Source organism: Aythya fuligula, chromosome 16 (assembly GCF_009819795.1).
Source record: "Aythya fuligula isolate bAytFul2 chromosome 16, bAytFul2.pri, whole genome shotgun sequence".
NCBI classification, from domain to species: Eukaryota; Metazoa; Chordata; class Aves; order Anseriformes; family Anatidae; genus Aythya; species Aythya fuligula.
Window position 1 is genome coordinate 14,425,429 of NC_045574.1, and position 60,948 is coordinate 14,486,376.

At 56.1% G+C, this 60,948-nt stretch overlaps 2 protein-coding genes across 3 annotated transcripts; one reads left to right on the forward strand and one right to left on the reverse strand.

The window, feature by feature from the left end:
- Nucleotides 1–23,118: 23,118 nt before the first annotated feature.
- RGS19 (regulator of G protein signaling 19) lies at nucleotides 23,119–38,319 on the forward strand. The gene is made up of 6 exons (XM_032198358.1): nucleotides 23,119–23,129; nucleotides 33,691–33,836; nucleotides 34,048–34,184; nucleotides 35,979–36,053; nucleotides 36,766–37,000; nucleotides 37,662–38,319. Exons 3-6 carry the CDS (start codon nucleotides 34,084–34,086, stop codon nucleotides 37,848–37,850), a joined length of 600 nt encoding a protein of 199 aa, XP_032054249.1. The 5' UTR covers nucleotides 23,119–23,129; nucleotides 33,691–33,836; nucleotides 34,048–34,083; the 3' UTR covers nucleotides 37,851–38,319.
- Nucleotides 38,320–40,899: 2,580 nt separating this feature from the next.
- On the reverse strand, nucleotides 40,900–56,872 carry TCEA2 (transcription elongation factor A2). 2 transcript variants are annotated; one of them, XM_032198356.1, is made up of 10 exons: nucleotides 56,660–56,872; nucleotides 55,279–55,341; nucleotides 54,512–54,617; nucleotides 53,155–53,245; nucleotides 47,189–47,322; nucleotides 45,606–45,662; nucleotides 44,695–44,849; nucleotides 44,283–44,429; nucleotides 41,866–41,937; nucleotides 40,900–41,219 (listed from the first exon to the last, which is right to left on the reverse strand). In XM_032198356.1, exons 1-10 carry the CDS (start codon nucleotides 56,726–56,728, stop codon nucleotides 41,211–41,213), a joined length of 903 nt encoding a protein of 300 aa, XP_032054247.1. In that variant the 5' UTR covers nucleotides 56,729–56,872; the 3' UTR covers nucleotides 40,900–41,210. The 2 variants fall into 2 exon arrangements, with proteins under 2 accessions (XP_032054247.1, XP_032054246.1); XM_032198355.1 differs by having other exon boundaries at nucleotides 40,900–41,937.
- Nucleotides 56,873–60,948: the final 4,076 nt, after the last annotated feature.

The window sequence follows — 60,948 nt, forward strand, 5'->3', positions numbered from 1 at the left end:
CAGCTGGGAGGCACCAAGACGAGGGCTGAAGCCGCCGGGCACCCGTGGGAAGCAGGGGAGGCAGCGGTGGCGATGGTTCCATAAAGCCTGGAGGTGGCCGGGATGTGAAGCATGGCACAGGAGGTGCTGCTGAGCTCAGGGAAACACCAGGCTGAAACGGAGAGGTTAAAAGCTCTGAGATCGCCACGCTGTGCTTGAGCGGGTGGGGAGATATTTGGGAGATGCTCCTGGGAGATACGGATTTGGCCAGGGAGAGGAGAGCCTCTGAGTGCCTCTGAGTCATCACCATAGCGATGGTATCTGAGCGAAGCTGCAACGAGATTACCCAGGGACAGCGCAGGAGGGACACGGCTCCGAGCTCCCGCAGCAGGAGAGCCTCCCACGGCCCTGCTGCACCGAGGGGGAGAGCAGGTGGCCAAAATGGGGGGCTTGAAGGCAAAGCTCCGAGCCTGCTGGTGGAGGTTTGGCTCATCCCCAGGGGATGCCCGTCTCCTCTCCATCAGATCTGGGTCCCTACGAGCCTGCCATCTCCTCCCATCCCACAGGCAGGAGGCTGCGGGGGGATGGAGGGTGAACACAGCACCCCAAGCATCCCACCCCGAGCATTTTGCCCCCAGCATCGTGCCCCGAGCCCTGCTCAGTGCTGGGAAATCTGGCCAGAAGGTGGCAGGCACAACTCGTCCACGACCCATGGCTCTTCCCAGGGTCTGGCCTTGGGACAAAAGCGCTGGTAATGCAGTTCGAACCCATCACCTCAAAAGGAAGCCAGAGCACCGAAGCACTGGAGGAAGAGGAGGAAAGGAGGCGGTTTGAGCTTCTCTGAGAAGCAACCACAGCTCGGGAGAGGCGTTTCTGCAACCGAGGCCGAGGCGGGGGACAAAGCCACGCTCGACGCCGGGGCTGGAGCGAGGAGAAGAGCCACGCTGGCATCGTAGGAGACGGTTTCTCTCCGCTCCCGTTTCAGATAAATAAGATGAATCAATGGAGAGGAGAGAAACACGTCTGCGTCTCCAGCCGCGGCTCCCCACCCCCTGCGTTCAGGTCCCTGGGAGAGCATTTGAAAACTTGCAATCGCTATAATTAGAAGTAACACTCACTTTCCAAGAGGAAACTGTGCAAAAGGTTGACTTCCTCTTTAATGCCATTTCGACTCGTTAGCAGCTACAGATCTGCAGCTCCAACGGCAAGGGGGTTTGCTGAGCAGCAGGCTGGATTGCTAGCAAGAAAGAGGAGTTTCCTCCCGTTTCAGCGGGGATTTCTCCTCCGGGCAGAAGACACCAGGTCCTCGGATGCCGAGCAGAGCGTGACACTCTGCTCCTTCCCCTTGCAAGGAGGGATCGTAGGAATCCTTGCATCTTTCAGCTACCCGTTATCATCTCACTATTGCCTGGCTCCCCAGGCTAATTAACGCTGCTGCATATATCACTGCCTTGGGAATGCCAAAGGCATCGGGAACCTCATCGCCGGAGCTTTCACCAGAGCTCCAAGTCACAGGCGAGCTCCCTGTTATTCCATACAAGGAAATATTCACAACATACAACAAAAATAGCCTCCATCACTACACGTTATAATCACATCGGGGAGTTTCCAATCTCTGCAGCACTAAATGATGCCCTCCCTCCTCACCGAGGCACTCGCCCGGCGCTCTGCAGCCCCGTTAACCCTCCCGACACCCCGAGGGCCGCTCAGTGTAAGCAGCGAGGCAGAGCAAAGCCCAGCCAGAGATCGCTCTTCTCTCCTCTGACGGTCTCACGAGGCAAATTCACAGAGCAGCTCGCCCTTCCCAACCTTTCTGAGACCCAGAGGCCAAAAGACACCACGGCATTTTCTCCGCAGGTTTCCCCCTTCAGGGTTATTTTTGCGCTGAGCCCAGGAACTCGTGCTGGGTAAAAGCCCCTCCAGAGGGGTTCAGAGGGGTAAATCTCTCCCCAAAATGCTTGCCTTGTTGCTAATTTGAACTCTCCTGCACTTGACATCCAGATGTTGGTCTGTGCTAAGCCCTCCTGTGCCACCTTAGAGCAGCACCTACAGCAGGGCATTGGGATTAGGTGATTTTTAGGTCCCTTCCAACCCCAACCTTTCCATGTTTCTACACCTACTCTTCTGCATCTTTATTCCCATGTCATAGTCACTGATAAGCTAAAATCAAAGGGCATTTCCATCTTTTGTTGCAGGCAGACACCAGACTCGTCGCTGGAAATGCTCCTCAGGCCCCAGCAGCTCGCACAGACGGAGCCTCGGCAATTTCTGGAATAAATTTTCTCATCCACATTCCCCAGTCCCTCGTTAAACGCACCAAATAAACCCAGGTTCTCGTGCAAAACCACTGCTGACACAAAGGGCATTTCAGCAGTCAGCCCCGGCACGCTTTTCCCCGGCCAGAATTCGCCCCCGTTCATTTCTCCCTAAAAAAAACTTAAATACAATTTTCCCAAACTTCTTCAGACCGCCTTTTTTTGCAACTCGTTTAGATCCAGCCTTGGAAGTCAGAGGTGCCATTCCCGCGTCGTCCGTCGCCTTTGACCTCCCCTGCAGTGCCCGAATTAGACCCGTGTGTGCCGGCCCCATCCCTCCTGCTCCCCACAAACATCTGCAAGGGCGGCAGCGGGTTTCTATGGAAGCCGTGGCTCCCATACAAGGCAACCGCTCCCCGGCCGGCGAAGGACAGCTGGAAATGTTTGACCAAGTAAGAGGTTTATTTGGCTGAGCATCATTTAATTCCCTGCAACGGAGGGCAGGGGGGGGCAGGGGGTGGAGGCAAAATACTAGAGGGTCACCTAAAAAAGCCAAATATCATCCTTGTTTCCGAAGGATGCTTGGGTTTCTGCAAACGTCAGGCTTACCCCCAGACAAAAGAGGGGAGAAATGGGTGGCAAGTTAAAGGCCATCCCTTCTGCTGCTCGTTTCAGCCTGTTCCTCCTTGCAATCTGCTGGGATCTGCTCAGAGGTGGCCCCCTCACAGCAGGGTGGTCCCGGGGGGGGCTCAGGTCACGCCGCACGCGCCTCTGCAGACCTGGCCCTGCGGTGTTTTGAAAGAGAAAGCCGACTGCACGCGTCGGGCAGATTAGAAGGTGATAGATAGACGGACAGGCAGGCAGGCAGCCTTTTAAATGCTCTTCATATTTTTCCCATGACATCTGTCTGCGAGAGTTTAAATTACGAGTCTTACTTACAGCTTTGAAAGGATTTAAAATGCTTAAATCCCTGTTAAAAACTAAACTAACAAAGCCTGGCCGGATCCTACATTTGTAATCCGCAATGAAAGCTGCACGCTGTATTTTAAGGGCTGCTGAGCTCTCGTGGAAATGCCCTGCAAACGCTGAGCTCCTCCTGACCACCAACCTGTTACAGAAGGGGTTTGGTGCCAGACTCAGACCCCAGCTACATCGCGGCTGTGCCGAATTGCCTCCAAGGAAACAGGGAGCTAAATATTTGCAGCAGGGCAAGCTGCTGCTGCCCACCAAGAAATGCAGCCCCTGTGCCCTGCTTCCCCTCCCCAGACCCTGCTGAGATGCCCAGCACTGTCGGGGTGCCCTCCAAGTGCTGGGACAGAGGGGTCTTCACCTCTCCAAGGCAGATTTTGTCCCCCTGCACCCAGACATGAGCAGGACGCTGCAGGCAATGCAGGTTCACCAAGGGCATCGCCAGCCCAAGCCCTCGGGAAAGCCCACTCAGAGCAGAACACACAGACTACAAAAGGTCTGGGGGAGTTCAGTTCTCGTTAACCTTTATTTATCATCCTCTTTAAGGCAGACACTTCAGCTTCCACCTTCCCATGCTGAGCGCAGCCCGCTGACCACAGGAACTGCACTGCTTTGCAGACAAGCCCCAAATTCCCCCTACTTCTGGCCCAAACCCAAAAACAGCCCAAGCATGAGCAAGCACGACACTGCTGGGGAAAGACAGAGGCGGATCCACCAAGGAGGGTGAAAAAAAGGGACAGGGATCACCGCTGCCACCAGGACTGCCCTGGGTGGCCCTTGGGGACACCCTGGCCATGGGGACATCCCTGCTGGAGGGACTTGATCGCTGCCAGATGCAGCACTTGCAGCCTGCAGCTGGATCTCATTGCCAGTTCAAGGCTTGTGACTCCTGACTGTTCTGTTTGTTCTGCCGAAGACCGTAATCATCTTGCTAATTGTTTGGGTTTGTTTGGGCTGTTTTCTTCGAGCTCTCCTATTTTTGTGAGCCCGTGTGCTGCGCTCCCTCTGCTGGCAGGCTCACTTGGGCTGTGGGAAAGGCTGCTGGGGAAGGGGAAAAAGCAGCTCCTGCTCCGACTGCCTGCCAGAAACCATCCCACAACCCTTCCCAGGCCCTGCCTTGGCTTGGTCTGAGCTTAAGACCTTAGACTGGCCTTATCCTGCCAGCTTTCTTCCTCACAGCCTGGCTATTCTGAGACTTATCAACAAAAAAAGAAACGTGGGGTTTGGTAAAACTCAAGTAATCCGGGCTTTAGATGGAGACGCTCTTACGCTTGAAAGTCACGTCCACAGCAAGGAGGCAGGCGTGTCTTGCTGCCGATGGTTTTGAGCTGTGGTTTTCAGCAGAGCACCAGCTCAACCCTCAGCATCAGCAATTACACCCGTGACAAATCGTGAGCAAAAACATGAAAGCAGAGCTTGACAGCCTTGACTGTAGAAAAGGGCAGGAAGCATCACCTGAAGAGGAGCAAGGAGATGCTTCAGCAGCTCGCCTTTCTGAGCCCTGCACTGGGAAAATCCTGCTCCCGAGCAGAATTTTAATGGGGTGTTCCCCACCTTCTGTCTGCATTTGTGTTTCCTTACTTTGTGCACCTGATAGACATCCATGAAACAGGCCCCGACGTGGCCCGGCGGGCTCATGGCCACTGCAGGCAGCGGTGCTGCCGGGGGCACTGCTGCAGCTCGAAGCTGTGCACATGGGGAGTGTTAGAAAACAGAGGATTAAAGGATATCTGGGGGACGGCACAGGACCCGGGGGTCAAAACCTGCCCGGGGGCTCATTCAGCCTTAGGCTCACAGCATTACGCTACCCTACAAATGACCCCGCAGCATCCTGTTTCCCTGTGGGGTCCTGTTTTCTTGGATAACTTGAGTGAAGCCCGGCGCAAGAAAATCCCTTCCGCTTCAGAGGCCGTTTCTCACACATGGAACAGCTATAAAGCCCTCGGTGCCGCCTCCTCTTTCTGGAAATGCCATGAATGGGATTAAGCCCAGGGTCTTGCAGCATTTACAGTGCTACTTTCATCATCAGAGCAGCAGAGAAAGTCTTTTGATGGACACGAGTATAAGCCAGCAGCCAAGTCATTAACCTAAAAGTAGGGGAGTTTTTCATCAACCCTATTCAGGAGAAAAGTTAGGAAATGGTAAGAACGCTCTTAAAATCAGCCAAATAAAAGGCAAGACATCCCCCCATATAGACACTTTCTTGCTAAAACTATTAATAAACATTGCACTTTACGTCAATCCCTGAAGGTCAAAGCAATCTTTTTCCCTAGTGGAGGCTCTTATAGAGATTTTTAGAGCTGCATTTTCTGCCTAAATGTACTTCCTTAATGAGTGCAATTTTACATCTGCTCAAGTGAAACAGGTTGTTGTGCATTTGCTTTCTTGCAAGGTTTTATTACACCTACTTGGCTGATGATGGCCAGCCAAAAGAAGTGAAAGATGCTGGGAAATAAAAATGGAGTTACTGAAAGTATTTGTCTTTAAAAAATAAAAATAAAAAAAAAAAAAGCATATGAAGCAGTGTCCAGTACCTGTTTACAGAGATGTTACTGTACAGCTTTACTATTGAAAAAAATAATAATAATAGATGTTAACTACCATATAAAGCTTAATTCTTCTAGACGAGCCTTTTGCTTGCAACCCTAATATTCGAAGAAAAAAAAAAAAAAAAAAAAAAAAAACACAAGATGGCTGTGAACTGCCAAAAAGGGCATAAAAGGGCACAAAGGCTGCTTGCCACAAACCCCTTGCTCTGGAGCTTGCTCATGCGGAGACCCAAGCGCTGGGCCAGGACCATGAAATAAGCTCAGCCATACGTGCAGGAGTCACTCATGGAAAACTCTCTAAAAAACTCCAGCACGCAGTAAATTAAATCACACGGAGCAGCTCCTATCTCTGCTGGCGCTGAGAGGAAAAGATGAGAAAAATTCAAACGCCTGCGAGAACACTGAGGGTTATGAATTATTACTGTGAAGTGCCAAGAGGCCCGTGGGGAGCAGGGCCGCCACGCCGGGGCCAGTGTAGTGCTGAGGGGCAGGCAGGTGATGATTTTGTGATTTTGTGATTCTGTGATTTTGTGATTCTGCTTGTTACTGTTATTGGGCTGATCATTGCTGTTATTGGGGTGACGGCAGGGCTCTGGGGGAGCTCAGGGGTAGAACTGGGGTGCTGGGGACAGAGCAGGTTGGGGACAGGGACCGGGATGGGGACAGGGACATCCAAGGCCAGGGCCTACTGCCCACCACCCCTGGCGGCCGCCATTTTCCCCCCGTGCCCCTAGCAACCGCCCCTTAGCAACGCAGAGCCACGCCCCTTTTTTCTCAAGCCACGCCCGCTCTCCGTTTAGCCACGCCCCCGCGCCGCTCGGCGCCGCGCCCTCTTCCCGGGCTCGGGCCGCTGTCACGTGACCGCGTTGCCTGGCAGCGCCGTTGCCATGGCGACGGCCGTACGCGGGTGGCGGGAACGGGCCTGAGGGAAGGGGAAGGGGGACGGGGAATGGCGACCGCGGGGAGGGCCAAACCCAGAGCTGAGAGGGCGACAGAGCGGCCAGGAGGGGATCCCGGCAGGGGATGGGCTGTGGGTGCTGCTACGGGTCCTGTGCCTCAGCCCCAGCACCCCACGAGTTTCATTTTTGTCTCTCAGGATCCTCACGAGGGCAGGGAAGGGCCTTGAGGCCACGTTGAGGTGCCTCAGCCCAGCTCTGGTGGCAGGGAGAGGTCCCTGAGGTGGCATCCGCAGGACACCGAGCTCGGGGGTGTCAGGGTTTTTCCAAAAAATTTGAAAAAATTTGCAAAAGGAAATTCCCTGCGGATGTGGTGCCAGGCTCCGTTCCTCCATCTGTGCTGTCTCCTGAGGAAATTGTAATAAAAATACTAATAATATTAATAATAAAACATCTCCTGTGTCCAATAAAAATCAGACTCCTGGTGTTTGAACCCGAACGTGTGGTATTGGGGCACCTCTGACCCAGAGCTGGCACCATCCGAGCCCATAGACAGGCCAGCTCCAGCAATGTGCTGGTTACTGAGGGCTTTGCTGTGATGTGGTGGGTTTTTGTGTTTTTATTTTTTCTTTTGAGAATTGATGAGTTATATCACGTTTTATTTAGACACTTACTCCAAAAGTTTTGTGAGCTGGAAGGGGCTTTTTGCTGTCAAGGGCAACATCACAAAAACTCTGTCTCTGCAGCTCTCTCCTCATGCCCCATTCCCTTTGTTTTATTGGGAATTACGTAACGCCTGAAGAACCTGAAGCAGAAGATGTAGGAAGACACAATCTCTGCCCCCAAAACCTGCCGTTCTGAGTTACAGAAACAACCGTGGCAAATGACAGGCTGGGGAGAAGGATAAAGAGATCTCTAATTCTATCAATTTAATGAGGTCTTTCCTTATCAGCCTTAGCCCTCGTCCATATCTGCTAAGTGGCTTTCCTTAGAGATTGAATGACTACGATTTAGCGTGTGGGAGCTTCTTTTGTTACACAGCTGACCAGATTTTCGCCGGCTCAATCTCCGAAGAGCTGAGCTGTTTCCAAAGCTGAAGCCAGCGTGCAGATGGCAGCTGAGCTCCTCTGAAAATCAAGGTCCGGGCAGGGTTGCCACCCACCCAGGCCTTGCAGGGTGATACCGTGCTGGGGGAAATCAGCCTTTCCTTCAATTAACGAAGCAGTCGTCATCTGAAAGCACAGTGCACTGAAATGATCCTTGCTCTGGACCCTTCTGCCCAGCCCAGGCAGTAGCAGGGGATGGATTTTGCTCAGGAGAGGCACCAGTGGGAATAGCCTTAGCCCGGGGTCTTCCTGCTCCAGGGATGGTGATATTCTCATCCCTGTAATTCCCTAGAAATTGTCTCATTTCTACCATCATGGAAACCGATGCTGTTTTACCCTGGACCACACTACCACCAGGGCTGAGCTCCTCCTGAGAAACTGGCTAAGCTCTAAACCTCAATGCGCGACCGTTTGTAGAGCTTTAACCCACACCAAGGCCACTTCCATCAGCAGAGAGGAACCTTGAAATGAAAAGGCCAGACTGCAGGTGGTCCTTGCTTCTTGGGCAAGGAGGCTTTTTTCTTTTCAGCAGAGCTGAAATTGTTATACAAATTGCAAATTTAAAAGGTGACTACACTTAATCCTGTACGTCTTTTCCATCGTATTTTCTTAATGCACATTTCCCGTGCATGAGGGCAGGTAGGGCAGGGGCTTTTTGAGCCACACACCAGTGGGGTTTCCCCCTCTTCGACTCAGATAACATCCCTCTGGCAATCTGGGGACACTTAGCAAGAAAATACAGCCTTAAAGCAGGAGCTGACAGCACTGGTGCTGCTTTGGGAGAGTTAAGAGACACGAACAGACAGCCACATCTGCACTGCCTCTGATTAGATTAAGGGCTGTGGAGGCAGTCTCCTGAATTGCTGTTTGCTGGGAACAAATAGCACGGAGGTAAAAGCCTGTGCCTTGTTACAAGCTCACGGTGCTATAACCAATGTTGTATTTTAATGAACCATTTCAGAGCGAGCCCTACGAATGGCTATTTTACTCTGAGTTTGGATGTATTTAAGGGCACTGAATTAAGATTTTTTAAGCTATTGACCTGCACATTACCTGCTTAAAAGCTATATAGACTAGCTGAAAATAATCAGAACTCCATTTTCTGTGTAGTAAAAAAATCCATGTACACTGAATCCGTGCAGAAATAGGCAGCTTCACTGAAAATATGCTAAGCATATTTATGTATACACAAACACACACAAAACCCGTAGGCGCAACCACTTGCATTACTGGTGCGTGCAGTTATTTTCGAGCGCCTTCAAAACCGTAGCAAGCGAACAGCTAGAACTGAAACTCTTTTCCTCTGCAGCTAGAGGGGCTGCAGGAGCTATCGCAGCCATCACACGAGGCTGTGCACAGGCAGGCAGCCTTCTCCAAAACTGCCTCGCATAGCACGGAGGTGCCACGCTGACAGGCAGCTCTGGGTGGCTTCACGTCTTTCGGTTCCTGGGCAGGTTTTGTAAGAACGACACCCCAAAGCCAGAAAGTACGGTTTGGCTGCATTGAGACACAAGCCCTAGAGGCTTCGAGCAGAGCTAGCCCGGTTTATCGTGACATGCCCGGCTCCTCTGGCAGCAGGAGAGGAGAAAGCAGAAGCAGTCGAGGTGCAGCAGCTGGTGGAAGGACGTGTGCTGCGATATGCCTGACATCCCGCTCGCAGAGTCCAATGTCATCCTTACAACCACTTCCTCCTTCTCGTCAGCAGCATCCTGTGTGATTTCCTGCCTCGTTTTGTAAGAGCAGTACGAATGAAAGGATTCCTCGCTTACAGAAAGCCATTTTCTGTCTTTAGCAGCTCTTTTTTTCAATTCTACTTACAAAATCCCCTTTTAAATCAATTTCCTATCAGGTTTTCCTTTGTTTGTTTTTTTTTTGTTTGTTTTGTTTTTTTTTTTTAATTCACATTATCTCTCTACAGCCCAAATCCTTTCTGTTTTAATACAGTTAAGATTAACACAGAGACCTCCAAACTTGCTATTTCTGTTACAAAATGTGTTTTCTGAGCTACAGCACAGCAAAGTTTTTACTGCATGCACAAGAGCTAATTTTTCACTTAAATCACTTAGCGATCTTAATAGCTACAAATGTCTTGGGCTTTGTTTCGTAAAGAAATTAATTTCCCTTCCATCCCCATCCAAAATCCACTGTGAAGAGCAAATGTATTCAGAGTAATTTGCATGCACCGTGCACCATTCCTACTATTGTTAGGATATCACTCCCTCCCACAGACACTAAAGCTGCTTACTCAGTGCTTAAGGCCAAACTCTAATACTACTTTGATGGATTCTAAATTGAGGTAAGTTGGCATCTTCTGGCAGCTCCCGAAACTGAGCTTTCGCAGAAATTTAACCTCCTTTATACTCAATTAGATGCTTCTAGTCTCACTTAAACTGCCACCCACCTTCCATTGTGTGTTACAAGCCCTCCAAACACCCTAAACTTTCTTCTTTTGTATTAACATGTAAATTAAATCAATTTACCTTCCTGCTAGTCATCTTCATCTGGGTACAAATTAATCTAGGGAGAACCCAGTTGAGGCAAAGGCAGGCTGAAAATACCATTCCCCTCTGCTCTGAGCGTGTTTTTTCCATGCCTTGTTGGCTTGTCTGCTTAAACTCCAGCCAATTTACTTGATCTCTGTTGTTTTTAAGAGCACTCAATGAACTAAACGGATGAAGTCTAAGACTTGTTAGCGTTGTGGGGACCAAACGCCTTCGTCGCTCCTGACCAACAGCGTTTCCTGTGATAAGAATAGTTTCTGGTTACCACAGGCTGTCACATACTTAATGCACAAATTCCAGTTTCTGAGAACTAAACCAGCATGCCTTGGGCTGCCCTTCGTGTGAAACTTGACAGGTTTGGTTCACACAGCTTGGTGAAAGCGATCTCGACTCCCGTAGCTCATCCATGGGCTTGTCCTCGTTCTCCCCAGGCCTTCCAGCTCTGGCCAGCAGCTTGCAGCATTTCACCCATACTATCTCAATCCACCTTTAATATAATTTTCACCTGCAGCCACTAACCACCTTGCGTTGATTGTGCAGTCAGCTATGTTTTACACCGAGGGCTGAAACCAGGAGCTAGACTTCAGGTTTCATTACAGAACACCGGTATGACTCCGAGGAACCTGTTTCGGTAGCAACAAGCTAAATTCAACAGTAGTTTCTGTTTTACGCAGGCTGTTTTCAGACGTTTTTGACCTAACCCTGCCTGCCTGGGCTTCTCTGTCGTGACGACATCCCAGCCGTGAGAGCCCCTTGTTGGTGTGGCCGTCAAAATTGGGATTGAGATGTCCCAGTCACCCAGCTATTTGATATCCAGAGGCTTGCACCTCTTTGCTTTCAGCCAAAAGGAACCAGCAGAGCAGATAAAAGGCAGCATCGAGCATCTTTGCACTTTTTACACTTGGCAAGGCCGCAGGAGCCTTTCACGGCCTTGCCTCATGCCCTCAGCTCCCGCTGCAGCTGCCATGGCCGCTGAGGGCCTCAGCGCTTGGACTAAGCCCCAAAAGCGGTTCCAGGAAGGCCACCAGGCCTTATTCCCCTGCTGATGGGGGCTGGGGGTGCTCCAGCTCCTCGTTGAATCCAATTTTGGTTTGTTCACAGGCTGCCTTAGAGGGCTGAGAGTCTCTCGAAACACACTTGACAGGCTGCCACGGCCTGAGCTACGAAAAAAAACACCAGCCATGACAGACTTTTCCCTGCGATCCCCAGATATTTACAACCTTCCTCGTTTACTGTGCAGGTGAAACGATTCCCTGTTGTGTTTCTTCGGCAGCTGTTCTGCTTCCATCCAGAGACATCTTCTCTAAGGGCTTGAAAATATCGTTCTTTAATCAGCTGAATTGGACGTTGGGCCTCGCGAAGTGGCAGGGACTAAGCACGGTGTCTGCAGTGCCCCATCTGTCTTCTAAGAAGCCGTACAGAGCGCAGCCAGAAGACCTTTGGGCTCATCTGAAAACACTACAACTCGAATGAAAACAGAACTAAAAATAGGAATTACTGGAAAACAAAGGGGACAACCTGACCCCACAGTTGGCAGACTTCGTGCAGCAGCAGCGATATGCAGTTGTCTGCATATTTCTAAACTATGCTTGAGAACAGCTTCCAGGAGCTTCCAAGCAGAGATGCATACACAGCTCTGACAGATGGTTTATCTTTACAGGAGAGAGGGCTCCTCGGACTAGCCAGGCCCCATCCCAAATACAGACCTGGCCGTTTGGCCTACTGCAGCTCACAGACCTGCAAAAGCTCTCAAATGGCCCAGACCTGAATCTTTGCCCTGACAGCAGAAGATTTGAAGAAAACAGTGAAGCTGTAAATAACCATGATAAGTAATCATGATTAAACACTGAGCCAGGGGTCATTTTACAGTAAGAGTGATGCCCTATGCTGTGGTGGTACTTAGAAATCCCAGAACAGTTCAGGATCCTGTATGATAAAGCAACACACACATGCCCTGGAATCAAGGTGGATAAAATGAGAATTAACAAGGATTTGAACTTGCTAGGGTTAAAGGACTGGTCAGCATCAAAGCTGCAAGCAAGCTGTGTATCTTGAACCTGAAAGCAATACTCTTTTTCGCTGGCCACACTGAAGAAACCTGTGGTGCCATAAATGAGTACTAATGTCAGCGAGATCTGCTCTAACCTCTCCCTTGTCCAGATGGCCTCTATGTTTTTTTCATGTCAAGTATACCAGCTAACACAAGGAACCCCATATATATAAGGAACAAATATAATTCTCCTGCACTCTTCCTCTTTTCCCCCTGTAGGTTGCTTTGCAATTCACAGCTGAAAGAAAGATGACTTCAAGGCAAGAGAGATTCACACACACCAAAGATTATTCCTCAGACCAGAAGCATCCCTCCATTTAATGCAGCCCAAGAGAGGACAAAGTGCCTGGTATTCCCTGAGCCAGCCCATTGATAAGAAAATGAAAACCTCACTGGCCTCCCAAGTCTTCGTGATGGATAATAGCTACTTCAAGGAAGCCAAGCCTAGCATAGACAAAGAGCAAAAGAAAGAGGCCGCGGTCTTCAGGCTGATCAGGGCTGCAGAAACCTGCAATCATTTCAAAACCTGAGGCTGCTCTATCAGGAGCCGAGGGTACGTTAACCACCAGCAGATCTCTCAGCAGGGATCAGGCCAGAGCAGCGAGAGGCAGGGCTAATGAATGCAGCGTACCAGCCTTGCTCAGCCTATCCCAAAATGTCACTTTTCAGCTGTTTTCTCTATGATTAGAGCCAGGAAAAGAAGAAAAAAGTGCATTTTTATTTTTTTTCTTCATGTGTTCAGGTTTCTCCTCTGCTTTTCACAGGGCAGCCTCTGATCTGTGCTGGGAAATGGCATTAAGCTGAGGGAAAGCATTCCAGAAATTATCACAGACATCTGCATGTGGCAAACTTCTCCTGCCTTACGTTAGATGTGAAATTTGGACTGGAAGCCTGGACCACAGCTCTGTGGTCATTTATACCAGGTTTGAGCACTACTGGATCATTTAGCATGACAAATTCAATCCAGATCCTGGGCACACAAGCACGTTTCTGTTGAATTAGCCAGAGCACATAACGTGGTGTTATGCTGGCTTTACACCGGCAGCAGGAAAAAAGACAATATCTAATCTGGCACAAAGCCTGCCGATACAGATTTAATGCCATAACTTTTTTTTGAACGATTTTGTATGGGATCAGTGCTTCGGGTTGCATGGTCAAGTATTTTATATCCAGGAGCCCTAGGGCCAGATTTCCTCTACCAGCAACCTATGGCCATTTTTGCACTGTTGAGTTTCTCCATATTTTTTTTTTTCCTTTTATTATGCCTCCACATAAGCCCCTTGTCCCATTTGAGGTTACTGTTGTAGTCCATTACAGCGCCATAAATATAAATAACAAGTATTTAGGATCCATCTCGAAACACAACAGCCTTTTACCCTTGCTCCCAGCGTCCTGGGGAATTGGGTGCAAGTTTTCTAATACAAATATCAGTTCTTTGATGGGAGCAGTGCATTCACGCTGTCATTTCCTTGCACAGTTACTCTACCTCTGCCCATGCAGCCATAGGAACTGTCACTGCTGAGCCCTCCATCCGTCTTTCTAATGGTCATTAGCAGCATCTGATTTCCAAAAGGACCTGTGCTGCTGCATGGCTCCACGTTGCCGGACTTGGGCTGGAAAAGACCCCGCTCGCTTTCATTCACAGAAGGTGCTGTTTTCTGAGCAAACCATCACAAAAACTTGTCACTCGCTGAGAAACTTGGAAGAATTTACCCTCTGTGCTGCTTTACCTGCTGCCGCTTCCCACCCAGCCAGTGTCACCAAAGTAATCCTTCTCACAACTACCGCCTGGAGTTTTCTCTTTGGAAGCAAACCCACTCTGGAAAAGTTGCTTATTTTAGAAGCCACAGCCTCAAGGAAGATATTTTTCCCTAATCCCAAACTAAATGATATCATACTTGGCTAGCGCTGTAACCATGGCACTGAAGTTATTTATGACTGAAATTAATGCTATAGTTAGCAACACTGGAACAGGGTTTCTTCTATGCTACTGTCCAACTGCCTCCCTCCCCCAGCCCCAGGCTACACTGGAAAGCAAGACCGGGTGTCTCCAGAGGGTCTTTAATTTGGGGGTAAACAATGTCAGCCCTCACCGATCCCCAAAACTTGGCAACACACGACGGGATATGCACAAAGACGCATCTCCTAAACAAAAACAAAACACTTGGCTGGGCTTTCATTGATCTTTTTTTTTGCTAGATTTATCTGGTTCTGTTTATTTTAGCTCTTAAAGTAAATGTTAATTTCTACGGAGGGACCTGGGGCTGCCGCGGGCAGAGCCAGGGCTGGCAGCAGCAGGGAGAGCTCGGATGAAGGCAGCTCTGAGCTTGGGGAATCACCACGAAGGCGAAGAGGGGAGGTCAGCTTTTGTGCCTGGGGACACTGCAAAAATCCCCTTGGAGAAGTGGATGGCCTCTGTATACAAGCTACTGGGAACCAGACCAACATTATTCCAGTTTGGTCGCTCTGCAAAGATCTCAGAGCAGGTGGGGAAGAGTCCAGCAAAGCTAAGAACAGAAAAAAATGCAGAAAACCACGGAGTGATGAGTCTGTCCTGCTCAAAGATCAGGCAGCTCCCTGCTTCCACAAGGGAAATCACGGAGAGAACAGCTCCCAGCCCCGTCCTGAGCTTCGTATCACAGCACAGACACCAGGGCACCTGTGCTCTTCTGGGGCATCCACACCAGCTCCTTGCACAGCAAATCACCTCGACTCTGAGGATCATGAAACAGGACCACGATAAAGACACTGCATGCAGAAAAATAAAAGGTGAAACAAAAAAAAGGAGAAACGAGACAAGCGGTATGAGGAAGTGACGGGATGCTGGGAAGCAAGTGTACGAGGATATCAGCCCATCGCTGATCCACAAAGGGCAGCTGGAGGGAATTTAGGCATCCATCTACCTGGAGCAACCTTTCAACACCTTTCCTTGAGCACCAGTTGGCACAGCAGCCTCTCTGTTCGCCCCAGGAACAACGAAAAACCAAATCCCTACCCCATGGGTCAGGTTCTCTGACCTGGGCCCGATCCAATTAATAACTGAAGCCAACAGAAAAACTCTTAAGGGCTTTGCTGAGAGGTAGATAAGGCATCCTGAGAATTTTTACTTGGGGCATAGCACAGCATTTATTTGGTGTTTCATTTTTTTACAGCCTAAAGCTCTGATTCCCAGAGCCACGATTCTCCCATTGCCCTCATGGAATTTACACTGGAGTCACTTGACTGGGTTTTGCTATGTCTAACGTGATCGCCGCCTTTATTTTTTGCTCTTTTTTGTTTTGTTTTTAGTTTTTCTTCTTTTGACCACAGGCGAAAGAAATAAATCATCTGATACCCTGCCAGCAAACTGCCATAGGCATTTCGAGACTGGAGGCATTTCTCCTGCCCCAAAAGAGCTTAAAAAAAAAAAAAAAAAAAAAAAAGCTGATAACTTGGACAGGATTCAGGTATGTTTGTGCGCATACCAGCAGTTAAACTGATTTCTTCCACTATCTTATCTGTCCATTTCTGGTTTTGAAGGAGAGGAAGTTTGGCAGCCAAGTTGCTGCTGGAATGCGCTCAGTAAACCATGGACAGGAGAAGCGAAGAGCATAAATAGAAATAACCATAGGTAGAGCAGCTGGGAGCCTGGCTTCTGGCTTCTATTCCCAGCTTTACCCATGACTCACTTGGTGACCTTGGAAAGCCACTTCACCTCTCCCTGCTCCAGCCTTCTGGAAGGCAAAAAAAAATAATAAAAAAAAAAAATCACCCACTGCACAGGGCACACCCCAGGTGGAGAGCCCCAGCTGCTCCCAGCTGGGTGGCTTTGGAGGAAAAGCCTCGTCCTGCTCCCTCCATCAGCCCCAGGCCGTCCCCTCCACGCAGGGTCAGGGCACGGAGCCTCTCTCCCCACCCCGGGGGAAGCCGACAGATTTAACCGAGTGCGTTTTGTGAAGCTTTTTGGGACCCGTCAAAGAAAGGAAAAGCGCTATAACAAAACGCTGCTAATTATAGCATGACAGCGTACAACACATTCCTGCCCTGGACGGAGCTCTGCTATCAGCCAATTTAATTATACATTATCTCTGCCCAATTCCCTCCTTATTAATTGTGGCCAAAGCACTGAGCGAAGCCAAATTGCAGCTTGCTCTCCATTTCTCCTTATTCAAGACCAGTTCCTTGACGGGGACAGCCAGGTTGGGAGGGCTGCGGCTGCTCCCCTGCTCCCTGCCCCCTCTGCCAGCAGTCGTAAACATCTCTCCACTTGATTCCTGCCTGCCCAGAGCAGATTCCTGGGATGTCAGTGCCAAATACAGCCGTGGCCTTGGACGGGCATTCCCGTGGCTGGAGCAGGATGGAGCCACACTCCAGGCACCTGCGAACACCCAGCTGGGGGGCCCTGAAAAAGCAAAACTTATTTCTGAAAGCCTCCTAGCAGGGTTTCGCAGCCTCCTGGTCAGCTGGAGGGGTGGCTCCGGGCACGTGGGCGCTTGGTTTGCTGCAGCATCACCCATGTGCACCGCTCGCCCCTCCACGCAGCGGGGAGCAGCAGCAGAATGAAGGCATCCCGGATTAATTGCAGCAATTACAGCCGCATAAAAACAGGAAACTGCCCCTCCCTTCACCAAGGCAGAGGAAGAGCTGCTGCATCTGCACCGCTGAGAAACGGGGCAGGAGCAAACAACTCGCCCCAGCTTATCCCAGAGCGCATCCGAGAGAGGACGCCTTGGTGAATCCCTTCTGGAGATGCAGAGCTCGTGCGAGCATTTCACATTTCTGGGGTGCAAGCTTTGCACATGGGGCCTCCGCCTTTTTGTCACTTCTGTGTTGACAAACGTCTTTAGAGTGCAGGGACATCAAGCAGCACCTACCTGCTGTCCCACAACCACTACAAAAAGAAGAGGGGGAAAAAACTTCCGTGCTCTACTTGTTGCCTTCATTGCTCTGGACACAAGTGGCTACCACTGGCACACAACTTGGGATCTGAGCACCTGAGCTAGAGGAACAGGCAGGCCGGCCACACGAGCTAGCCCATGATGCCTTAAAGCAAGTCCTGGGAGCTGTTTGCTCTGGAATTGCACATGCATAAATCAGGCCTCAATCAGAACTTCCCCATTTCGGTATCACCTGATCTGCTAGAAATAGGGATTGTGCAGCGTGAAGCCAGAAATCACGCACAGGAACAGCTGCTCTGCATGTAAGAGTTGTCGGCTGGGCGCATGTGAGAAACCTCAAGGTCATGAGTGCCGCTCCTGACAACGAGCCCTGGACCTGGCTATGTCAGAACAGAAATACCAGAATGATACTTCGAGTCACCAGCCATCATCTGCTTTGTCTGCTGCCTCGTAGCCAGCAGCTCACGCACGCTTGTTTAGATGCGTCCACGTGGGAATCCAACCTACAAATAAAGAACTGCAACAGAAGCTGTGGTTTTGTTATTACTGCTCAAGACCCGGCCTGTATGAGAAAGACACTTTCCAGCTCAGACGGAGGAAATGGAAAGCACAAAGGCTCATTAGTTTGTTGTGCAGCAGGGTAGATTTCTAATGAACTGCATCTACCAAAGCACTTCGAGATGAGGAAGCAACGGGGAGAGGTGCTTTTCTTGCAAGTAGAATAAAAATCAGAGTACTTTTAGCAGGCTTGATTACACAGCCAGGAGTACCTTCACCTTCCCATCTTGTGCTAATTATTTCATTGTAGGCACTTGGCCTTCACCCCAAGGACACCCTTCCCATCGCTGATCATCCAAACCAAAGAGCAGAGAGCTCCCACCAGCTCTCCAACACCTTTGGGAGCTGCTCCAGCCATCTGTGAACTTCCACAGAGACCAGACCAAGCCACGCTCCTGGACACAGATGAAAGATTTCCACAGTGGCTTTCAATTCCTCCCACATGTTAAAAGGTTTTGAACTATCACAGCAGACAGGTTGGAGCAGGCCTGATGTCCAGCTTTTCTGCCTGGTAGTCAAGAGGAGGGCACAGACACCCAGGTGCCTCCTGCCTGCCTTGATTCCAGCCAAAAAGAAGAAGCCCAAGAATACATCTTCCTCAGCTTCATCCCTGCTGTTGCCACTTCCCACTTCTTTCTGACACTGCATTATAACCATGCAGTTATCTCTCACACAGTGATGAGAGCTTGAAAGAAAGTCTATCGTTAGCTGGCACAGGTGGAAATCATAATGCTAATAGGGAATGTTATTCACCAACACTACAACAAGTCGTAAAGTCAATAACTAAATGAGTACTGCTCTGTGAAAAGGCTCGTGCCTGGTTCCCATACCATAGGAGCCCCCAGGTCAGGATCAGGTCTGGTGCCTGCTGAGCAGCTCCATGGTGGCAAGGTAGGGCTGTGGTCATGAAGCCATCCTCCAGATTTGGGTTGTGCCCACCCTGCTGAGCTGGACACCAGCACTGCTGCAGCATGGTACAAGTAAGAGCTGAATGCTTTGGGCTGAGCTTAAATAAAGCTCCTGGCCTGGGAGCAAGGGGTGTGGATGGAGGCCCCAGGTGAGGCTGCTCAGGGCCCTTAAGGATTATTTGTGCCCCTTGTCAGCAGTGCTGATAAATTGCAGCGATTTCTCCACGGAGGACATCTCTGCAATGCTAAAGCCTTTGGGGCTGCAGCCCCAGCACTGCTTTGATCCCCTTACTGAGCAGCAGCACTATCCCCCTGGCTTCTTCTTGAAGCTCAGCACTCAAAAGCAAACAAACAGCCCTGCGAAGCGGCAGAGGCTGGCTCTCAGCGGGCTGGCGTCTCTTGGGGGACCGACCTGGGTGCCTGAGAGGGCACAAGCTCCGACTGAAGCTTTTCCCACGCTTCGGGCATCAATCAAACGTCAGGGCCGTGCGGATTCTCCGCTGTCTAATAGGGGCTGACAGCCTGGCTTGGTCTTTCTCACAGCTGCAGCCCTGGCAGGGTCACTCCTTGCCCGATCGTAAATGGAGGAGCTGAGCTCTGCGCCGCCGCTGGTTTGGGCTCAAGCTGGCCAAAGGGTTAACAAGTTCTTAAGGAGAGGAATTTGGAAGAATACGAATGCACTGATATACGATGTGATTGCATAAGCTCTGTTACATTAAGAAATCAAACTAATCAGCCCCCCCCCCCTTTTTTTTTCTTCCCCCTAAACATGATAGAATTCATACTTGTGTCACTCTTGGCGGTGCAAAAGCCCCTTTTAAACTTTGCTCTACAACCTGCGGAGAGCCCCAGCCCAGAACTTCACATTGCTGCTTTATCTTTGAGCACAATGGCTGTGAAGCGTGCCCGGGGTATTTCTGAGAATAAATTAACTGTGATGACAGTGCACAGCCTGAGCTGGGTGTTCTGCAAAGACGGAGGGGGAACCGAGACACACGGATGGGTTTTTGCCCTGGGGCAGGGGTGCTGTTGGGGGCAGCTCTGCTTCCTCCTGCCCACAGCACCTTGATCAACTCATTTAATCCCTCGAAACTCCAAAACTCCGGTCCCAAGGTGCCTTTTTTTGGTCCTTCCACTCAAATTTCCCTCTGCTGCCTGCAAAGCCCAGGTTGGGAGGGAGAAGGAGGCCCTTCCAACACAAAGCCTCGCCGAGCAGCCTCCGAAAATCCCGTCCCGTTGCCTGCCAGCTTTTTTTTGGGGGTGTGCAGAAGCTGGAAACACCACAGGAGGACTCAGCCCCACTGCTATTGCCCAGTGCTTTGGAGATGGGTGTTGAGCAACCGCTGACAGGATTGCTCCATCAAATGGGGCTTTGCAAACCCACCGGGGAGCCTTGCAGACCTGACACAGGCCGCCTCCTCTCAGATATTCATCAAAAGAGCTCCCTAGGCTGCCTGGAGGTACCGGAGCTCTGCATTTTGGGGCGGAAAACGGACTTTGCAGGTGTTTGCTTTGTGCCCAATTTCAGTCCACGCTGCCCCCACTCTCTGGGCAGCAATCACCCAACGCTCACCCCACACTACCCAGCAAGAATCCCACGGGCAATGCCAAAAAAAACAGAGGCAGCCCCACCAAAAAACCCTGCTGTGTGCTTTGGGGACACTCAATCTCCCTCCTCCAGCACCCAAGGGCTGCGAGAAGGGGACCGTGAGGCGGCTGCCTGAGCACCCCGGGGCTGAGGCGCCTCAACCCCGGGGGTCGAAGCAGCTCAACCCCGGGGTCGAGGCAGCTCAGCCCCATGTTGGGACACCTCAGCCCCATGCTGGGACACCACAGCCCCACACCGGGACACCTCAGCCCCATACCGGGACACCTCAGCCCCAGCCCGGCCGCCACCGAGGGCCCAGGCCCGGGCCTCGCCGCCCCTCAGAGCCGCTCCCGGCGGAGTCGGGCGGCACCTGCGGGCGGGCCCCGCTACTGCAGCGGCCCCGGGGAGCCTCGGAGAAGGGAAAAATAAAATAAATCTGCGGGGTTTTGGGGCATTGCTCGGGGCTGAGGCACGGCAGGGGAACGCAGCGGAGCCCCCCGGGGCTGTACCGGGAGCTGGCACCGGGAAGGGCTGGAGCCAGGCCCTGGTGGAGCTCATCGTGGGCTGGCTGGGTTGGAGGGGGACATAAAGGTCTCCCAGTTCCAAACCCTTGTTGTAAAAAAGATGCCACCCGCTACATCAGGTTGATCTGGGCTTCATCCAGCCTGGGCTTGAATGCCTCAAGGGATGGGGCATCCAAAACCCCTCAGGGCAGCCTTCCCCGGGATGGTGGTGGCCTTCCCCTGCTCCCATCCCCGCTTCTCAGCCCTGGGGGAAGAAACTCAGACCAGAATCCAAGCAGGGATCCTGGTTGTTTGCTGGAGCTTTTGGTAATTGCTGGAAAAGATGCATTTCCCCTTCCCTGGGTGTGTTTAAAGAGGAGGTGTCTGGCGCTGTGAGCTATTCATTGACCAGGCCACTTCGCTGGTGATTTGGGAGCTCCCCACATCTTCTCCCCGTTCACATTTCCACGAGGTGACCTGGTTTTGTCGCCAAAAGGGACACATCTGGCCCAAGAATCACAAAGATTCGCAAGCCCAAATATGCACGGGGATTTCTAAAAATCCCAAACACACACTCTAAAGCAGTTCCTGGAGACGTGGGAGGCTTTACAGGCGCTTGCAAGCTCCCAGCTAAATGAACCGCTGAAGCAAAGCCGGGAGCTGGCAGCCCCACACAGCACGAGGGAGCAGCCACCCGGCTCTGGAGCTGCTCGGAACAAAGATTTGGGAAAGTTACAACTGGAAGGGCCCCTGCCCAGGTCCGCCCTGAGCAAACGCTTTGTAGCGAGTGTGCTGGAGGGGTAAAAACAGGAAAATCCAAAGAGAATGCTGAAATGGCAGAAGATACAGTGGGATCACGCGACCCGCCTGCACAGGGGCAGGGGTCTCGGCTCCGAGATGCTGCTCGCATGGGAAGGGGTCGGGATTGGGGTTTTCAGCTCAGCAGTCAGATATAAAGGCCTATTTTAAACGCTTTCCCCACGTAGCAGAGTGCACGTCTCAGGGATTGAAATAGACGGTGGTTTGATCATTGTCTCTCCCAGGGAAATGGGTTTTAATGAGGTTTTAAATAATAAAGTGGGATAATTTCCCTGGCTGGCACGATCATGAAATTTTTATGCTTCTTTTCTCTCCCAAAGTTTTATCACACTTTATTTTTAGCGATGCATAATCCCCCTTAAAAAAAAAAAAAAATAGAAGGAAAAAAAAAGGCAGAGAAACCACTGATTTAGGGAAAGCCGCTCCTTGGCAGGGACTCAGCCAGGGAAGCAGCCTCTGGGGCAGCTCCGCTTCCAGCAGCCCCATTTACGGGGACCCCACAGGACCCCACAGAGGCGGGGGGACCTCCAGCACCTTCCCATCCCCATGCATTTGGGGGAAAGAGTGCGGAAGGGACACCTCCCTCCTTGTGCCCCCATGGGGAGGCAGAGTGTGGGGCCGGCTGGGTGCTGGGGCAGGGGATGATGCTGGGTCCAGCCTGCAGGGAGCTGGTGCTGGGCACCAATACTGGGTGCTGGGCACCTATACTGGGTGCTAGGCACCAATACTGGGTGCTGCTGCAGATTGCAGGGTGCTGGGGCAACGCTGGGTACAGCGTGCGAGATGCTGGGTGCTGGTGCAGAGCACTGGGTGCTGGGTGAATGTGGTGGGTGCTGGTGTTGGGATCATGGTGCTGGGTAGGGTGCCAGTTTGGGATTATGGTGCCAGGTAGGGTGCCAGTTTTGGGATTACGGTGCCGAATAGGGTGCTAGTTTGGGGATTACGGTGCCAAACAGGGTGCCAGTTTGGGGATCACGGTGCCGGGTGCTGGTGCAAGTGTGCTGGTGAGGGGTCCCCGCACCATGTCCTGGCACAGGACCCCAGCACCGGGTGAGTGGTGCTGGGTGCTGGCGCCGGGTACTGGGTGCACGGTGCTGCTACAGAATCCCAGTCCGGCTGCTCGTGCAGCACACCAGTCCGGCTGCACGGCACTGGTGCGTACTGGGAGCTGGCTGCTGGGTGCAGGGAGCTGGCTACAAGCTGCCTGTACCAGCTGCGCACCCAGGACCCCCCTCCCAGCACCTTTCAGGAGCAAAACCCAACCCCCTGGTTCCTCTGCCCGCTGCCCTCTCCATCCCGGCGTGTCCGCGCGGCTGTGTTTTGACGCGAGGAAGTGCCGGAGCTGCAATTGCTTTAGGAAGTCAATCGCAGGGGCCGGGAAACGCGTGCGCAGTGCCTCGGCTCGGCTCGGCTCCGCTCCGCTCCCGCTGCCTCTCCCTCTCCCCCCGGTGCCGAGCCCGGCGGCGGCGGCGGCGGCAGCGGCAGCGCAGCGGCGGCGGGGGCCGGGGGCAGCGGGGCAGCGGCGGCAGCGAACGGCGCTGCTGGGCGGTGGCAGCGCGGATGCCCGGCCCGTGAGTACCCCCCCCCTTCCTCCCCCGGGTTGGGTTTGGGGTGTATTTGTGTGTTTTTTTTTTTTTTGGAGGGGGGGGCTGGAAAAAAAAAAAAATAAAAAGGATGGGGGCGCACGGACGCGCGCGCACGGGCCCCGCCGCGCTCCCCTCCCTCGTGTATTGGCGCGGTGCGTGCCAAAAATCGGTGACCACCCCCCCCACCACCACCCCTCCGCTTTTCCTGCCCTCCACCCCTCCGTGCGCGCTCCCCCCTTAACGTGCATCCTCCCTTCTCCTCCTCCTCTTCCTCCTCCTCCTCCTCCTCCTCCTCCTCCTTCTCCTCCTCCTCCCAAGCCCCGGCCACATGCACGGCGGGGCGCTGGGGCTGATGGAGAGCTCGGGCTGCTGGCCGTGCGTCCTGCTGGCCGTGTGTCCGGCTGTCCTGCTGTCCATCTGTCCGGCTGTCACCAAACCCCCCCCCTACTCCCGGGGGGCCGAGGGGGCTGCTGTCCGTAGCGGGATGCTCCGCGGGGACCGAGCAAAATGGGGAAGGGGGGGGGGCTTCCCTCTGCATCGCCCCCAGGGAAGGGCAGGGCCCCTGCGAGGAGGAGGAGGAAGAGGAGGATAGAAGAGGAAGGAGGGGGCCCCCAGCCAGCTGCAGGGCCGGCTGCACCAGGGCTTGCCCAGCCTTGGAGGGGGGGCTGCTTGCTTGCCTTGGGTTTCCCCCCAAATTTAGAGGCCTCCCTGCACCCACAGGTGTGCGCCCGGGCAGCTTTGGAGCATCCTGGGCAGGGCGCCTGGGTCCTTGCGTGCTCCCTGATGCAGGAGGGGTGCAGGAGGGGTGCAGGAGGGGTGCAGGGGGGGTCCAGGGGGGGTCCACAGCCCCACCACAGACAGCAGCAGCACCGGGGAACCCCGACCCCACCGGCTGGGGCCACGGCTCGGGGAGGTTGGCTGAGGTCAAGGCGACCACGGGTCCCCCCAGCACCACGCAGGAGCTCAGGGCAAGGGGGAACCTGGCTCGGCGGTGCCCAGGACGTGTCCCCATCATGGGGATGTGACATCTCCCCGTCGCCCCCAACACGTGTGTGATGTGGCAGCGGGGTGCCGCCGCTTGGCACCGCGCCCCCGTGGCCGAGGAGGGATGGAGAGGGTCAAGGTGGGGCGCGGAGAGGTTCCCCCCCAACACCCGGGAAGCTCCCTCTCTCTCTCCCCGCCGCTGCCATGAGGCTGCTCTGGCACGGATCCACGGCCTTATTTAAGAAACTAAACACACACACACACACACACAAAAAAAAAAGTGTTAAGTGAGTGGGAGGGATTTCCCCCGCCGCGAGGGGAGTTCGCTCCCCTCTGGATGCGTCCCGCTCGTCCTGTGGCGCGCCGGATGCGCCGAGCCCGTGGCGTTGGCTGTCCTGGTGGAGACCGTGCTCGTTGGGAACACGGGTCGCCCCAGTGGGCACATATTTCAGAATGTCTCCCAGGGGAGAGCGCCACATCAGATTTCCCTACAAGGATTTTAGCTCCTCCGCGTCAGCCCTTCCCCACAAATGACTCAAGCCGCTAATCAAAATACAGTCGTGCTCTTCGGCAATTAAACAAACTCCACCTCATAAGATTATCGTGGGGAAGCAGGAATTTAGCGACTCGAATATATTTCAATCAGGGGCTGTGCGCCCGTTTTGATATTGTTATTAAAGGACAACAACAAAAAAAAAGGAACCGAAGGGAGATAATCTGATAATGCTACTCAAACCCGCAGAGAGCAAGGGAGAAAAATACCTCGGCGGGGCAGTTCATGCTGAGCTGCCCACAGCACAGGAGCAGCACGTCCCTGCCACTTCCCAAAGTGCATCCTCTGCTGTCTTTGCTTCTCTTTGGTTCTAATCTCACTTCTAGGCTCAGCTTGGGCTACGGGATCTTGAGTTTCAACTGGGCCCGTGTGGGCACGGGTTGCGCCGCGCTCCCAGTGCACTCCGGAGCCCCCCAGGTACGGAGTGGCGGAGCAGCGCCGTGCCCCCGGCACTTGCTGGTGCTTTTGGCCCATCCAGGCCAGAAGCTCCTTGACCTCTGCAGGGAACGGGCAGCGTTTGCCGTGGCTTTTTCCTCCTTCCCTCCAAGCTTTTATCCTCTGGATAAAATGCTTTTGTAAAGGCGGCTCCAGAAGAGGTGGGATCGCCGCGCACGCGCTTCTGTCTCCTATCCCCAACCATCCAGAGGGGACCCTGCCTTCCCCACCAACTTCTGCTGCTCCTCGGGCTGGTTTTTCTCACCGACCCCCCCAGCCAGGAGTCAGCACCCCAAAAACAGAGCAGCCACCACAGACAGGCCGTGCCAGAGGCGGCATCGCCGCGGGGCGCAGCGCTTCGGGCTTGGCCCGAGATCGCAGACGCTTCCGGGTTACCCCGTGCCCGCGGCCTCGCCGAGACTTCCTATTACTCAGTTCCTCGTTCGTCTCTGCACATCTCTCTGCGTTTCCATTACAGAAGCTGTTCGGAGGGGTGGGGGGGAGGATCTAAAGCCGGTTGTTTATGGGCGTTATTTAATCGCCACTTCTTAATCTGGGGGAAGAAAGGAGATTGGATGTTGCCACCGGGTGTTTTTTGCCCTCCAACTTGTTCCAGCAATGATTTTCGGCCGTGTGGGGAGCAGAGGATGGGGGAACGGCGACAAAACCTTGCGTGGTGCAAGAGGGGAAGGTGCTGAGCCCGCCGGCAGCTCCGTGGGGACATCACCACCCCCTGCTCCGCCAGGCTCAGCGCACGGCGTCAGCCCCACGAGCATCTCACCCCATGCCCCAGCCGCTGAGCTCTACGTGAGCCTCTTCCAGCTCATTTCCATCACAGCTGGGCTTGCCCAGGCCATTTATTTCCCCGTTTACTTCACCACGTGCCACCCCATGCTGCAGTCCCTCCCGCTCCCCCCCCCATCATCCGGGGACACCCGAGCAGTTTTAATTTCCCTGTTTTCTTCCGTTATCCTTCACTGCAAGCCGGGCCCGGCCAGCGTTGGGGACCCCCATGCTTTTTAGCTGTTGCAGCGAGCCTGTTCGTGGCATCCTAGAGGGCCGGGGCCGCTCTCCGTGCCTTTTTGGGACACCCACGACCTCCTGTGGGGGTCGTATGCCTCCAGTCCAGCTGTGTGTGCGTGCTGGGGATGAGCATGCCCGTGCCTTGGGTGCGCCCAGGTGCTGTGTGGCACCCGGGGACCCAGCAGGGGTTTGCTTTGGGGTAAAAACACAGAGAAAAACAAAAGCCAGGCTCCAACTGGACCCAGGTGCAGAGGCACACGGGGAGGGGAGAGCCCCCAGCCCACGCTGTCGGCTCCGCCGGGTGCACAGCACCGTGGAGCTCAGCATCGAGGCAGGGGTCGCTCTGCTTTCCCCCCATCCCGCACAGCCTCCTGCAGGAGCAGGGCCACAACCCCAGGGAGGGTGGAGCAGCAGCAGCCAGGAGAACTACAAAGTCCTTTGGGGTTCGGCTTGAATATTCATCTCGGGCATGGAAAAAAGGGGGTTTCCTGGCGGCGGGGAAGCGCATGGGAGCGTTTTCGGCACAAGCGGCCCTTCCAGTTCTCTAACCACCCTTGGAAGCAGCCTGGCCTGCTCTCGGCTGGCCTGCTGAGGGCTCCTCGCTCAGGATCTGCTCGCTCTGGGGACGAGGCTTTTCCACGCTCCCACCTCGCTTGTCAGCACTCGCCCGGGCACAAGGCAGGGGAGGCTGCGGCCGGCGGGACGGGCGCAGGAGCCCTCCCCCCGAGCCAAATTTGCTGCTGGCCCTATAAAGAGGGGACTGGGGGAGCTGGCAAAGCTGTCTGGGGCTGAGGGTTTGAGTTTTTTTCCCATGGCTCCCCCCTCCTGAAGCCGATGGGGGCTTGGGGAGTTTCCTCGAGCGGCAGGAGGAATGCCCGAGCAGCGCGTCAGTGCAAAGGGCAGGAGAAGAGCAAACAGCCCCAGATCGGCATTAGCGGGCAGCAACCCCGGAAAAGGAAGGGAGAGCTTCGTGCCAGCCTTGGAAAACAAAGAAGAAACGAGGAAAGACACCGCTCGTGAGCCCGGCGTGGCTTTCTCCACGAGGAGAGAGCTTGTAGAAGGGATTTGGTGCTGGGTATTGCCGTGACAGCGGTGGCAGGCAGCATCCCCTGGGCCTCCCTCGCCTCCAGGGCTCCAAAAAAGGACCAGGGTGGCCTGTCACACCAGGGGACTCGCTGAGGTCCCCAGCGAGGGCCACCCCTCACCATGCCCAGGTTGCCCCGGTGCCGGCGGTGCCTGCGTGGAAAGCAGCGGCCGTGGGCTGTCCCCGTGGCACAGGGTGACAGCGCTTCCTTCCTCCGCCGCTGCCAGCTCCTCCCCGGGGGTGGCCGAGCCGAACCCCACCGCCTTTCTTCCCCTTTGGTTTGGGTTTTTAAATAACCCCCGGGGCTGCAGACAGACGGAGGAGGAGAGCCGCTCGCAGAGCTCCCCGGTGCTCAGCAGGGACAGGGCTGAGCATCACCGCTGTGTGGGGGTCACCTCTGTCCCCTGGGGTGCTCTGGAGCTGGGACAAGGAGCCAGGTCACCAAAATCTCCCCTGCCTGTGGTGTCAGCCCGCAGGACGCTCTCCTGGGGGGTGTCCCGTGGATGGGCGGGAGCAGGAGCCCGCAGGGCAGAGGCCTGCTGGGTTCTAGCAGCCGAACTGAGCCAACACCTCTTGTGTGCAGCATTTGGGAGGTGTTTCCCTGAGCCCCCAGCCACGGGGCTGGCGTGGCCCTGGCCGGTCCCTGTGCCAGGCGAGCGGCCGCTGGGCTCTGCCCTGCCCTGACCACATCAATGGGAGCGGGGCCGGACGCGTCCTCGGTGTGTCCAGAGCCACCTCCCGCCCGTGCCAGCTCAGGAGCCCAAACCACCGGGTGTGGGTCCCCGGATGAGGCTGTCAGGATCCCAACGGGGTTTTGGTCTCGTCCTGGGGCTGAGGGGGACGTCGCCCATCTCATCCCGGGGCTGGGGGGGACGGTGCCCATCGGTGAGCGCGCGGAGCCGTGGTAAGCGAGCCCTTTGATCCCGCGCTCCCCGGCACGCAGGGGTTTTCCCCATCCTTTCACCTCGCTCCCGGGTTTATTCTCCTTTAGTTCCTCATTTCCTCGGAAAGGCCAATTCCTCCTCATCTCCTCCTTGCTTCTGCTGGACTCCCCAAACCCCAAAATGACTCCGAATCCCGGGGGGAGCCGTGCCAGCGCTCCCACCTGCGTGTGGATGGGGTCGGGTGGCGTCCCCTCCACACCTCACCTGAGCTCCTGCAGGACAAAACCAGGCAGGAGCAGATCCTCGCCGTGCTCTCCTCTCCCAGGGGGGGTTACCCATGGCTGGATCCCTCCGATGGAGGCGTTTTGGTGCACGGTGCAGGGGCTGGGGACGCTGTGGCACCGGGTGCTGCCAGCCCGGCTCTGCCTGCTCGAGGTGCCCGACCAGTCCTGCCACCTCCTGCTGCAAAACGGGGCTGGAGCTGCGGCCACACCGAGGCTTCTTCCCTCCCTTCCCTCCTTCCCTCTCTCCTCTCAGCCTCCGGGCTCAGTCCGTGCGTTTTGGCCCCTGCTTGGTATTGATTTTTGGGACCTTTCTCCTCTGGCATGGATCATTCCCGAGCGCTTAATGGGAGCCGGCCTTAACCCCGCCGCGGTGCCTCTCCTAATAGAAGCGGAATTGCCAGGGCTTGCCTTATTAAATCCCCCGGCTGATTGTGCTATTTTTACGCCGCGGAATAATTAACCACCTTTCTGTGCAGGAGCCGGGGCCTGGAGGGGAAGGCCGCCGGCTGCAAGGCTCCCCTCGGGGCGGGTCGGCTGGGGTTGTTTTGGGGAGAATAGCGGCGGGTTTGGGCTCGGAGGATGCTCGCTGCAGAAAGAGCCGGTGCTAAAGACGAGGGAGGTGCCGGGACGAACCAAACGCCGCGTGCAGCATCTCCTCCTTCCTGTCGGCAGGCCCTGCCTCTCCCCCTGCCGTAGCGGGTGGCAGAAAAAATCACAGCCGGGCTCCCCCGGAGGCATCCGCTCGCCGCCGCCTCCGCCACGTGCGCGGGTGCCTCTGCGGGTGCTCGGGGAGCCAGCAGCGGGCAGGGCGGGGTGGAGGTGCAGATGTGGGAGCATCACCTCCGCCCTCATCCCCACGGGGCCAAAGGGGGTCCCCGGATCCGGCCGGTGCCCGGTTGTGGTTGTAGGAGGCGCTGGCACCTCCTGGTAGCACCCCGGGGTCAGCCTTGCCCACAGGGCACCCGGATGGTGAGGGGGGGGGGGGGCTCGAGCCCAGCCTTTTTAAGGCCTTTTCTAATTGTTGAAGGGAAAAAAAAAAAAAGAAAAGAAAAAAAAAAAAGAAAAAGAAAAAAACAACAAAAAAGCAGTGTCTAAGAATAGCTCCTAAAACTTCCTGTGCGCCGGCAGGTGGCTGGGGCAGGCAGCGGGGGCGGGAGGCAGCTGCGGGGCTCGGTGGCGCCGTGTGCCCATGGGGTGAGGGGGTCCCGGGGGTCCCGGCCCCACTGTCCCCCGCTGGGGCTGCCCACGGGGGCCGATTCTAGCCCAATTTGGCAAGTTTGGCAGAGGTCGGAGGTGCTGAGGTTGTGTGCCCTGCAGTGTCCCCGCAGCGTCCCGTGGGGACAGTTCCACGGGTGGCAGCGGGGGGCACGAGCTCCGGGTGTTTTTGCAGCCCTGCTGGGGCACGGAGAGGCAGCAGAGCTCGTGTGGCTGTGGGCCCGGCTTGGCCTTCTGTTTTTGACCCCTAAAATATGAGGGGATGCTCCCTCCTGTGGCAGAAAGCCAACGCCCGTGGTGGAAAACAAAAACTCCCGCAGTGCCCAGCGAGCTGGGGGTGCTGGGGGCTCCCATGCGGGGCTGGGAGCTGGCAAAGGGAAACCCCAGGGAAAATAAACGAGTTTCGGGTGCCTGGAGAAACAAAACGTCCCAAAAGAGCCCCAAAAGCCCCCAGGAGAGCGACGCCACTCGGCTGCTGCATGGAGAGGCAGGATGAGGCCGGGTGGTGAAGCCCCAGCCGGGCTGGGTGCACTGGGAAATGCAGGTGCCCGGTGGGAATCCCGGCCCCGCAGCATCCCCACCCGGTGCCGTACCCCTCCGTGGGGCCAAGGTGCAGGAAAAGGAGCCGCTAAAACGTGGGGGGGACTTTGCAGGGGGCTCCCCCCCCCCCTGCGGTGCGCACTCAGCCCTTGTTTTTGGGTGCTGGGGTGCACGGCACAGGAGATAACAGCCAGCATCCTCTGGGGAAGGCGAGGTAGCAAAAAGGGCACAGGGCCGGGCTGATAACGGGCACGTGCTGCGGCCGGGGCTCGGAGCTGCCCTGGGGTGGCCACGGTGCCGTCACCACGGCCCCTTGGCTCTGGTGGCAGGAGCGGGGCCGTGCCCGGCGTCTGCACCCGAGGCCGGGGGTGGAGCCCCCTCCACCCACAGCGCTGCCGAGGGCAAATTCAATCAAGGAAGCTGAGGTCGCGCGTCTGATTTTTCTCTCTCGTGTTGTTGTTGGTTTTGTTTTTTGTTTTTTTTTTTCTCTTCAGAAAAAAAAAAAAAAAAAACAAACAACTTTGTTTGTGAGTCACTCTTGGCCGAGGGAGTTCAGCTCCGCTCTGCATGTCAAGCGGGCTGGCGCATCCCTCTTTCGCACAGATGCTGCTGGAAGGCACCGTGCAGGGAGGGCTCTGACTCAGCCCGCCCGGAGTCACCGGCCCCGCTCGCCCGCTGCCAAATTCCTCGCCCCGCGGGCAGAGCCCTGGGAGGCTCCGGAGACCCGAAAAATCCTGGGGCACGGCACGGTGGAAACCATGGGCTCTTCAGGGCTCTTCGAAGTGCTCGGGACGCATCCTTGCATCACTTGGGATCACTCAGATCCTCGTGGTGGCTCTTTCCTCGGCTGCGGGGTTGCTCCAGCACCGGCACACCCTGGTGCTGTCCCCATACCCAAAACGCCCGGCACCACGGTGGGCACCCGGCACCGCCGGGACAGCCCCGTCCCCACGCTGCTCTCACGCTTACAGCATCGACAGGAGGCAGCCGAGGGGAGGAAGCAGGAAGAAAGCACGGCCCTGCCGCCACCAACCGGGCTCCCCGTAACCCCCGGGCTGCCCGGTGCCCGTGGCACTGCCCTCCCGTGCCACCCGAGCGGGCGCCCTCGGCTCTTGGCCGGCACGGAGCAGCGGCGGGGAGAGCAGCCGGGCCTTGGCGGGGCTTTCCCAAAAAAGGTCTGAACTCTTCGTTTGAGTTTGCCACTTCCCTTACCACTCCCTTTCCTGTGAGAGGATGTGTTCGGCTTCTTTTCTTTTCTCTTACTTTCTTCTTTTCTCTCCCGTCTCCCTGCCCGCCGAGCCGGGCGATGCCGCGCTCCCGCCGCTGAGGCTGCCGGGCCGAGCCCAGCCGGGTGCCGGCGGCGGCGTGGCGATGGCCGGAGCGCAGGTAGGGACGGATGCGCCGCGGTGGTGGCCCCTTTGGGGACGTCGGGGCTGCCCCTGGGACGTCCCAACGGGGGCCGGGTGGGTGCAGGGGGGCTCGGCGAGGCGGGGCCGGGGCGGGCGCGGGGCGCGGCGCTCGGTTGCGCCCCGCTTTGTGGCCGGAGGAGGAGGAAGAGGAGGATGAGGAGGATGCCCCGGCGCTGCCACGGTGGCTCCAGGCACCGTGCCCAGCTCAGGGAGCACGGGGTGCGTGCGGGGGCTTCACCCCCAGCGCTTGGGTCAGCGCTCGCCGTGGCTTTGCTGCGTGGTGTCGGGGTGCGTGGGGCCTCTTGCAGCCACTGTGGGGCGATTTTGGTGCCTTAGGCCAGGGCCAGCAGTGCCACATGGTGCTTGGGGTAGAGCCGACACCACGGCGGCCCCAATAAGGAGGCAGCCGGCCTGAGGAAGGGGACATTTCCCTTCCAAAGCGATTTTGGGGCAGCTTCCGTCGTGCGCAGCCAAAAAAGGGGGCTTGGAGCAGTGAAAGGCACCGGGGTGGCACGGCCACGGCCCCGCTGTTGGTGCGCTCTGCGTTGGGATGGGGAGAGCTGCGGGGCGGCACCGGGCGAAGCCCCCGGGGAGCTCGGGGAGCTGCCTGGGTGGGGACGAGGGTGGCTGTCGGGGCGTCTCTTGCCTCTGCTTGGGAAACGTCCCCTTTTCGGCCGCCTTCCTCTTTTCGCAGCCTCGTGCGCACCCGCGCCTCCCCTCCGGCACCGCGCGGCCCCGCTTCCTGATCTGCCGGCCCCGGTGGCCCCATCCCTGCGGCCCCGTCCCCCTGTCCCCAAGCCTCGGCCACCCCACGGCCTCCTGCTCTTTGCCCCGGGGCCGCCTGGATCAGGGTGTTCCCTGCACCCGTTTTTTCCCCCGTGTTTGCCCCGTCCCCGCGGCCCCCTTGCTGTAATTCGCGCCCCGGTCGCTGCCGGTTTGCTGGGGGATTTTGCTGCCTGTGGGCAGGGGGGAGAGCGGCTGGGGGGGAGTGAAAGGGGTGGGTCTGGGAGAAGCAAAGCCAAAGGGGGAATAAAAAAAAATTAAAAAAAAAGAAAAAAACATGAAAAAAAGGGAGGATTTTGAAATGCACCTGACAGCAGCGCTGTCTGAGGGCGCGGAGCCCGCTGCCGAGCCGGGTGACAAGGTCACAGCCGTCCTGCCAGCACTCGGGTCTATAAATAGGGACAATTGGGAGAGAAACACAGCCTCGCTCCTTTTTAGTTCCTGTGGGAGCGAGGGGAGCCAGCGGGAGGGTTCCAAGGGCCGGGGCCAGGAGCTCGCTGAAGGCTCTGCCATGGGGTGGCTGTGCCCGGGGAGGGGACAATCGCGGCCCCCGGTCCTTGCAGCCTTGGTGCACGGCTCTGAGCGCCTGCCACCAGCATCCCCCTGCTCAGCCTGGCCCCAAAACCCCGGACCCGTGGCAGGATGTTGACCCAGGGGGATGGGATGAGGGGTAATGGGGTCGGGGATGCTTCAGGACAGGGCTGCCGAGGGCTGTGGGGTGGGCGAGCGGGGTGAGCCGTGACGGAGAGCTCCGGGCTCGGCCAGTGTTTGGCACCCCTCGGGTCTGGTTTGGTGCCGGGAGCTCAGAGAACTTCCCCCCCCGGTTCCTTCCACTCACATGATGCCGCAGAGCAGCTCTGACTTCCCCATCCCCAAAATGTGGCTCCCTGGGGCCCAGCCATGGCACGGGGCACGGCCGGGGGCGGGCGAGGCTCAGCCCCGCTCCCCTCCTGGCCCCGCTGCTGCGTGCGGAGCTCAGCACCCCCAATCCCCTTGCTGTAGGCCAAACACAGCAGGGCAGAGCCAAAATTTGGGGACATCGAGCCTGAGACCAGCCCAGAGCAGCCCCCAGGAGCCCCGCACCCATGGGTGCCCGGCAGGGCTCAGCCATCACCCTGCCAGCAAAGCACCAGAGGGGTCCCAGCGTGGCGTGGAGCGCACCCGCTGCCTGGCTTTCCCCTCCTCCTTTCCTTTTCACTTCCTTTTCTTGCCCCGTTTCTGCCCGCCGTGCCCCAACCCGCAGCCTGCCAAGGGCCCTTCCCAGCATGGAGCAGCCCTGCCCGAGCTGCTCCCCGCGGGGATGGGTGCTGGCCGCGGGGGTAACGCGGTGCCCCCCGTCTTGCTTCCCGCAGGCTCCATCCAGGAGGCTGCAGGGACGCTAGCGGGGCCGTGCCGGCGCCACGGGTCACGACCCGCAGCCTGGGAGGAGCGGCGAGCAGCAGAAGGGCCCCCGCAGCACGACCCCCCCACGTCCACCGTGTATGAGGCTGGGACGCAGGTGAGACGGAGACCGGGGCCGGGGGGGGGGATGATGGCGAGCGGGACCCCAAAATAAATCACGGTGCTGGGGTCCCGCGTTCGGCTCCGTGCTCGTACCGGCGGTGGCACCCACAGCACGGACCCCAAAACTGCTTTTTTTTTTGGGGGGGGAAACCGGTGGTGGTGTCCTGCCCGCAGCTCGCTCACCCTCCTCTCCGTGTGCCCTCCAGTACGCAGGACCCGCGTCCGCAGAGACACCCCTTCCGATGTCCCGGCATGAGACTTCTCCGACAACGGTGCAACCCGCCAGCAACCACCGCCCCAACGCCTGCTGCTTCTGCTGGTGCTGCTGCTGCAGTTGCTCGTGGTACGTGTGTGTCCCCCCCTCCCTCACCTCTGGGGTGTTTCTGTGCGTCTGGGGTTTGTAGGGGGTGTTTGGACCTGGAGGGGACCGGGAAATCAGCTGGGCTGTTTTGGGGAGGGGTGCACACGTTGCTGGAATCTGCGCAGAGCCCGGGGAGCTCGCACTGTGCAGCCAAGCCTCGGCGCACCACGGCTCCTTCCCTTCAGCCAAGGCTTTTAAAATATCTAGAGCGGAAAGCAGCACCGGGAACCCTCGCCCTGCGCTGCATTAAGGGCGCTGCTGGGGCTGGAAGTCCCCGGCCGGGCTGTGCGTGGGAAGCAGGAGGCAGCAGAGCGAGGAGCTGGGCCCCGCTGCCCTCCGGCTTCATCCCAAATCTTGGCCCCCCTCCTGGAGCACCCGGCTGCTCCGGGCAGGAGCAGGAGCTCTGTGCGTGGTGCTGTGCAGAGCTGGGCCCCGGTGCTGCCCAAAACCAAGCCACCACCAGCTGCTCGCCGTCGGCTGCGCCTCCCCTCCTCTCCGAGGATTCCCAGCTCCGTTTTCTCGCTGGATGACCGGATTTTGGGGAGCCCGCCTGCTCTTCACCATCCTCTGCGTCAGCCCGCTGAGATCCCTGATGACTCCTCAGCAGCTCCAGGCTTTGTGGCCACCGACAGCATCAAGCCCAGAGGAGCATCCAGACCTGGAGCTGAGCCCTGTGCACCCCCACGGCACACCCCAGCGCTTTGCAAACCTCGGCAGCACTGCCACACCTCGGCCCTGCAAGCCTCTGCCGTGTCCTTGGGGCCCCAGCTCCTCGCCAGCTCCGTTTCCTCCACCTCCCAACGCGGCGAGGCCCCGGAGCAGCTCCCAGCTCCCCTCACTGCCAGCCCCAGGCTCGGTGACACTCGGGCACGGGCAGCGTGCCACCTCCTCTGCCTCCCTCCTCGGTGTCCGCGAGAGCTCACGAGCAGAAACGGGACAGAAAAACCCCACAGAAAGCAAGCGAGGACCGGGACGAGCCATCCCCGGGCTCGGCAGGGCCGGGTGACAAACCCTTTGGGGACAGCGTGGGCAGGGACGTGCCCGCAGCCGCAGCCACCGCGCGACGGCTTCGCCCACCCTCCCGCTGCCGAGGGGGGGGGAGAAGTTTGCAGGGCCGACGTTGTGCGAGCGCCGAGGGGCAGTGTCGCAAGCAGGAAGCTCTGTGGTTGGCGCCGGGCTCCGAAATTCGCGGGGGGAAGTTGGCTGGAGGCCGCTTTCCTCTCGCACCCTGGGGGCGAGGAGCTGGGGACGCAGGGGGGACGCCGGTGCCCCGGTGTCTCCGTCGTGCGTGCGCTCCGGCTGCGGGTTGGGGCATCCCCGGCGCACCGAGGGTGCAGGGTTCAGCCCGTGGCCTTCCCAAATTTATCCCTGCTGCACGCTTCCTGCACAAACCGGGAGCCGCTGGCAGCTGGAGAGGGCGATAACCCAGCCCAGCACCCTGCCCGCAGCGTCCTGCAGCCACTTTTTGGTGGCGTGGTGCACGCCGGCTGCACCTGGCTGCTGATCTCTGCGGGTGCTGCTGCCCGGCCCTGGTTCAGCCCCGGTTCAGCGGTGCCCCGAGCGCAGGAAACCATTGCACGACCAGGGTGGAATTGCACAAGAAGGGAGCCGGGGTGCTGGGGGCGGGCAGGGCGCTGCTGCACCCGGGGACGAGCCGGGGGTGCGGGGTGTGGGTGCCCACGGAGGAAATTCCTCATCCAGGAGTTATCGGGGACGGGGTGGGGGCAGCAGCCCCGGCCCCTGCCGCCCGTTTCTACCTTTCCGTCTCCCCGTTAGGAACGAGGACCGGGAGCGAGCATGGAGGGCGTCTCGGGAGACCAAACTGGAGACCATCCCAAACTGTGAAGCGTGGTGAGTGCAGGGGCAGCGCCGGGGGCATGGCACAGCACAGTTTGGCACGGCACAGCACAATTTGGCACGGCACAGCACGGGGAGCCGTGCGCCGAGCCTCCTGTGGCACCCACGGGGGTCACGACGGGGGTGCCAGCACCAAGCCCCTGCTCCCTCAGGCACAGGACGGACCCCCCCGCACACAGCCCACCCGTGGGTGCCCTGCGCAGCACCTGGTGCAGCACCCAGGGGTCAGGTGTGTTAATTAGCCAGCAGTAATTACTGCCCCTGCCTTGCTGTAACGAGGTGGGTTTGCATGGAGTAGCTGTGCTCTGGGCCTGGTTTCTCCCTGAGTGGCTCAGACCTGCCAGCAGCGCAGCTCAGCACTGTGCTTCCTCCTGTCTTAGTGCAAAACCAGCAGCAAAATGGGTCTAATTTGGGGAAATTCAGCTTAAACCAAGCCCAGGGTCCAGCCTGGCCAAACAGAGCCCGGACAAGCCCCGTGAGCGCTTCTGGGGAGCTCCGGGAGCCCTGCAATGAGCGGAGCCTGAGCAGGAGGAGCACAGGGGGTGCATTTGGGGTGCTTTGGGGGTCCCCTGGGACCACCCCTGTTGTAGGGGATGCGCACGGAGCCACGGGTGGGGAATCCCCAGCCCTCCAGCCCCATCCCACGTCCCGCTCCAGCGGTAATGCTTTTCCCTTTGCCTCCCCCCAAATCCCGGCGACCCCGCAGCGCCAAACCCACGCCCGAGGAGGTGCGGGGCTGGGCACAGTCCTTCGACAAGCTGATGAAGAGCCCGGCGGGCCGCAACGTCTTCCGGGAGTTCTTGAGGACTGAGTACAGCGAGGAGAACATGCTCTTCTGGCTGGCGTGCGAGGAGCTCAAAACCGAGTGCAACAAACACACCATCGACGAGAAGGCCAGGATGATCTACGAGGACTACATCTCCATCCTCTCGCCCAAGGAGGTACGGGGCGGGGCCCCTCCGGAGCTCGGGAAGGGGTTGTGCGGGGTAAAAGTGAGGTTTTTGGGGTGGTTTTGTTAGGGAAAAAGCACCCGCGGGGCTGTTTGGGGTGTCGGGGATGCGCTGGGGACGCTGGTTCAGCAGGAGGAGAGCAGGGGTGTGGAGGGATCGTGCCAAACCCCTGGGACAGCACAGGGTGAAGGCTTTGCCCCCTGCTCGTGCACAGCAACGTCCCCAATCCCCATCCCAATCCCAATCCCAATCCCAAAACTCCTCGAAGCGCTGGCCCATGGCTCAACCGGGCTGTGCTGCGGGGCCGGAGCCTCACGAGGGCACCAGCGGGCCGAGGAGATGCTGCAGCAGCCCCGGGTGGGGACACCCCGAGCCACAACCCAGCACCCAGCGAGGGGACAGGGGGGGACAGCACCACCCCAAAACCAGCCCCGTGCGAGCCCATTTCACACCCCGTCCCCAGTAATTTACCAGGGATGGAGCCGTCCTGCCGGCACGGCACCGGGGTGGTCCCCAAATTCTCGCCACGGGGCCACCGTTTGGCGCTGCCCCACGAGGTTTTCACCCAGGGCTGGGTCTCGGGGTGTCGGGGTTGGGGTTTCGGTGCCGGGCTTCCCCATTTATAACCCTAATTTCTCTCTGTGGTGCCCAGGTGAGCCTGGACTCGCGGGTGCGGGAGGTGATCAACCGCAAGATGCAGGAGCCGTCCTCGCACACCTTCGACGACGCGCAGCTGCAGATTTACACCCTCATGCACAGAGACTCCTACCCTCGCTTCCTGAACTCTGCCATATACAAATCGCTGCTCCAGAGCGTCTCCCGCTCCTCCTCCGAGTCCTAAAAGGGGGCACCCACAGGGGGTGTCCACCCACGGGGTGTGGGGGACACACCGGCGGGGCACGCGGCACCCCTGGGAGGGTTTGGGGACCCGCCAACCTCCCGAATCTTCCCCCCCCCCCCCACCCTGAGTTTTTAGCTTTTTACCTACGAACCCTCAGGCCGGTTTTTGGGTCCCCCCCTGGGCCACCCTCTAGGATTATCCTCCATGGGGGGGGGGGTCGTGGCACTGCAGCCCCCCCCCGGGGTGGCTCCGTACTACTGAACCCTGCCCCGGCCCCGGCGAGCTGGGGAGCACCCGGGGGTCCCCCCCGCGCCCCTCCTCGCCCCCCGTTTTGAAGAGGTCACTTTATCCCCTCTCCGCCACCCCCGGGGACACAGCACATCCCCGTTTCCCACCTGAGACCCGTTTGGGGACTGTTTTTTTGGGGTTTTTCTTTCTGGGGGGGGGGCGTTGGGAAGGGAAGGTCAATTGTCGGTTGTTTTTTTTTGTTGTTTTTTTTTGTTGTTTTTTTTTAAATCTTTTTATTTTAAATGCTTTTTTTTTTTTTCCTTGGCTTTTACCAGGAGGGCGGGGGGTTTCGTCTGGAGGGGCGGGAGGGGGGTTTGACAGACGTCTGTGTACATATAAAAACTTGTCAGGTTTACCTCGCTCCGTCTGTTTGAAGGGTCTGACGGGGGGGGGAGCAGTCCTGCAGCCCCTTTGCGTCCCCAAAAAGGTCCGGGGGACATCACGGGGCTGGAAAAGGGGACAGGAGAGGACAAAAATCCCACGTCCTGCTGGGGGAGAGCTGCTCCGGGGGGGGCAAAGGGAGGCAGCCCGAGGGGCTCAGCCTCCAGAAGGATCCCAGCGGTAGGGATTTGGCCCCAAAGATGCACTCGGAGAGCGGGGAGGGGGTGTCCCGGAGCTGCCCCCTCTGCCAGCCCCATCCAGCACCCCAGGGCTCCATGTTCATCCCCTCCCTTTTCAAAAAAAAAGAAAAAGAAAAAAAGAAAAGAAAAAAAAAGCCCTGGTTCTTTTTATTGAAGGTATTTTTAAGCAAACAAAAAAAATTCCCAGCTTTTTTTTTTTTTATTTTATTATTATTATTTTTTGGTTCTGTTTCCTTCCTTCCTAGTGGTGTGACTGGGTGGAAATTCAGCTCAGTGAACGCGGTGCTGTTTGCCAAGCTGGAAACGCAGCTGAAGCAAAAGGGATTTTTTTTGAGAGAGCCCAGAGACGGGCGGTTGGCTCAGGAATGTCGGGGGTTTTTGGTGCTCGTTTCTTACCAACACGCGAGCCCCAGCGGGGTGGCAGCTCCCCTCCTGCTCCCAGCAGCCGTATAAAACCCAAGGTAAGGTTTGTGGTGGGCAGGAGAGCAGCAAAGCAGCAGCCTCGCTGCCCGGGGCTTTCCCTGCTCCTGCTCGGGAGCGATGAGGGGCTCAGCCAAGGGAGCACAGCAGGGCAGAGCTCGGACCCCAAACCGGAGAGATTTTACCTCTGAGTCTGGGTTTGCCTCGTTGCCTTGCTTGCAGAACATCCCCAAAATCAGTTTGGTGCAAGGTTTGGATGCTGAGCAGCCCTGAAGCTGTTTTAAAGGCATGGCAGCGGGGCGGACCCTCTCCGCTCACCCCAACAGACCCCAATTCCTCCCCAGCTCCCACTCCTGCTGCTTTTAAGCTTCTTTTAGGGGACCCTCTCCCGCTGAGACACCTCCCTACCCAACAGCTTCCCCCTCTCGGACTGCCATGGGGGAACAGCCCCCAGCTTTTGAGGATCCCCTCCTGTTTTTGCAGCTCCTTTTGCAACTGGGGGCTGTCAGCAAACTGCACCCGAGCTCAACATCCCCCGTACAGTGAGACGAGAAGAAAAGCAACAGCAACTGGTAACGAGCTGGCTCCCGTTCACAGCGCACGAGCCAGAGCGCCTTGGCCAGCTTCGGGTTTAGATCCTGAAGCTTTTTTTTTTTTAAAAAAAAAAAGAATTACTGTGAGGACACTGTTCCCTCACAAGCCTGGCTCGAATAATCCCATCCGCCGCAAGACTCGTGAGGCTTAACAAGTTGTCAGCATCTTTGAATCTTTTTCCTTCTTGGGAGACTTGGCTGCACCCCGCGAAGTGAAAGCCCTGAGCGAAGGATCCTGTCGGGATCGCTGCCTCCAGAGGAACACAGCCCTCAAAGGGCCTGCGAGCACGTTTTCCGTGGCTTTCATGTGGCTGCTTACTCCCCTCGAAGCATCTCCAAGGTCTCTGGTGAATGTCTGCTGTCTGGCATGCTGAAAAGCCCGTGGAAATTCTTGTTTTTCACTCCGGAACGGGGCAGCGAGGCTGTGAGATGTTGCTGCAAACGCTCCTGTGCTGCTGAAGTGCAGGGGAGAGCTGCGCAGCGCTCAGAGAGCTTCGTGGGGGTCCCCTGAGCGCTGCACCACCCCGGCCAAAAGCGAGGAAAGAAGAGAAGGGAAGAGGAATTAAACCTCAGACCAAAAAGTATTGTGAGGGGAGAGTTTCCCCAGCAGGTTGTGGTTGCCCCCCACCAACAGCCCCACCCTGCAGGTCCCCGCAGAGCTCTTGGCTGTGAGATCTCCCTTCCATGGAGGGATGGAGCTCTAGGAAATACAAACTTTTGCTGGGCTGAGCACACCTTCCTCCCTTCCCTGCTCCTCTAAACTTCCAACGTGGTTTTTTTTTGGCGGCTGCTGTCCGTGCTTTCAGGCTGCTGCGCTGTGGAGAGCGATGTTCCCAACCTCTGTGCAGCAATCCCATGCCATGGGCGTCGAAAGGGGTGAAATCACAAGGTCTGCATCACCTGGATGCCACCGATACCCAGCAGAGCTCCTCGCTGCCCCAAAAGCTCTGTTCCATCACCTCAGCCGGGTGAGGAAGGCCAGCACTGCCCCCCAGTGCCCCAGGAGCTGGCCCGATGGTTTTATGGGCTGACTGGAAGCACCGAGGGCGCACCCGGGAGCAGCTTCTTGCTTTCTGGTGCTCCGAGCCACGAGCAGCTCCCGGCCCTCCGGCCACCGCCTCCCCGCCACGCTTCCAGGCGCGAAGGCAAAGCGCTGCACCCAGACGGTTGAAATAAAAAAAAGTCAGAAACTGACAAACGTTTAATATTAGTTTTTGAAGAAAACGTGACCGGACTCGCTTAAAGATGAGAAAATAACAGCTAAGTGTGTTTAGTGAGCTGCTCCCGCCACGCCGTCAGCCCACAAGAGCGGCTTTTTTCCAGCACGGCCCGAGCAGAGAGGCGGGCAGGCCTCCCCGCGGCTGCTCGCGGCGCGTGACAATGCAAACTCACTCGGGACACAAAACACAATTGCCGTGGGAGCTGGCGGATGGAGGTTGCGCTCTCGTTTGGCTGCCGCTCGCGGGCCATGGCACATATCAGCAGAACTGCAAGAGAAGGGAGTTTAAACCCTGATTAGAAAGCCTTCACTACCAAGGGGAGGTGCAGGTCATGCTGCCTAGAAGATGGGGATCCGGATGATGGTTCTTGTTTCGGAAGCTGGCAAGGGCTCAGGGGCTGCGCGGAGGCGGCGCTCAGCCCCCTGCAGCAGGGGCTGAACAGAGCTCCCCTTGGAATCTCTCAGCTGCGGCTCTGGCACTTTGTAGCCGTGCCAATTCTGCTCACCATCAACGGGGAGATTTCTGCTCACATCCAAGCTCTGCACACGGTATAAAAGAGCTTTTTTTTTTTTTTTTTTTTTTTTTTAAAAAAAAAAAAATCCCACACGATGTCATCGCCGCCATCTCTTGGGTGGCGGAGGGAGCGAGAAAAGCGCTGTGGAGTTGGTCGTGGCAGCAGCGGGGATGTGAGGAAGGAGATGGGGAAGGTGGACGTGAGACATGGCCCCAGCTGGTCGGCAGAGATGGGATGAACCCAGGAGTTCTTGCCTCTGTGCTGGGAGGAAAGATCGCTCGCTAGAGCCAGGCAGCGTTTGGCAAGCACCTCTGAGGACAGCAGCTAAGCATCTGCAGCATCGCGGGTACGGCTACCCTATCACACCCCTCAGTGCCAGTAATATCCTTGGTGTGCTACCTTCCAGCGATTCCCACACTCGTTGCACACGACGAAGGTGGTCATGGGCTCGTCGGAGCTGCGGGTCTGCACCTGGGGGGGGACACGAGGGAAAGGAGAGCTGAGCACCGCCGGCGGCCTCGGCGCGGGGCTCACAGAGCAGCTCCTCGACGGCCACCGAGGGTTTCTGCCGGCCATCTGGTCGCACCGGCAGAAAGCATCGAGACTCCGAGGCCTGGGAGAGCACAGGGAGCCTCCCTGCGGAACGGATCTGGTTATTGTTTTACACACGAGTTTCCACATGCACACACACGCTCTCCGACCCCGCGGAGGATTCCCAATCCTGCAGCTAAGCCGAGCTCCCCATTCCAGTGGAAACGCCCGGATAAATCACGACCCATTAAGCCAGCGTCAGCCACAGCCGCCTGCCAGCGTGCCCAGGGTACAGCGGGCACAGAGCAGAGCAGTTTCAACGTCTGGTGCTGAAAGGCCACGGGTAGGAACCAGAGAGCTGCCCCACCAGGCACAAAACACACCCACCTACAGCACACAAACTGCTCCCCTGGCCTGGAGCATCCTCAAGGATTTGCAACTGCTGCCAGAGCCCTGCATCTCCCCGAAGAATCACACAACGGAGCAGCTCGGGCTCTGATCTCCCCTCACAGCCACCTTTTCTTTGTGGTTTTGACCAAGGCAGCAGCAAAAAAACGTTCCCACCGGCGTTCAGCAGCAGCTGCTTGAGGAGATTCTTGCCTAAAGACCCCTCGCTGTCTGAGGGACTCGTTTGGGGCAGCGACTTCCCTGCTCAGCCCTGTGCTGCCCATTTTTTGTGGGTGGCTCTGGCAGTACCCACAGCCCCACGCAGGGATGGATGCAGCTGGCTGGGAGGCCGCAAAGCCCTCGGCCCATCAAGCACTCGCTCCACGGGAACACATAAAAAAGCACTCAAAGCCATTCCTCCCGTTTACAGACCCAGTCCCAGGTCCTGGCCTCCCAGAAACAGACTCCGGGTTACCAGGTTCTGCACATTTCTCGTCTGGTTTGTGTTTGAGCCATTAAGGAACTCTGATATTTAACCCAGATGTGGCGGCTGCCTCTGGCTGGCTCGCGCCAGAAACACATGGTTTGCTAAAAACCCGATTTTCATGGCATTTGAGTACCACAAGACACCAGGTCTGCGCTCAAAATCCTGGCGCTCCCTGCGCGAATCAGACAGCAGAGCTATGCCGAGGGTAATTATGGTGATCTACATGTGTAATTACCCAGCGTGCAAGAGCCATAGCATTTGCATGATGCAAACTAAACATGTTTTGCAAGCACGCTGGATGGCTAAATTCTGTAATTCCCACCCGATGTTACTGCCGGGCTCTGGCTGCTTTCACAAATGCCAGTTCACCTACTTGAAATGTAGAACATGTCAGTACCAGCGATTGTTTCTTCTCTGGAAAAACTAATAAAAAAAAAGGCTTTTTGTTTTTTTTTTTCTGATATTTCTGCTGAGAAGATGCCGCCGTGACCTGCCCCAGCTCTGAAAAGTCGGACTCCAGCCCACGACAAGCAGAGCTCGGGGCCCACGAGCTGCTGAGGGGAGCAGCAGAGCTCAGGCAGGGAATTCCTGGGGCACGCTGCGGGCTGCAGGACTGCTGCCGAGCCCGGGGCACACCCTGGCTCTCCTCTGTGTTTGCACATCGCATCCAAGCACGTCAAGGGGCTTGCACGCGCGTTTCGGGCGCGCCCACTCGGCAAAGGCAGTAGCAATCGCGTGGTCGCTGGTGCATTTTTGGGTATCTGCACATTCTGCAGCACTGACTCACAGCAGAGGCACATCTATCTCCAGATGCCTGGCACCAACACGGGAACTAAAACGCGCCGGCAACGCACGAGGCTTCCAGCAGCTGTCCATCGAGGGGAAGGAACTGCCGCTGCCTGCTCACACCACTGCATTTATTCCTTATTGATATTTCACCTGCTTCGTGTTTTAGTTTAAAGGAGTTGGGATCTGTCCAGCTGCAGCTTAGCTACGTTCCTAATTTGTGCTTTTAATACCGTCGCCGTGCCTGCCTCGGTTTCTGCAGCCTCTCTCCTCTACGCTACCCACTCCTTCCTCCTCTGAACCGTCACACCCCCAGCACCTGCTTTCAGCTCTCCCAGGCTGCTCAGCAAGCAGCACATGCTCTTGAAATCTTCTGCACAAATCCCTGCTCTTCCAGATGCAAAACAGCTTTTGTACAAACGAACCAAGAAACTCACACAAGCTCCAACGAAAGGTGTATGCAGAAGCATCAGCGCTGTGTTTTAGAGGGCCCCAAGCATGCAAAAAGCTTCTCTCCACCAGCAGCAAAATTTCTGCCACGCTACGGGGCCTGTCCAGGAGCTGTACGAGCTCAGGACCGTGACAGATCGTGTGCTGGGGAGGCTGGAGGAGCAGGAGGACTCACCTGGGTGTAGGTGCAGTTCTTCTTCTTGCACTTCCCACAGGTGAAGAGGTCGGTCTGCGTCCCTCCTGTCTTGGCCATCTGATGCTCCCGGATCGCTTCTTTCGTCATGGCTTTCCTGATCTCTTTCAGCTCGTTACTGGCCATTTCCTTTCCAAAAAAAAAAAAAGCAATAAAATCACATCTGCCCAGTTTTACCGCCACACCCGCCGCAGGGGAAGGAACCAAGGGGACACAAGGGGCTTACAGATGGCTGTTAAGCCAGAAAGCCTTTCGGTTTTGGTTACTGGCCCGTGTGTAGACCCCTGTGATGAGCTGACATCCCAACAGACTCTCCACGCTGCAATCCCCACGGCTAGCTTCCTCCCCATGCACTGGGGCAACCCCGAAACCAACCCCGCTCGGGTTTCCTCACCTCCGAGGTCATCACCGCAATCTGCTCGGGGGTAATGGCCCCGCACAGCACGTTCTTTTTCAGCTCGGGATTTTTGGAGTCCTTCAGATTGGAGATGCGGCTCCTCACGCGGTTTTTGTACTTCATGTCAGTGTTCTTGATGTCCTGGTATATGCGTACGCGGCAGTCAAGGACTTTCCAGCCAACCCCGAAGCCTCCAAGCACATCCTACACCTACAGGGAGCGTTACTACTGCCAGGACACAGACCACGGTGCTGGAAGCAAAAGGCAGGCTCCGCTCTGGGAAATTCACACTGTGTTTGAGAACAGCCTTAGGTGATCCCGGAGACCAGGGGCTTTGGCACTGTGCTAGAAACAATCTGTATTTTTAGTCACGCTCTGCTTCTTCAACCTGCTCTCCCCCACAGCGAGGCAGGCACAAAATGCTCCAGAGAGAGCCCAGCTGCACCCCACAGCCACCACGCCAAGGCAAGCTCCAAAATTATCCCCATCGACACCCAACTCTACACTTGCTGCTCCGTCTTCCCTGCTTATTTTACCCCCTGTGAGCACACTGCTCTCAAGAGCGAGGCGCAGGACAGATGCTAAGCCTTTGGAAGCAGAGCTGGGAGCAGGAAATAAGGTTTTGACAGGAAGGAGAACTTGGGCCACGCGAGCCCACGATGGTGTGAACAGGAAGGAAATCTCTGTGCCAATCACACCAGCAAGGGCTCTGCCCTGAGCTCCCAGCACTGCTGCTGGCTCCTGAGTGCCCCAGGACACAGCCGAGCTGGAAGCCGACAGCCCCGACAAGCAGAGCTGCGTCAGGACCTTTCCACAAAGCCAGAGCCCCCCGTTTCTCCTCTCAGCTCCTTAAATTCACGGCCTGGAGACACGCAGGCCCTCGAGGAAGCCCAGCACAGCAAGGATATATTCTTCAATCTGGGCTGCTATGTGCTCGCAGTCAGCGCCGATGGCAACGTAGTCGTCTGGAAGGCAAGAAAACAGAAGGTCAGCGCTTTCCAACCAGGCACGGGGTCCCTGGGCTCAGTGTTTGGGAGATACAAAGCCAGATAGCTCGCTGTTCTGATTTACGTGCTCTTTCCATCAAAAGGCATCGTGGCCTTTGCTCTAGGCACTCTCTGACCCTTCTGAAAAGAGCAGGGATGAGAACAAGCAAATCCAGCCAGTTTGTGCCCTCCGCCTCTCCACCAGGACTCCGCAAAGCTAACAAGAACCTGCCCCACAGAAGTTTTCCCATATCCCATGTGTTTTCTTCCCATATCCCACGTGTTTTTTCCCCATATCCAATGTGTTTTTGCCACAGTTGCAATCAACCAGGAAGGAATTGATTCTCACCAGATGTTGGTGTCAACCAGAAGTGGCTCTGCTCAGACCAGATCTGACAGAGCCTGAGGACAGGCGGCATCGAAACCAAGCCTTCGTTTTTGCTCTCAGCTCAGGGTTCCACCTGCCTTTTTCTTTCCCGTGCTGCTTCTTGCCAATTAAACAGCAGCAGAGTGCAAAAACCTGTTCTGAGCTGGGACACTGGGTATGGCAACCACCACCACAAAGCAGAGGAAAGCGGCGCAGAACCGGGCTGAGCTCAGCAGCAGATTTGAGGGGACTAATTCCCAGGCTTCCTACGGAAAGGGTTTTTCTAGGAGTTGCACAGAGCACTTAATGCAGCACACACACACACACACACAGAGCAAGGCTAGAAAGAACGACTCTGTGACCTTCTCCATCTGCTGCCTCCGTTCCTTGGCTTCAAATTAAACTCTGCAGTGCTTGGGCAGATCCCCCCTTTTCCAAGAGGACCTGCAACTTGGACTCAAGCACGTGTTCGGCTCGAGGTGCTCAAAATCAGCCTGCCGGAGACGCTGAGCACCTGCAGCTGCCTTTGTTTTAGGTGGCACGGCACGAGTGCAAGCAGAACCCAGATCCGCAGAGGACCCCGGTGTTTAAGCAGCTCCAGCCTGCGTGGGCAGGGGGGATCTGAGTGCAGGAGGGGGCTGGCACGAGCACCGTTACCGACAAATCCCACACAGCGAGTTACGGCTTCGCTCTGTGCCCCTGGGGTGAGCAGAGATGCCAGCTTCGCTCTACAGCAACCAGGCAAGACTGAGACCTGGAAAGGGAAGCAAATACCTGCACACCTGGAGACCAAACTGCTGGCCAGACCCGCCCAGGCTGTGGAACAGAAGACCAAACGTGACCCCGTGTTCTTAATTACCGTGCTAATTAGTTACCAGGTCCGTATCCGTGTATCTATAGGTGCTGCGGTGCCAGCCAGCCTGACAAAAGGGTGATGAGGGGGGGGCTAAACCGAGCTGATAGCAATAATCCTTCCACAAGGCAGCTCCAGAAGAGCCTAGCTAAGAGGTGCCGAACTTGGCACTGACCCTAAGTGCAGAGGATTCTGGCAGAACGCACCAGGAGCTGTGAAACATTTTAAATATTTTAAATATTTTGAATATTTGAGGCAACCAGGGGGGTTTCCCCCAGCACTCACCGTCAGCCTGTAGAGCCGTTGTCAGCATCTCCCTGCATTTGTTGCGGACAGCATCGCAGGTGACGGGCGCCGGAGGGAAGGTGGTGATTTTGGGAGTGGTCGGGGTCTTCGGAGGCTCCTGCCTTTTGTTGGAGCTAAAAGAGAAACTTCAGCGGTCAGAATGCCCCAGCTCGGGTCGCCGAGGGCAGAGGAGGGATCAGCGGGCACGTGGCCAAGCATCCTGTTAATTACAACCCAAAACCAGAGGAAAACAGTGCAGGTGAGTGCCCCAAACCAGCAAGGCGGTGCCATCGAAGCAGATTCCAGCTCTCCTGTGGGATCTGCTGGCTGCAACTGGAGCTTTAATCCACGAAGCAGGCCTGCGAACCAATTCCTGTTACTGAACAGCGAGCACATCTGCCAGAGCACTGGACATCAAGGGAAAACGTTAAGAAGCCATTGAACACCATCAGGAAATCAATCAAACGTGCTCAGGACTCCTGAGAGCATCGCACACCCTCTGTCAGCCCGCAGCACCCAGCTCACGGTGCTGGATTCCTCTCTTACTTTGCAGGACCCCATCCTTAAATGCTTCCAGCAGAAAGCAAGCAGAAGCCACCCTAAGGTTCATCTCAGCAGGTGCCAGAATTGGTTCCTCGTCTCACACCCTTCGCTGTTGATGTCAGCAGCAGGAAGAGGAGAACAAACCCCCCTTGGTGCTCTCTAACCACCGAGAAGGGCAGCGTGCAGAAATCAGAGAAGCCTCCCCAGCACAAGGGGCTTCTGTGCAAAGGGAAACGAAGCTAATGGCTTTTTTCCTTGCAAAAAAAGAACTTCATTTTCTGCCTGCAAGCACTCGTAGGCACAGGCAGGGGAACGCAAACATCGCCTGCTGTGACCACATCGCTCGGGTCACCTGCCAGGAGAGACAGAGGGCACAGAGCCACCGCCTGATGCAGCAGGTTGATGAGGCACGGGCCCAGCTCGGGATGCCAGAGGGGTAATTTCACCCCGCAGCTCAGCCTGGTGAATACCCACGATGCTGAAACATCCTGCCCGTAAAAGCCTAACATCTGCACGTCGGGTTAGTCAGCCCTGCAACTGCTGCAGATAAATAAAAAAAAAAAAATCTGGGCTGTTATGATTCCCAGATGATTTTATAGAGCTTTCCTCCCCCCCCAGCCCTAAATCTAGGCAGTAGAACAGCCAATTTTTCAGCTGAGATTGCTCTGACTTTGGTGTTTGGGCCATAAAATGCAGGTTATTTATTGCCAACGTCTGGGTAACATCAGCGCAGCAAGAGACAAACAGGGGGAAGAAGAAAGAAGCCCTGATATTTCTCTCACCCATGCCACAGGGGCAACATCTCCTTAGGACACAAGTGGCTGTAGAGCTGCTGTGAAGCTGGGGCACTGCCTCCAGCTCTTTGCCATCAAAAATCAATCTCTCGTGAGCAGGGACTTCCAGTGGGGAAGTCCCAGAAGGGATCAGCTAGCCCGCAGCACAGCAGTGCTAAGCTGGAAGCCTTCTGAACGTGCAGGTGGACAAAGTGAGCCAGACAACCTCAGGGACAGCCCCGGAGCTCCTGCTGCTGCCAAGCTCAAATCCAGGCTGGCTCGGGGTGCCACAAAGCCCTCAGATCATCGTTAGCACTGCTGGATTTTCACAGCTCCAAACCTCGTCGGGCTCTTTGCAGAAGCGTTCAGCAGAGCACCTTCAGCAAATTGCTCGGGTCAGACCACAGCTAGAGGATTAACTTCTTGCTCAGATGAAATAGAAAGGCTCCAAGGGAAGGTAACCCAGCACCTGAAGACTTGTTGCCATCCAGTTTTACTGGTCAGCCCTGCGTGAGGCTGTTACACGGATTTACTCAGGTGTCCAAACAGCTAAAAACATTCAGTAGGATTTACATCACGCGCATTACAAGAAAGTAAACTTAGCCTGCAAGTAATCAATTAGATGCTGATCTCATCTGGATCGGACAAATTGCTGCCAGGGACGTTTGTGCCTAGGGAACTACGCACAGCTCAGGGCTGGTGGTGGTGCACACGGGGTGAACGCAGCAAATCCCACCCAAATCAGGAAGAGTCATCTGAAAACCCTGGCTGATCTCCTACAAAAGAGTTGGGAAAAATGAAACTTCCCGAGGGCAAAGGCAAAAAGCCTAGAAAACACCTACAACAAAAGGAGGCGCTGAAAGGATTGGAGTGGTTTACAGCAGGGAAGACTCGGAGGAGACAAGTGCTGAAATAGTTGAAGGCTTGTTACAAAGGAGGAGTGCAGGGAAAACCCTCTGCATCCGTAAAAAGTTAACAAGCAGCAAAGGTCTTCAGCAAGACAGGTTTTGATCAAGAGGAAGTTTCAAACTGTAAAGGTGAGTTATGAATTAGAAGAGACTGCCAAAGGCAACTCTGGAAACACCTTACCCTGATGGTTTTTTGGGACTGGCAATAAAACAGCTTAGAAAAAGGCCTGCTGGGAGCAGCTTGGGCAGAGAGCGTGTTGTCCTAGGAAGGGGTGAAGAAACTTCCCTGAGAGCTCTTCCAGCTTTAAATTTGTCCCTTTCTCCAGGCAGAGCCACAAAGGTTTCCCGGAGTAAAATACTGGTGTCAACTCTTGGAAGTGTCAGAAGTAATATGGGGTGAAGGTCAATGAATGTTTAAAAAAAGCAGCACTACCCAGCCAGCACTCTGACATGCAGGAAAATAAAGCCAGGACTCTAACTTTCAACGCTTATAGTCAGGTTTTTAAACCACTGTTTCCACACCTGACTTTCAGGAAGGTTCCATCTGCAACTGCTGTTGACTTAAATATCCCTAAAATTGATATCTCTTAAAATTGACATCTCTTAAAATTGACTTAAATCGATTCCATGTTGATTTAAATATTAAATGGTTATTCCCTGGAGGAGGAAAAAGAAAAAAAAAAAGCCAGAGCAGTTGCGTGGTTATTCCACTTCTGTTAGCTGATGAGTAAAGTAATTTGCCTCCGTGCCCCTACGTGCCCCGAGATGACAACTGATCACTCATGAATTAGATGAAAGACTCCTGAGACATTCCAACAGCTGTACTGAAAGTTATTTATTAAGTTTCAGAAGTTGGTTTATTATTAGCATCGTTGGGAAATAGACCTCAAACGCACCTAAGAAGACTTATTTCAGGAAATCCTTGTGGTTCACACTGTTCCTGTTCGACAAGAGAAGGAGCTTGTAAATCTATCCAGACAACAAAAGATCACACACACACACACAAAAAAAAAATAAATAAATAAAAATAAAAATGCTGGAACAAAATGGTGGCAGAGCGAGAGCCACGGGCTACAAACAGAACTCAGGGCTGCGCTGGAAGAAAATCTCACCGAAGAGCCGAATTCAGGCCACGGATCCAAAACCGCCTAATAAAATCTTCAGAGAACATTGGAAAAGGGAAAATTCCTGCTGTCAGGCACGGAGACATCAGACACGGCCCATTAAAACGGGCTGCGCTAATGGTCTAACTACTGGAGCCCCACGGGGCACGCTTTGGATTGCACTGATGCAGCAGATAACCTCACAGGTGCCAGTTCGGAGCCTTCAGGTCTAGCTCTAGAGGGATTCCTGCATCTGTGCTCCAGAAAGCAAAGAGAAATTTCAGGCCAGGAACTAGTCGAGTTTTAACTCCCTGACAGATTGGGAAGGCTCAGCCAAAATCTCTCAGACTCAGTGGCTGTAGGATCTGGATGCCAACTGATTTCGCTGGTGGCTCGATGGCAGCCTCAGCTGAAGCAGCGAGCATCCCCCGAGCAGCTGCTCAGAGCCTCCCCTTCACAACCCAAAGCCAAAAAGCTTTGCTGCTAATGTATTTTTTTTTTCAAGGCAGATTAGCAGCTCGTTCTGCAGCGCTGGAGGATAACCGCTTCGGGCTGCGAGGAGAGCCTGGCTCAGCCTAGCAGCAGAACGAGCCCCTTCTGCTGGATCCGTCCTGAAGTCACCCCCATGGCTGCTGTTTATCCTTCACGACCAGGGGGATGCTCTCAAACTCAGAAGATGCTGGAGGGATGAATACGTGGAAAGCATCAAGGAAAAATCTGTAGTAGCTGCAGCACACCCTCAAGGCACAGCAGAAGAGTAGCACAAGCCAGAAAGCTCATTGCTTCCACCCCACAGCCCCCATGCTGTCTGCCTAAGAAAAGAGTGGGGTTTTTTGTCTCTCTGCCTACAGCCACGGCCCCGTTGAGGAAAATTACTTCAGGCCTCCTCGCAGACCCCCCTCGTTTTGCTCGTGATGTGGCTGCTGCCACTGCACCCAGGGGATGCACCACGCTTCCTTCCCTCCCGGCTCCGCACTCCCCAGGGTCAGTCCTGCAGAGGTTCAATCAGGAGCTTCCCTTTCCCTTTGAAGTGCAGCGCAGCTTCCTGGCTCCAGCACTATCAGCCAGATTTGTAATGCTTGCCCTTTCCTTTCCCCCTCACGAGTGCTTCCACGCCAGCTTCTGGCCTCAGGCTGGAGGGAAAGCTGCTCCTCTTACCAGTAAGGACAGCTCGGAGGCTCTCACCCCAGCATCTGACTCGGTTTTCACCCTCCTTAGTCACACAACGAATCTTTCCTGCCTGCAGCCTGGGGAAGGGAGCACTAGGCTGCAATTTCATGGGATATAAGGATCATCAAGAGAAGGTATTTGCATCACAAAGCTCAGACTAATTAGCTTACAAAGCATCCCCTTCTCAGCTATCACCAGCTGCTTTGTGGCCTCCAAGCTTTGAGTCCTGGATAAGAGGAAACAACAGGATGAGAGGAAACAGCATCTCAGAAATCCCATCCCACTGCTCTTACATCAGTCCTGCCACTGGATGCGTTATCCCACAGATCTATCCTGCTCCCATGCTGCACCACATCATTACAAGGCTCAGCTCTTCCAGCTGTGAAGTCTCCTTCATTAAATCTCTCGTGGCAACACCTCACGATTCCCTTTCCACATTTTACAGAGGTGAAATAGCTAAAGATGCACCTAAATTTAAATAAAAAGTTTCATAGCTCAGCAGCAGTAGCTTTCTCCGTCACCTGCCCCGTGCAGAGCTGTGAAGGGTGAGAAGGCTCACACCAAAACAAGCCTTGGGAGATGTGAGCGAAAAAGCAAAGGAGAATCGAAGCACAAAGTGGCAAGAAAGCGACCAGCAGGGGACAGGCTGAGGACATGGAAGTCTGCAAACCAGAAAGGAAATCCTTAATACCCGAAATCTTCTGACAAACTCATAAAGCTAGCTAAATATTCAAGTGCCAAACCTACAAAGGACCCACCCTCCTGGGATCTGAGGCTGAGGGAAGCCTCTTGCCTCTAGAAGAGGTCCAAGACAAAGATTTAAATCACATTTTGCCCTCTCCCCTTTGATCCCACTGCCTCCACTCAAGAGCTTAGCACGTACAGGACGGTGGAAAGAGGATGCAACACTCAAGGCATGGCAAGGAACAAGCATGCAGCAGACCTGCTAGAGGGGTGGACACCAGTCCAGAGTGAAAAGAGGACTTCTGCTGGGACTCGCTGAGGAGAGGACAGAGAAATGGAAGTTTGACACTAGCGATGCATGAGTCAATGCCATCCATCACGCGACATTGCAAAGGCCAAAAATAATCTTCATTCTGAAGGGCTCAAAGTTAGAAACAGGCAAAAAAATATATAAAAATGCAACAAAAAAAATGTTTTATTAATAAAAAGATTAACACAAAACAATAGAAAAACAAAACAAAACAAAAAGTCATGAATAAAAGCAAAAAAAATCACCAAAGCCACCATCTTTTCTGATGTTTATTTCTGCATTACAGCTCAGTTTATTACGAACACCATGCAGCTCACCCCTGAAGCAGCCTAGACTCCTGGTGCTTCTGACCAGGAATTTGAGTACACAACCCCCCCAGCTCAGACACTTAAAAGTTTTTAAAAATTAACGTAAGATGGCAGCAGTAAATTCAGGTTAGGTAACAGTATCATCTTTGGCTAAAAGGAAGCTTTACCTTTGGTCTTTTGAATTACCAGTGTCCTTTGAGGAAGAAGTTGGCAAGGACAGGTTTTTCTTTTTCTCCTCACTTTTCTCCTCAGAAGCATCTACGTTCAAAAGAAAGAGAAAGCAAGCTCAGATCCTGAAGAGTTCAGAACTGTTTTTTTATCCCACAACCCTGCATGCACTAAACAGTGTCTTAAAACCACAGATTTGGCCTAAGGTAAATTATTAATCTACAAAAAGAATCAGGAGAAGGCCTTCAGGGCCTCCCATGCTTTCTGACAGACCTTTTACTTGCCCCTAAGTAGAAACTAAATCAAATAAAAGCTTTCCCCATCAAACCAGAGAGCGGCGAGCAATCACCTTCCCTCCTTAGGAGATAAGCTTCCTCACAAGACAGGCCTCATCACAAAAGTTCCTTTCAGAGCCCCTGGCTGCCGAGCACAAATTGGATCAAGTTCTGTAAAGCGTCACGAAACGCAGTGCTTCAAGCCAGCACCATCTGAAGGGCCAGTAAGGGCTGCTCCTTCTGGGAATACAATTTCTTGCATGTCTCAAGCTGCCAATAGAAATGGGGAGCCCTGGGTGCAGATACATTGCACTCAGCCTCAAACATTTCATCCTGGGTCTTTGTTACACGCAGCTGCCCAAGCAGTCAGCGTGAAGAGCAGCTGAATTTCACGTGGGGGCAACTTGCCACTGGCACAGACTGGAAGATACGTGTGCAGGACACACGTATGGCTGTGCTTCCAGACTGCCAATGCCTCACTCTTTTATCACAAATGTAACCACAAAGACAAGAATTGTAAGCCCGATATCGCTGATTTTGACATTTGGTGCTGTATCAGCACAAGATTACTCAGAGAGAGTTACAAGCTTCTGTTTACTGGTGTCAATCACCACAAAAGCCTCCTCAGCAGAGCGCAGGCAACGTGAATGTGTCTGCAAGTTGTAAAACTAAGGCCCTTCTCCAACTCATCACCCAAAACGCATTCCAGCTTCTCCCTTCCTAAGCTGATGCACACGGTGACAGTGCACGCTGCGTTAATACCACGTAGCACACAAGTGGGGGTGGAGGGTGCAGAGTACGGGTATTGTTTCTACAATTAATGCTACTAATTATTCTATGATCAGGTACACGTTAAGAGTAGCCCTAAGCTTTCAATGCTCTGTCCAGGAAAAGCTAGCCATTGGGTTGGCAACAGGAATTCAATCTCGAGGAATCCCTGGTTGTAGCTGAAACTCAAGAGACAGTGCAATTTCACAGGCTGATTTGCTAGAATGTTCTATGCAGATCAATCCCTAAGCTCTCCTGAGAAACCCAGCACCTCTGCAAGTTGAGTGTGACAGGAACACGATGATTTCCTTACCTAGAAGTTTTTTCCAAGACTTGATGAGCGATTTGGCAAGCGCTATCACTTCTTCATCTGTGCTCTGCTTTCTCAGTGCGTTTACTGACATGCCGATGCGGGTGGACTGCAAGTGAACACTCACATGAATCATTCCAGAACAGATTCGTTACTTGTTACTAACTGGAATCAGAAATAACCACAACACAGGCAAAGCAACGACCGAGATATGCAGCATCCGAGCACTTCCAGAGTGATTAGATCCTTCCAGCTCTGGAAGAAGAAGATGACTGACTCTGCCTTGCTAAAACTGATCCCAAACGAGGCATGCCATCACCCACAGACACCTCCTCCACACACCTGGAAGTAACACTCTAGTTTAGACTGAAAAAATCCCAGATTCCTATCTTAATCTCCGAATTGTTATTCTCCTCATGCCTCCCCAGCGTCCTGGATATCACATCACCATCACAAAGACTTCAAGAACGTCCCCCGACTGCCCTTTGTGTTTGTTACTTTAATCTGGTCTTCCCTTTTGGAGATCCCTGGAAGGATTTGAGCAGATATCCACAAATCCGATCAACTGCACACAAATTTCAGGCAGCACGTTGTGGCCCAAAGCTATTTAACTGCCAGCCCAAAGCGCAGGTTCTGTACTATTTCTAGATGTAATGCTTATTTTGATGCTTTGAGAGAGGCAAAGAGCCAGGGGTCATCTATTAAGCCCACATAAACAGCATGCTGTGCTCGTCCAGACTTCAGCTTTGTACCCTAACCGTGCAACTCACCTGCAGCAAGTCCAAAGTCATGGGCATGCCTTTCAGCTCTTTCAGTAAATCCATTGCACCATCCTGGAGAGGAAAAGAGATACCGAGAGTGAGTGCCTCAGCCTTTCATTAAGAAATTTAACACGATGGGAATAAATTCAGGAAGGTGAAATCAAAGCAAAACCAGAAAACCTTCCTTAAGATGTCTTCAAGACTACTGAGCATCAGGCCATTACCTCTATGTGACAAGTTTGTTTTCTTTAACACCTGAAAAATACACTCTGAATTGGAGCTTTACCACACGAGGAAGCCTCGCAGCAGCTCTGCCTCCAGGAACCCAGATGCAGAACGTATCCAACTGGGCAACCTGTGGGTCCCTAAAATCGGTACTCAGAGACCAACAGCAGCAAATGGGGGGTCCGCACAAAAACTAGAGCAACAAGCGGGTTCTCCAGGCAACCGTCCTTTCCTATTCCAGTGACAGCACCAAAAACCATCCGTGGACGGGAGCAGACAGCACAGGCTGCTCCTGAGGGTGATGATCTGGGGGTGGGTGAGACCTGGGGGTGCAACGTGGGGCAGGGGGGATCCCACAGCCCCCTATGAGGGAGCCCAACCCCAGCAGGAGGCAGCAAACAGCACGGTGGCAGAGATGGGGGTGAGGGGGGCACCCCCTGCAGCCAGTTTGGGGAGGGGGAACCCAACGGTAATGGGGTAACGGGGGGGGGGTCTGTGCCCCTACGGTACTGGGGTAACAGGGGGGGGGCTCCACCCCTACAGTAATGGGGTAACGGGGGTCTCCTGCACCCCCACAGTAATGGGGTAACAGGGGAGGGTCTGAGTCCCTATGGTAATAGGGTAGCAAGGGGGGGGGGTCTGCATCCCTATGGTAATGGGGGGGGTCCTGCACCCCCAGGGTACTGGTGTGGGGTCTGTGTCCTAGGGTAATGGGGTAACTGGGGGGGATCTGCACCCCTGGGGTAATGGGGGGGGGGGGGGGTCTGTGCCCCCAGGGTAATGGGGTAACAGGGGGGTCCTGTGCCCCCACAGCAATGGGGTAACGGGGTGGAGGGGGGTCTGTGTCCCCAGGGTAAAGGGGTAACGGGGGGGTTCTGCACCCCAACGGTAATGGGGGGGGGGGTCTGTGTCCCCACAGTAATGGGATAATATGGGGGAGGGGTGTCTGTGCCCCCCCCCACCATCACCCCAGCGAGGGCCCCCAAAACCCAGCGGGGGCGTGGCCGTTGGGGCCGGGGGGCTGCCCTGAGGCAGACAACGGGGACGGGGACGGCTGCCGGCCCCTCAGGACAGCCGCCCCCCGCCCCAAAACCCGCACAGGCCCCGGGTGGGGGGAGAAGGGAAGAGGCTGAGGCGAGGCTCGGGGCCAGCCGCCGCCACTCACCGCGCTCTTCTTGGCCACCATCTTGTCCAGCCGCCGGGCGATCCTCACGATCTCCTCCTCCCCTCCCATCGCTCCACAGCGGCCGGGACCGGGAGGGGGGGGGGGACAGGGACCGGGGATGAGGTGGGGGGGGGGGGGGGGGGGGGGAGGCTGGAGGCGGCGGCGGAGCCCCTCTGCCCACCTCAGCCCCGGTACCGCAGTGTGGAGCGAGCGGGCGGCGCGCGGGGCACGCCGGGATTTGTAGTCCCGGAGGCTGCCGCCCCGCCTCTTCGCCCGCTTGCGGCTGTGTGCGTGAGGACTACAGCTCCCAGCATGCCCCCACTCAAAGCAGGGAGGTGGGCGCGGGGCGCGCTGGGAGTTGTAGTCCTCCCCGCTTCCGCGGGCTGAGGAAGGCCCCATGGGGGGGGAGCCTCGCGGTGTCTCCCCCGCCGCCATTTCAGGGCTGAGCGGGCGAACGGGGACCGAGCGCGTTTGGCTCGGGGCTGTGGCGGCCGCTTGGCCTGGCTCGGGTGTGAACCCGGCCCTCAGGAGCCCCTTGGGGCTGTGGCAACAGTTCCACCACGTCCTACACCTCCTACACCTCCTACACCCCCATCACCTCCATCACCTCCATCACCCCCATCACCTCCATCACCCCCTCCACCACCACACCGACGCCCTCAGGGCCGTGTAACCCCCACCCCGTGGTTAAAAGCAGACATTTTGGGGGCTTCAGGGCACAACACGACCCCGGGGGGGGTCCGTGGATGGGCTCCGGAGCCCCCCTGTAGGTGGCACTCGCACGCTGCGCAGCGCCCGGGTGTGGAGCCGGCTCCTGGGGCTGGCAGAAAGTTGTCGCTGTCCCCAGGAGGCTCCCGGCAGGAGGAGAAGTTCCTTGGCCTCCTCCACAGCCGGGAAAAGGGGTTTGGAGATGGGGCAAGGGGAAAGGAAAGAGCCCCAGGCAGCGCTGGGTGCTGCCCGCTGCTGGTCAATGGGTGCTGGGTGCTGCCCCAGCGGGCTGGGATGGGCTGAAGGAGCAGGTATTTGTTCCCCAGGGGGTATAAACTGCAGGATTAGCTGCTGGGAACCAGGAATCCCTGAGCTCAGCCCCACAGAATCACAAAATCACAAAATCACAGGTCACAGAATCACAAAATCTCAGAATCGTCTAGGTGGGAAGAGCCCTCCAAGGTCACCCAGCCCAACCTCTGCCCTGCCACTAACCAGTCCTCCACTAAACCTCTACAGCTCGACATTTAAACTTCTTTTAAAAACCTCCAGGGATGGGGACTCAGCCGCTTCCCTGAGCCCTGCAAGTCCCGGAGTTTAGGGCATTACACCGAGGCAGGGAGCACTGAACAGCCTGGTGCTAAAACTGCTGGGTGGCTGTGCCCCAAATCTGCCTTTTCGGTACCCAAAGCCGCTGCTTACGCTGCTCTTTACAGCAGCTCCCGCTGAGTTGGACAAATGTCTGGGATCCCCTGGAGCAAGAGCTGCTCCCCAGATGTGCGAGACAAACGTTCAGCTTCATCCACAAAGCAGCAGTGGTGGCCCCGGACCAAACCTGAGCTACTCAGGGCCCTCTCCCTGGCGTGACGCTTGGCGCTACCTTGAAACTTCTTGGCTTGGCCCCATGTTTGCAGACGCGCTCCAACCCACAGTCTGGAGCCTTCGCAGCGTCTGGAAAGCCTCCATCCCTTGGCAGGGTCTGGCCAGGGAGCGAGGGGATGCCATTTTGGAGAGGCCCAGCTCTGCTCGGGAGGAGGAGGAGGCGAGGGGACCTTTTTGGAGGTCCCTGGGAGCGGGCGGCCGCCTGTCCCCTGTGTGGGGTCGGGTCACGCCGGTCCTTGGCGTCAGCGGAGCGTTGGAGAGGCACTGCTGCCACTGTAAATGTGGTTTGTATCACTGCGAGGCGAACATGGTTCCCGACCACAAATATGGCCCGGGACGTGTCTCGGATTCCAGAGCGCTCAGTCACACCGAGCGCCATCGCCCTGGCGCTTCTCGCCTCGGAGCGAGAAGCCCGTCACCCTGCTGGAGCCCACCACCGGCAAACACCGGCCTCCCACCGGCCTCCCAGCACGGTGGCCATCCTCAGCGAGCCTCCACAGCTTCCCGATGGCAATGGGACCCGGAGGGATGTGACTGCACGAAATGCTCGCACACGGGTGGCCCCGTCCGCTGCCCGCCGAGCTGGAGAGCAAAACGCACGCGTGGAGGGCACGGATCAGCTCCACAGCCGAGCCTTGACCCTTCCACCCTCTTCTTTTTCTCTCCCCAAGGGTTAACAGGACAGGCGTTAGCGGCGCGGGGAGGGTTTCTGGCTGACCTTGGCTGGGAAGCAGCGCGGCGTCGCTCAGCCCAGCCCTCCCCGAGCGCGAGCCGGTGGCCGGAGCGCTCCCCGAGCCTGGGTGGAGGTAGATGCAGAGGAAACTCCACCTCCGCGGGAGCCAACCTGCTATTGCAGGAATTCCCAGAGAAATTCCCGCTTCGGGCCGATCTGTCAGCGGAGCCGTGAACTTTCCTTTACCCCTTGTGAAAGCAGCGACTTCAATGCGCTAAAAACGGAGCAGGGGCGAGCCCGGCGCTGGAGCCCGGCTCGGGGGAAAAAGGCTGGGAGGGGGCTCGAGCTGACCCCTGCACGCCTGGGGGGCCCCCGGAGAGTCTCCACGTGTGGTTCCTTGCTTGCAGGCTCCCGGAGGAGGAATTTGCTGTGAAAAAAAAAGCAAACCCTGCGGTACCTCGCCTGGTTTTGCCACCGGGTTACAGCATTTCCCGAGTGGCTCTCAGCAGATTTGGGACCTGGCGGGTGGCTCGGGTAGCTCGGGTCACTCATTTGGAGGTCAGCTGCCCCAAAATCGCCTTTTCTCTTGCTCCTGACCACGGTGGCCCCATCTGGTTAAAGCCCACAGAGACTCAGCCTGGTGCATTTTTGGAGGTGCAGATGAGCCCCTCCTGGGCCCAGCCTTGCCCCCCTGCCCCTACAAACCCCACAGGGAAGCTCTGACCCCAAACATCCCTTCTTTCAGGTGTGCCCAGCTCTGTGGGATCTCGGCCTTGGGGTCACAGCCACCCAGCGAGGAGCTGTTAGACCCCAAATCCTCACCCAGCACCGTGAGCACCAGCAGGGAGATGGAAACAGCTGCTGGAGGCTTTACCAACGCAGCAGCAATTTGGGGAATGCGCCCTGCAGAGAGCAGCTCTGTGATTCCTCCCCGAGCCCAGGGCAGCTCACATTTGGGAGAGGAAGAGGAGAGAGGTGGAGGAAGCAGTCCCTTAGACATGAGATCGTTGCAACCCCAAACTAGAGGCAGGGATCTTGCCTTTTGCCCCCCTCCTTGCTGCGGATGTCTAGCCCTGCTGCTAGGGACATCTGACCCTGGAGACCGAAATTCTCCATCCAAACACTTCAGAAAACCGGAGAATTTGGCCCAACTTCCATTTCTGCCATGCAGAATCTCCTGAATTCTCCTCTGGGGAGCCAAGGGATTTCTCCACACCTCGTCTGGTGGCACAGGCCCTCCATCAGCACAGCCCCACCAGAGGCTCCGTGCCCTCGTCTCCCACCCACATCTCTCCTGGGGCTGCCGGTGAGCAGCCCGTGCCCTGTGGCTCTGCCATCGGCACCTCCCGGCGTGCACGAGGGCTTGCTGCAGGATTTGGGCAGCAGCCGAGGAGGGGACACACGGCCAGGACCACCCCGCGTGGCAGCCCAGCCTCTGCCCCGCCGTGAAACGGGGAGCGTGGAAGGGGGGACACGGAGGAGCTGAGGGCTCCCCCGGGCCCTACTCATGGCCGGTGTGCAAGCGTGCGAGCGTTTGCAAGCCCTCGGGGGCTCCTTTCTCTCCCCGTCTCTCTGTCTGCTTGCAGTCGCCTCCATAAAACATCGGAAGTTGGAGCCATTCATTGGGCTATTTGTGGCTCGCTCCCCACGCCCCGGCTCCCTCCCCTGCCCCCTGCAGCCTCTCCGGCTCGCTGCTCGCCCAGCATCCTTGACCCCGAGGAGTCTGGTGTGTTTGCACTTCCCTTTTGGCCCACGGAAAGCACCACTCTGAACGGGCGCCTTGATAAGTCCGCTGTGGGAAGGCAGGGGCTCCTGGGCTCTCACACAGGGCTTTCCCATGCCGCGTTTCCTATATTGTCCCCGCTCGCCAGCGCGAGCTCCGGACCGGGGCGGTGGGGAAGCTCTCCGGGTGGCGGTGCCCCTCCACGGCACCGGGTCTGCCCTTCCTCGGGCTCTCGTGGCTCGCTCTGCACCAAAAAAACGTGGTGCGTGGAGGAAGGCCTTCTCCTGACGAGGAGGAGGAGGA

Coding starts and splice junctions, on each gene's coding strand:
- RGS19 (XM_032198358.1), top strand. CDS start 34,084: ATGTCCCGGCATGAGACTTCTCCGACAACGGTGCAACCCGCCAGCAAC. Junction 36,054..36,765: donor ATCCCAAACTGTGAAGCGTG/GTGAGTGCAGGG, acceptor GCGACCCCGCAG/CGCCAAACCCACGCCCGAGG. Junction 37,001..37,661: donor CCATCCTCTCGCCCAAGGAG/GTACGGGGCGGG, acceptor TGTGGTGCCCAG/GTGAGCCTGGACTCGCGGGT.
- TCEA2 (XM_032198355.1), bottom strand. CDS start 56,728: ATGGGAGGGGAGGAGGAGATCGTGAGGATCGCCCGGCGGCTGGACAAG. Junction 53,246..54,511: donor GTCTTGGAAAAAACTTCTAG/GTAAGGAAATCA, acceptor TTTTGAACGTAG/ATGCTTCTGAGGAGAAAAGT. Junction 41,938..44,282: donor AGAACTGCACCTACACCCAG/GTGAGTCCTCCT, acceptor GTCCCCCCCCAG/GTGCAGACCCGCAGCTCCGA.